The sequence below is a fragment of the Pseudopodoces humilis genome, chromosome 3, assembly GCF_049639895.1.
Source record: "Pseudopodoces humilis isolate 2021_Gansu_Grassland_sample_001 chromosome 3, ASM4963989v1, whole genome shotgun sequence".
NCBI lineage: Eukaryota > Metazoa > Chordata > Aves > Passeriformes > Paridae > Pseudopodoces > Pseudopodoces humilis.
In genome coordinates, this window is record NC_142202.1 from 81,064,964 (window position 1) to 81,137,052 (window position 72,089).

Here is a 72,089-nt window from a genome sequence, read left to right on the forward strand (position 1 = left end):
AATATTTCTTCATTCTCTCTTGAAATGTTTTGTTACTCTGGCACAGGTCCAGTACTTGTCTTTAGCTATCTGTTTGAACTTCATGGATAAGAAAATAATAGAATAGTAGAAATCGAGCTTCAGACTACTGCTGTTGATGGCTTTGTGTCTACATGAAACACTGAGCAAGTTCATTTCCAAGGTATGTTGAAGTTTTTGTATTGATATGCTATGCTAGAAACCAAGGCTAATCTAGTTAACATCTTAAAAGAGGGAAAAATCTGCCACACTGTATAAGCTAAACCTTTCTGAAGCTAGTGATTTATTATAATAATATTATTTTTTTATGCTAACAAATTTTTTTGAGGGTCCATGGTGTTTCAGACATGTTCACACACAGGCAACACAGATTCTATGAAAAAGGGTTTAGGGGCTTGTGTTAGCAGAAGCTCCTAGAGCTTTTACTATGCTGGGATTATTGCATACTTCTCAATATGAACTTGGTGGGTGCAGGGCCTTAAGGCTAGAAAGAGATCAGAGCTTGGGACTTTGCCTCTGCCTGACAGTTTTGGCCAACTAGAGAAACTAGAAGGTCTGCAGACAAAAGGAAAAGAATGAGATCTGGAATATCTCTCCAGTTTTGTAGGTGGCAGTGGAGGAGCACATGCCTTTTTTAGCGAGGTGCCATTCTGTTTACCTTCAATAATAGTTTTCATTTCTGGTTTCACAGTGAAAAGTGTTGTGCTTTCTGCAACATACAGTTGCAATATTTAGCTGGAAAACCTGAGTCCTGAGACCTTCAGCTTGATGATCACTGAAGCTGGAACTATGCTGTTAAAAAAATTAAAATTAGGTAATATATTTTAAACTCAGAAATGTGTTCAAAATTAAAAATCCTCTACCTCACTCCCTTTGAAAGACTAGGCCCTTACTTTTTGCCAAATGCTAAACTCTACTGGCTCCACAGTAATCTACCCTGTCTTCTCCACTATAGACACCCTCTCAATGGCAACTGCTAGTAATGATATATGCAGCCCTATTTGTCGGAGTACGTAATGCCTTTAATCACAGCCAGTCTTCCCTGCTGCCCAGGTTTGTTCCAGAAGTAACAACACAAGTTGCCAGTTCAAGCACTTCATCTACTCAGACCTCAAAGTTTTTTTCTGACTGATTGTTTCATAGCCAAGAAAAGTGTCTTTAGGTTTTGTTTACCTAATTCTAAAACCAGGTGTTCAGGGCATGGCATATATCTTAGGGATATGAGACATTGAATCAAAATAAGAAAGTTCCTCAATGACAGTATCTGTATCACAGTTTTGTCCTGTATGGACTGTGGTATGGTGAAGGCGTTCATTGTTTTGTGTTTCTTGAAGGAAACAAAAATAGATACCTGGTCCAAACTGTACTATGAAACTACCAGGTAAATACTTCAGAAAGCCTCAGCATGAAAGTAAGCCACTAGTGTTTAAAAAGGGTTACTTGAAAGTTCTCAAAAGTTTCACTCAGTTATTTCAGATTATATTTCTGAGTGCTTTTAACCTCAGCCTTGCAGACCAAATAAATAAAGATTGTGTCCATGTAAATATGTGCTCTCCTCTTAGAAAAAAAAAAAACCATAACAGATTCAAATCAAGTCTCCACTATTCAAAGAGCAAGTATTTTTCTTTTCTATTTCTTCAGTAATACCTTTGGTTTGGAAAGACCTTTTTATCTGACATTTATGGCAAAATCCAATATTCAATATTTGAAGCTAAAAGGTGTTCATCCTACTAGCATACATGCTCTACAGCAGTGATACAAATATATCTCAGACAAGCTGCATGACACAGCAGGCAGAGGACAAGACATCTATTCAGGGGACAGAGCATCTGTTCCTGACCCTCACATAGCTCTGCCATGTGACTGGAGGGGAAACGATTCTCCTCAGCTCTGGTTTCTTTGTCTGTGAAAATGGAGACAGATATTCATATCTGCTTTCTGATATGCTGTAGAACATTAATGAAAAATAACTTTTTGAGCTGTGCTTTAAAGTGTGGTGCTTACAATCACATCTACACTTTTACCTGGAGAAATTAGTAAAGCAAGAAATTATTCATAATACTCTTTTAGAAAATATACTTTCAAGTCATAACCTTTACATGATACTGCTTTTCACTGAAGAAGGTAATTGTTTGTTTTTTCAGACTTGAGCTTCTGACCATTCAGATTGACAGTTAACTTGGGATTCTGTTTACAGGTTGGGTTTTATACGTTAGTGTGAATTACTAAAAGGCCATTTATGTGCCAAGAACAGAATCAGAAGGAACAGACATGACAAGCAGCCTTTAAAATGCCCTTATTTTTGTTTCTGAGAACCTTGTGTAAAAGAAGATATGGGGGATAAATATTTTGAAAAATGTTGGCACATCTATTCAAATGTGTATTGATGCATCCTCCAATACCAAACAAAGAATTTTTTACTTAAAAATTCAGTAAATGAGTGATGTGGGTTAGGTCTGTAGGCCAGTTGAGCTCAGAGCTTAATGAAGAAGAAGAGTAACACCAATACACCATGAAGAGCTTGCAAAGAGTGTTTTATTTGGATGCAGAAAAACAAATCAAAACTAAATGAAACAAAACAAAAAAAGGGTAGGGGAAGTGTAGAAAACAGCATTCTGAATACCATCCTGAATAGATATGAGTTCCTGAATTCCTGAAAGTCAGAGAAAAGGAGATGCTTTGAGTAAGAGAACTATGATTGTCCTTTGTGATGCCAGAGGATGAAGCACAAAAAAACGGGAGGATTCAGACCTTCCAAGGTCACCTGGGTGTTCTGCCCTTCAGTAGCCTATATCCAGACCAATTTTAGTTTCATATTAGAAAAATAAACATGTCTAGCTTTTTTTTTTATTCCACTACATTGGTTATCACCAGAGAAAATTAAAACTTTAATTGAAATATTGAAATGTATATAATTATTCATAAGCATATTGCATTATTATGTATTTGTACAGTTCATTGACCTATTTGGTCAGCTTCTGCTTTTCTTTAAGCATTTGACTTACGAATATTCTGTCTGTCTGCTTTGGTAAAAGTCGATGTTTAATGCCTTTTTTGTGTTTAGGTGAGACAAAACATTTGAGTTGCAGCAGCCCCATGCTGTTGTGTTTTCACACTGCTTATATACTTAACTGAAATAGAAATTAATCTCAGATCCTACTAGTGAGACTTTGAGATTAATTTGAAATATATAGACTTCAGGGCAGGGCAATGATGGTGAGCTAAGAGATGGGCACGAAGAGGCTGCTTAACTGACATATTTTAATTCATATCCACCAAGCACTGATGTGGGGCTTTTCCTTTTGAATGGTAAAAGGCCTGGGAACCTGAAAGCACAAGGTTGTTCCTGTTTGTGCAAGGTCTTTTGTAAAACAGAGAGAATCAGGAAGCTAGAAGATGTGATCAATCTTTTTGAAGTCTCTTCAGCCACTGTGTAAGGGAAGACCACGTTAGTGGGCACACAGAGCAAAGTCACACAGGTCAAGGCAGTCCTTCTCAGAGGGCTGGGGACAGGCATGTGAGAACAACTGATACCATGCTTCAGCATGATGGAGGGGAAATGCTTCTTTATTTGGAGAACCATGGGGACATCCAGGGACCAGGGATAACCAGTCCATAAACAGATACTAAAGGGAATGTACTGTACAGCAACGACACTAACTCAATGACCATGAATGTAGTGAGAGCAGGAGGGAAATGGATCACAGATGGCAGTGAAGCTTGAGTGCCTTTTCTGTAAGGCATCTCCTATGCCTACTTTTGGGGGATGCAGTGTTCCATGGGTGCACAACAGGTAGAGCTGCAGGTAGGTTGTGTTTAAGGCAGCTGGGACTGTGTGTGGCTCTTGTTTGCCTGAGAATCTGAAAAGTAATCAGAATAACCTGCTCTACCTTTTTTGTTTATCATTCCAAAACGGGTAGGAGAAAGAGAGCAGTAAAGGACATAAAAGTCACCCAGGAAAGAGTTTTCTAGACTAGAGAGGCTATCTGATAATTTGTATCACTATTTGTTTGAATAAAACCTTTACTGATGCTTTTTTTGATGGCACATAAGCTGTGGCATGAACTTTTTTAGTGTCTGTTTCCAGTGTGCAGCCGTAACAATAAAATAAGGATATGGAAAGTGTTGCTTTACAGAACATAAAAAGCAAAATGCCTTAAAAAAGATTTTTCTCTCATGATTCAATTAAACAACACAAGACTGGATAGAATTAATTTTAAGCTCTGGATGTGAAATACCACTTTTCATATCATATAATCCCATCTATCTGTCCTATAACGGTGACAGAGAGCCTGAACTGTTTTGTCTACTTTCAAAACAAAAAGTATACAGCTTCTATAAATGGTATCAGTCATACAGCAACCAAGGGAAGAAACAGTCTAACTCGCATGATTATAGTTATATAAGTTTTGGATTTCTTTCTAAGTTTTCAGTTTTCTAAGTTTTCAGTTACTGTGGAACTGTCATCACCTGCCAAAAAGGTGCTGAGGATGTCACAATCATTTTATCTCACAAATGCCAAATGCTTCAGAGTACAGAGAACTGGACAGCCCTAATGCTATTCCTTCAAGTTTGAGAAAATTTATCCTTTGTAGATTTGACCTGACATTAAATAATCCAGACATCCAAAAGAACAGGAAGACTTCATTTTATTTTGGCTTTCTCTCCTGTCAAAATAAGCATATTAGTTAACAATATGGTGCAATGTGCTTGCAATGTCTGCAATTTTGTGAGAGATTATTAAATCAGTTACCTGCATCAAAAGTTGAATGAAATTCCAATCAAAGCATAAACCCATCCTTTTTGGGGGGAGAGGGGTAAGAAAATGTGCTGTAGATATTAGGTCAGGTACATCATGTCATAAAGAGCTTACACAGACAGTCTACTCAGGTTGCATTTCCATCTGTGATTATTTTGTGCTCACAGCAGTCCAAGCAATGAGAGCGTTACCTTCGGATTTAAAAAATAATAATAATTAAAAAAAAGGTAATTTAAAAAGAATTGTGTGTGAAATCCAACATATGTTGTTTGGGCACATTTGAGCTACAGTCAAAAAGCAGATCTATGAGTCAGTTTGGTTTCTGGTTTAAAAATGTGCCATTTTGGTGGATTCTGAAACAGATTAACAGCAAAGCCTAAGCTTGGGAGTTGAACAGCAGAAGTGCAAGCATGATTCAAATTTCAACTTTTGCTTCTGGTCCTACAGATACAGTGCAAGTCAAAAGCAGACAGAGAAGTGGAGGGAGATATTGGTCCCTGTCACCTTATTTCAATGCTCTGACATAAGGACAAATAGGTAAACTCGGAGCTGGGTGTTGAAAGTGCATGCATTTGAAATTAAGTTTCTGTGCTGAATAAAATAATGTCTGTTATTTTCGCTCACACATAGATCAAAGAATGATGATGAGTGCAGTCCTTCAAGGACCATTTCTTCTTGACATGCAATGTTGAGATTTCATGTAAATTTATTTGTGTTAATATGACTTTTTCTAAAGAAGAAATTATATTTATTGTCATGTTCTTGATGATGTTTTTGAATTTGAAATTTCCTGTGTAAATCATGTATTGATAAGATCAGGATAAAAATTACATGTGGTCTGTGTCTTTCCAGAGAGGTGTACTTGGGTCTGGCAGGGATGGAGCTGTAGTGGTCAGTGGTACCTAGGGGTTACAGAAATCATGGGATGAAAAAGAATCTGGAAAAGGCAAAGATTTAAGTTTCCACTGAGGGATTCCAAGGTACAAAGGCACTATTTACTTCATTTCACATTGTTGTACAGCTCTATGCAAAGTGGGTGCTGCCATGTGGTCCAAGGATCTGGTTTTTTCTGCTCTCTCCCATCACAGTTGGTGAAGAAACAGTTGGCGGTGCGATTCATGCCCTTGAGATGTGTTATGGTATCATGCTATCCTGGTTTTCACAGCAGAAATACTTCATAGTAGGAAAAAGCCAAACACACTGGTGGTGACAAGGCATTGCACCTTTGAAACTATGTGTATTCTTCTATTTGTAAAAATACTGCATCTTCCTAAAGAGTGTCTTTCCTCCTAGGTAGGTTTAGCAAGGATTGTGTGTATATACACATGCCAGCTTGTTTCTATGTATTTCTTCATGTAGTAGCAAATCAATGAAATGATTTATAGCAGCCAAAGCACAAATACACTAGAACTTGGTTTTGCAAGATGCTCTGATTTCACTGGGTTTATTCCAAATACCACGTACAGTTTATCTCTCAACATGCCTGAAATGTTTGCTAATTGGTGGCATTCATATTTCATGAGGGCTTGTTATAAAGAGGAAAATGTTGCATTCCCATGAATTGTGGAAACAGATTACTGGGAAATGTTAGGAAATGCTTAACCAGGCAAGATATGGAATGGAGGGGTAGACTTCTGAAGGGAAAAGAAACAGAAAATGGAAAGAGGAATAAAGTCAGTGGTTTGAAAATTCTCTTGTGAAAGTATTGTGGGTTTGATTAGCAGGGCTGATTCATGTTACTGAAATTACTGCAGCCATCAAATGTTAATACTTTTAAAAACTATTTTCCATCCTGGAAGAAGTCAAGAATATCTTTTATTTCAGCAAAATTGAAAAGGATGACAAGCATGGAGCTGTTAAAATAGTATCTATGTAGTATCATAGTAGTATCTATGTCTTAACCATGGTGTAGGTGAGTTCTGGAAACATTCTCAGTATTCTCTCTTGGTCCTGGAGCCCAGGGACCTACTGGAGTGTACTGTAGATTCTGATCCTGTAACAATATTTCTTTCCAAAGGGAAATAAAAGGATGGTGCATGTGCAGGTCATGGTCACCCATGGAGGCAGAATAAAACCAGGTTTATAAAGGAGACCGGGACCAAGTCTGCATCTGCTGTGTGGACTAGGCTCAATTAGATTGACTTTATGGGTTGTCTTTCTATGTTCTATGTTTCAGTTTGTCCACCTATTAATAAAGAGGGAGAATGGAAAATATTTGGAGATTAGTGCATTTAAAGAAAATGCACTAATCATGAGCTAGGTAATAGTAATAAGTCCTTTAAGGTGAACTTATTAATATTGTGCCAGTTTAGTTTAGTTGTCGTTTAGTTTGCTTTCTACAAAGCATCCTGATGCCTTTAGCACTGCCTGTTCAGCTGAATGGCACATGCCAACTGTCTCTTCCTCTAGGAAAATTAGTACATATATTTGTATGATTATGGAACAACTTTGCAATGTGCATTTATTTGGCGTAGGAAGAAACCTCTTCATCTGAATTGTTTTCATAAAGATTTTTTTTTGGTACGTGAGTCAATCTCAATGGGGAAAATGCTGTAAATCTTTTGGCAGTCTGGGAAAGTCTCAGAAGAAATATTTGTAATAAGCAATATTTGGTTTATATCTATTGTTGGCAACAGAGTTGCCAAAGAAAATTTCATTCCTACGACACAACCTGCACTACTATTTGCTCTGTAATATCCTGAGGACATTTAGGGTGACACAGCTGAAAAAAAACTTCTGTCAATATTGACATCTTCCAGAATTTATTGCTACGGAATGTAAAATGCACAATGTTTGAAGCTAAGGAGATTGCTTCCTCAAGAATGCTTAGAGATTTTAAAAATTGTAATAATTTCACTTGACATTTAGGTAGGTCTGTACTTCCCTGATGGGTTCAGTTGCAGTGCAGGTTGCCTGTTTGAGCCTTTTAGCTGTCGTTCGCAAACATTGTCAATAAACTGATTCAAGTAGATTTTCTTAGTGATGTACTTTCATTCATTACTACAAAAAGTAAAAGTAGGCATTAAACTTTGATTTTTGTGAGTTTATATCTAGAACCCTACTGCTGGTGTTGGCTTCACTGATAAAGCAACCATTTACAAATTTGCCTTTTTTTTTTTTCTTATTTTCATAGAAACCAAGCTGACTCAGCAAGAGATTGCTATGATAACTTTTAGACAGATAACAAAAAAATAAGACTATTTGTCTTAGCCTTCCATTTTCTTTAGATATTTTTCTTCAGAAAAACACCAGTAAAACACTTTTTTTCATGCCCAACTGAATTAATGGGTGCTTGGCTAGTAGAAAACAGCAGTATTTTAGCCTTGTGCCTGCAGAGGACTAGATGTAAATACAGATGTGTAGAAATAATAACAAATAAATTCAAGAATTACTTCATGTTCTTTTAAAGCGCAATCTCTAAGCTTTGGTTAAGTACCATTGCACTTTATCTTAAGGTATTCCCTGTTCATTACACTTTTCCTCACAAAGATTCCTTAGGTGTGCAGTTTTTATGCTGTGAAGGCTTTCCAATTCACATCTTGTGAAAGCTTTCTCTGGAATGTGAATCTTTTGAAGCATCTTGTCACAAGCTGAATGACTGGACCTGCCATTCACCTTGGGCTTTTACAGAGCTCTGTACGTACTGCCTGAGTAATGGCCATGAGACAGTGGCATCTGGTGTTCTTAGACTCTGCTTTTCTCTCTGAAAATCATGCAAATAGGAAGAAATGGCTCTAGGTGCCTGTGACATTTTCTCCTCACACATCAAAAAGGCCATGAGATTACCTGGCTCCTACTGGAGTGAGAAGGGAAAGCTTGCCTGGGAATAGTGAAGTGATCAAGTCATTACCTAGCAAGCAAAATGACACTCATTGTTGTCTGACATGCAAATTGATTGTGACTAGCAAATCCCTGACCCTGACATCCCACTAAGTTTTATAGACTAAACAGAAAACAAAGCAAGAAAATATGCCAAGACAAAAAAAAAAAAAAAAAAAAAAATGGAAACAGAGTTTCCATGGTGAAAATCTTGGGATTTTAAATCCTCTTCCCAATGTAAGCCAGTTTTGGTTTTCCAGATGAAGTGCCAGATAGGTTTTTAAGTGGTCCATTACCCACATAGTTGGTACAAACATACATGTTGGTGATCCAATAAACTTTACCTTTCTATTAGAAGTGTGGGCGGAGATGTGTCTCTTAGGCAGGATTTTTACCTGATAGAAAATATATTTGGGGCCAGTTTAGGCTGCACAGTCTTTGGGCACCTTTACCATTGTAGAGATCTAAGTACCCTTCTAGCTCTGGAGAAATAAACTATATTATGTGACTGGTTAGCTCAAAAAGTGAAAACCTGTGACATGTTTGCTCATTGCTAAATCAATCCATCTACTGGATTTTGAACTTCTGTAGGGCATACAGAGCTGGTCAGGAACTAGAAAATTGTGCAGAAGTGGGCTGGTCATACTAAAATGTCTATTTTACTTGAATTTAATTCTATTTAGAACCACCTTGATGCATATAAGAAGACAGGTATTGTAAGAGATCTCTGCATTTGGGAAGCAAACTCAGTAATATTACATATAGATAAGCCTGCTTGATGTTTCCCATCATCAGACTCTTTCTAACATTACTTTTAAAGTTGCTTTTAACTTTTCTAAGCTAGGACTGAAACTTTCCATGCCATAGCTTTGCCTCAGATTGTGTTTTACGTTTTATATTTGGAAAAAATCAGGCTTGTCTGAGGGTAAGATAGTAATTCTGGCGTTACTTTCCATTTGGGAAGTTTTACTGTCCTATGCTTTAATGAGGCTTGAAATTTGTCTTTTACGTACACCTCATGATTATCTGCCCCAATTCTCCTGTGCCATGTTGCAATTTACACACAGCTGGGGGACTTTTCAGAGCTCAGCAGTCTCTTCTTCCAGATCAGCAGTCAGTTCCTCCCTTGTTCCTTGGAAGAGCTGGAACTAGCACATGTGTTTTCCATAGCATGTTTGGGCAGATTCCCTTCATTTGGTTCACTAAATTCGTGATTCTGTAGAAAATGGCACCTCATGTGTAGTCTGCACATGAGTACTTTGTTCAAGTTTGGATACTGGGACAGAAAATAAAACTAGTGTCTGCTTACAACCACCTTGCCCTCATGGTGGAGGAAGAATCCAGTGGGATAAAAAACAGGGAGGAAATCTGAACTGAGGAGGAAAAAGATGAGAAATACCAATAAAACAATCCTACAAGTAAATTAAACCCAGGTTAGCCTGGGTTGTGCATAATGCACAGCAGTGAGCGCAACACAGTACCCAAGTGACAATGGGAGGTGAACAGAAAATGATTGTGTGCATTCATGTAATGAAAGCCTGTATTGCCTGATTAAGTTTGTCCAGGCAGTTTTCATTCTGGCTTTCCTCAGTATCTGAATGCTTGGCTTTGAACCAAAGAGCTCTTCAAGTTCTTCTAACATATAAAGTGTCATATATAAATGGTGTCTTTGTTTTGAAGTTTGTCACTTCCCTGCTTCCTCCTCTTCACTGAAGAAAAACAGAACTCATTAAAAATGGTCATGAATAAAGGAAAATATGTTGGTAAAAATTAATTTGTGCAAAAGTTGAAGTTTGATACTGGAATCCTGAGGCTGTTTTGTTGAAGCTGAAAAGAAAATTACGCTTTTGACATGAGGAACACAACACTGGACTCTTCATCAAATCCTTTTGCTTTGATATGTAGAAGTACTTACATGTTAACTTCACAACAGATTTGACAAAGAAGCTGCTGGCTTACTCCAAGCTTTCTCCAAAACACTTGAAATGGTCATTCAGAAATGTTTATTTAGGAAGAGATCAAAAAGCCCAAATCCAGACAATTCTCTTTTACAAGCAAACCATTAAGGACAATGAAAAAGAAATAACATCTGGCTGAATGGGGGTTGTGACAGCTGAAAAATGAACGGAGTTTTTTGGACAGTAATTGTGACCTCACTTCAATGCAGTCTTCATTTGCATTTGTGCTGCTCCTTATTTTGACCAGTGAAAATGTGATCCAATCCACCTGCCCTTTCTTCATAGAAGGAATCTGCAATGTTCATATGTTCATTCATTTACTTAAAATTCAAAGTAAGTTTCAAGTTCAGTAACAAATTGTTCTGATCAGGGAAGTCTTGAATAGCTTTTAGAAGAAATTAAACTTGTACTTGGGGTTTTTTTGCTTCTTTTCTGTTTCAGTACACTTTGTTCAGAGAGACAAACAAAACCCTAGGCATACAAAAACCAAAGCAAACCCCCACCAGTATCTGCTTCTTGCATTGGAGGGATTCCTGATCCAATGGAGAATGGACTTGCTTCTTGGCACACCTGTGTATTGAGGGAACCCTCAACAAGAAAGAGGCAACTGTACTCAAGACAAGAAAAGAATCCTCTGTTCCCTGCAGTGGGAGGTTGCTCTTTAAAGATGGACACACAAACAAAGTAGGGGGACAACAGAATAGAATAGAGAGAAACATGTTATTTTCTGTTTAGTGTCTGAATCTTGTTTTCCTTAATTTCATTTTCCCTGGGCAGAACCTTTGGGAAGAAGAAAAGAGACCAGGTTTTGTGTCAGAAGACAGCTGAATAGACCTGGATATCACTCCCTTTCCATTTCCTCTTCCCCTCACCCTCTTCTTCCTTCCATTTTTACAAACTAAGATTGTCCTTGAGTGAAGTGTCCAGTTGTTGGTTCCACATCTGTATATATGTTGACCTGCCTGTGCACACTTTTTATCTTCCAGTCCCTGTATTGACTCACCTTGCCTATGACTCCTACTGTTTCATGCTGTAGAGCTGCACAGCAACTGCTGTGATTCAGATTACCTCCTTACTCTGTGAGCTTCCTCTTCAAGAAAAACCTTTGATCTACCCTCAGAGTTCTTTGTTTATACTTTCTTAATCCCAATATTAGCTTGTTTTTGGTAGCTCTTTGTTTGTTGTCTGTAGCAATCTGTGAAACTGCTTCTTAAGTGCCATGTCTTCAGGAAGGCTTGTATTTGAAGGATTCCTCACTTGAAAAGAGGCCACCCCACAGACAGATGGATACTTAATATGTCCCCACAGGCTAGAAAAACCCTATAGCCTTCATCTCATCAGCTCCCAAACCAAAAAAAAAAAGGGCAAGTAATCATTTTTGCTAACTCATAAGTGTATGGGGACAGTATCTAAAGTGGGATCTTGGACTCTTATTGAACACATCCATTGGAGACAGCTGCAAAATGCCTTTTCAGCCTTCAGGACTTCTACACCTGTACAGACCAAGGAGAGAAAGAAGTTCTCATTGAAGAAGGTAGATATCCAAGGAGAACCTGTGTCAAAGGGGAATGATCCACCTATGTCTGCCAAAGGTGAACATTTAGTGTTATATTATGCTAGCAAGAGCAGACAACTGTGGTCAAGGGAGCTGTCATAGAGATCTTGTTTATAAGTTCTGACCTTCTTAGTCACAGTGCATGGTATATCTTTTTAAGGGACATAAACCCACAGTTCTGGCTTTTGTTTCAGTCTTTGGACAAATACACATCCAACAGCGTTTTAGAAAGTGTCACTCCCTTCTAGAAGATAGAACAGGAAATGCTGTATGTTATTGTTGTTATTGGCAGTCTTGCTTCCATTTTTTCTGACAAAGCAGACAGTGGAAAAACAAACATAACAAGTGAATTCTTTTTCTGTAATACCAACACAGATATCTGTTGAAGGTGGAGAGTGTGGTCTCTACTGCTTTAGGCAAATGTGGAACTGTGAATGTGATAGAAACAGGGGTGAATCTCCTCCAGAAAATTTCTTGTGCAGGTAAATCCTCTGGGAACACATTCAGTGGGAGCAGAGATGTAGAAAGAGATCTACATAGATACAGATTTTGTATGGTTAGAGGAAATCTGCACTAGCAAAAAATACAGTGTTCCTATTGAATATGAAGGTGTTGGAAAGTTTGGTAAAATTAATGATTTATGTATTTTTTTATTCCATGGAAATATGCAAAGTAAGCTGATCATCTAGTCAAACTACTCAGGATTAGAACAATTTATGGTGTTTCCATGAGATATTTGCTTGACTTGATATCTTGGAGGATTTAACATTTTTTTCTGGGAAATTTAATACAGTTTTTTTCTTAAGTTTCTTAGCAAAAGATTGGGGAAGATTTTAAATTTGTTACTTACCTATTTCAAAAATACAGAGAAAGGGCATTCTTACTGAAGTATCTTGTGCTTGACTTGTCCTAAATAAAATCCTGCAACTAGAAGGGTAGTTACAACAAAGGGTTAAAATCTGTCACAGGAGAAGTGTCCCTTACTTGCCTTCAGATATTTACATGTTAAGTATAGGCTTGTTACCCTTGGCTCCCTTTATAGAAGCAGGCACCTTTGAAGGATAATTAATCTTCCCTTTTCAGCCACTCAACCTTTGGGAGGTGGAAACTCGTGATTTCCTACAGCTATTTCTTTGAATAAAGCCACTCCACTTTTATCTGTTTCATGCTTGTTTTGCAGAGGTATGCAGGTAACAAAGTTCGGGATTTTTCTTTCTTTTTTGTTTTTTTAGAAACAGTGAGTTTTAAGCACTCAAAAGATTATTTATTAGAAATTTAAGGAAAGCAAGTTTCAGAGTCAAGAGGATTTGTTATTCAGAACAGGTGCCGTAAGCTGTCAGAGAGCCAAAATGTTATAATGTAATCTTAATGTTCTATCATAATTTAGTTTAATGTCAGATATAAAACATGTTCTATGAATTCTGTCTGAATATTAAAACCAATACTCTTTTTCTGGCAAATTATCTCAGACAAGGGATTTGTTTGAGAACACTGCAAGCTCTCATGAAGGGAGACTGCATTTTCATTTTGGAGCTGCTTCCTTTGTCTGCAGCAAATTTTCCAAGACTCCCAAGTGGACATTAATGCCTAATTGAAAGAGAAAGGAAACAAATTGAAACATTTATCTTTGAATTCTCTCTATGTATAGGCCAAAATATGATGTGATTTAGATCCTGATTATCATTGCAATTTTTTGGTTTTTTTGTAGCTGAGTATACGTACTTTTCCTCCTTTTTAAACAAGACTGGAGTCTATAATTCTACACGGTTGTGCGGATTCACCAACATCATGAATTGCTTCTCAGACGGGAGGTTTTTTGCTCTCATGCTTACATTCCTCCTATTTCAGTGTGAAATGTCGAAGAGGAGAAAGTGCCAAGGTCTACAGTGATTTGATCAGTCTTAAAATCCTGTCTAGGGAGAGAACTTTTTTAAACAGCTGTGGGTTATTAATTGGAGTTTCTTCAGTGCAGATTTTAGTTCATTAGGAGATTTTTATTGCACATGAGTAAACTTACTCTCAAATGCTACATGCTCTCTAATGTACAAATCCAGAAGTCAAACCCATAAGATATTTCACTCTCCAGATACTTGTTTAGCTTCATTTACTGATGCTAGTATTTAATAATTCGATCATAACTCCTGTAGTTTTATTTCTAATGTTGCTCAAAACTTTATGTGCAGTCAAAAATATAAGATCATATGAATTTCAAATTTTATGTTTTGGTAATTATTTTGCCACCAACTTTTCTTATAACTTTCTATATTTCTTCATTCTCAAATTTACTACTACGATTTCTTTACTCAGCATTAAATGATGAAAATAACTTTTAAAGAAGTTAAAATAACTTTTAAATTGAAATTCATTCAAGATTTTGATAATGTTTTCATACATATCTCAAGCTTATCTTGCATTCACCAAATTTTCCTTACCCAAGAAGATGTTTCATTTGTGGTATATTTTTTCTAACTGAATTAAATGCTGCTAAGAAGCATGTTGCACAAATAAAGAAGAAAAGTAAAGCAATTCACTAGTTTTTTTCTCTGTATTTTCCATTGCTTTTGCCTTATTTTGTAATTTCTGATATCATGATAATATGTCAAGGCTGCTCTTTGCAAGCTCTTGCAGCACCATATGCTTTGAAAAGGTGAAGGTTGTTAATATTATTAATGGAAAATTTCAGGATGTAGCAGCTTACACCACTCCTGTCAGAATGGGTTGAACACCTCCCAGGAGAGAGGGGAGAGAACAGTGCTTCAGACCAGTTTTACTGTATTAGTCAATAACATTTAGATAATAAAAATTAAATGTTTGTAATGGCTCCATAGGTCTACAAATATTTAAAAACAAAAAATATAGCTGAAAATATTTGTCAAATAATGCCCAGGAAATTACATTTGCTGGTAGTTCTTCCAGCTAGGAGAAGAAAACAGCTGAATTCTTAGAAAATGATCCATTGTGAATATGCTGAGTTTCGGAAGAAAAAAGTGCAAGGTTCAAACAGTGTCTGTTAGCAAGACTGAATTTGGCCTGAATTTAGGTGCCACATTTACCTTATCTTATTTTGACTATGTGCAATGTTTGTTAATTGGTCTTTGTACTTACAAGTCATGTTTTATCTCTTGTAATTTGGAATTAATATATTCCTTGAGAATTCCTAAACTATAACATACTTTCTCTAGCAAAAGCACTGGTATGAAAAGTATGTAGTCTTAGCTGCTACCACACACCAACAAAGTACCAGTAATAGACTGGAATTAAGCTGCTTTGCAGTCCCTGTGTGTTAACACTGTTTTCTTGCTAAGCTGCAGCCACACCAGAGTGGGTTGCCTTTTTCTTAAAGAAGCAGCCCCAACACTCCCTCTGGCTGCAGTATTCCTCAAGCTAATGAGCACAGTGGTGCAGGAGAGGATTTCAGTGTGACATCTGCAGTGAGAGGAGGATGCTTGTGGGTTCCCATGCCTCTTACACACACTTAGTAGTATCATTATAAGGAATAATGATACTACAGTGAATAACGTACTGGAATTACGTACTCTAATGTATTGATATAATTTACATGTATAAATTTTCCCATTTGTTAAACTTCCAACTCCTTTACACTTTTGGTGTTTTAAGCAAATGTGATTGATGGCGCTAATTATTTTGGAAGATAGAGCAGGTGATATCTGTGACAGAGTAGCTGAAGAACTGCAGAATATTACCTGTCATGCAGGTAATTGATGACAAGTATTTGGACAAAGTGTGGCTGTTTGGAACCTGAGTCTCTTATTCACATCTCTTGCTACAGTGCTGCTTTACAGGTGGCTGCCAGTACACCCCACATAGCTTTGCTATAATTTGAGTGTAATCATGTTAACTTCCTGTTAAATAAGGATTGTAACTGGAATCGTGGCTAACACCTTATTCTCTGCTATACTTGTAGTCTCTCTGTTAACATAAAGAATTATTGAGTGTAAATAGAAAAGTAGAAAGTTCTAGCCAAAACTCTGGAGTTGCAATCTGGGTAGTTTTGATGTGCTCAGCAAGGACAGTTTATGCACAGTTGACTGCTATGCAGATCATTGTTTTATCTCATCTTGGCACCAAAATTCAGAGGGCAGTGCTAAGTTAATCTGCCATCCCAGGAGACCCAGTTTGGTGGAGTTTTGAAGCCTATTTTTGAAGGCTATTCATTTATTCCTTACTGGCAGAGATGATTATTTTTTTTTATTTTTTTTTAACCTGACAACTATAAAGCAAATCATTATGAGCTGATGGTCATGTTTTGAAGTCAGAGCTTTCTCCCATCTGTCTTTCTGGCCCTTGTGGTGACACCCCAGGATGCATTTCCTCTTTCAGAGGAGGCTGCTGCCTGTTGTCTCAACTCAGGACAGCAGGCAGGGCTGCAGCAGCCTCACTGCTCTCCACAGGAAAATTTTACATTGTGGCAGACCTGCCTTTACACAGGGAGAATACTTGCATTGCAGGAGTATGTCCCAACATTTTAAGACACTGATGCTTGTGATGTGAAATACTAACTAGACATATTATTTTAAACCCAAGAGTGTAATGACATATTTTTCACTCACTCTCACATGGTTCTGATTTCTAGGGCCAGTTATGCATTTGTCCGTGGATGAAAAAGCTGTACGACATTTTGGTAAACAATATTTTTACTCTCTTAATATGTGGAGGCTTGCAGTAAATAACAGCTAGAGCAGGGACAGGGAGACTCTAATGGATAGTGTGTGATGATTAGGAGTAAGATGTGCCTGTTAGTTTGAACAAGATATGTGTGGTGCAGCCCACAGAGCCCTGACCCTAACTTCATGGCATCCAGCCCAGAGAGTGAAATGCATTCCAACGATAAATCACCAGATTCTGTTCTATTTGTCTGTGTTAAAGCAACAGTCTGCAAAAGCTAGGACCACCAACTATGTTGTTTCTGTTGCATATCTGCTCTAACCAAGTCACTGCTGCTTTTTATAAGTGAAATGTTACTGAGATGACTGAGAACATTATTTAGTAAGCAGAGGTCTGTGCTGTTCATCACCCAACAATCTGTGCTTGATTTGCAGTGCACCCTTATCTAGTTTCCTTGGGGAATGTCTTGACATATTGAAACTATATTTTCCTGTTTTCACGTCTTCACAGTCCTTCAGCTCTTGCTATGAAAATTCTAACCATCCACTTTTAACCTTAACCAACCTTTCCAGTTACTTAAAAAAAAACCTAAACCTTGAGACAAAGCATCATTTCAGCTTGCCCTAAACAAAAAGATTGCAATTTAAAGAACACTTTATTATATTGCAAAAGTTTTCCATTGTTGGACCTTATGTTTTGCTGGATCAGACTCTACTCTGCTTTTAGGCATCTTAAGAAATATCTTTATTTTACAGATTGTAATACTTCAAACTCTTTTTGGTTTGTTTTCTTAGCATAAAAAAGAGGGCAAGATGTCAAAAAATTCAATTGAATTTATTAGGAGTGGTAAGCATACAGCCAGATTTTTCAGGTGGGGTGAGAAGAGCAATACTTCACATAGAAAATGTGCAATATTGAAGAATTTCTGTCTTAAAAAAAAAAAGCAACAAAACATAAAGTAATTGATTCCTATTTTAAAAGACACTTCAAGCACTCATACAAGCACAGACAGCACTAATGTTCTTGTCCTGTTGCACTCTTTGGCAGGCCAGGATGAAGATCCACTAGTGAAATATATGTACACATATATTTGTATGTATATATATGTATATAGATATATGTATATATATAGATAAATGTGTGTGGGTGTATATATATATATATATATATATGCATATACATACACACATATTTGTATACATGTGTGTGTGTATTAGTGGTATGATAAAGTCAAGAAATGATGGAATTTCAATAGAAAAGTATAACAGTGTAATGCAGAAGTAATGGCTCCGAAACATTCACCAGGAGACCAGTGTCTCCCTGGGGTGATGGTGATTCGAGAGTGGAGATGTTGGCCACGTTCTTGAGGCATATCATCAGACATGGTAATAAAAGGTGACTTTTAGGTCAAACTGTTTGTCACTGAGTCGCTCAGGTTCAGAAAACTGCTCCAGCTTTGGACCTGAGTCAGAGCAATTTGGGCTGTCCTGCACTCTGCTTTCTCTGCAGCCACAGAATGGGGTACTGCTACCTTTCCAGTCTTTCAGATATCCCCTTTTACTGCTTCACTGGTTCCTATTCAGTCTGGCACTCTCCCAGATGGGCAGAGGTATCCAGGAGTTGGTGTGTTTTCTCTAAAAGTGGTCCAGATTTTTGAGTTGTTGAGAATGTACAGGGTCAGTGCTTGAAGCTTTGAGTTTTTACAAGTCTTGCACAGCTTTAGCTGACAATAGCAGAGAATTTGGGAAAAGGGTTATACGGGGTTGAATTCTGCAGAGATTTGCAACTTCCCTGGTAGTAATACTGGAACACTGAAGAGCTGGAGTTAGCTAGGAAAGACTGTGGGATGAAGATGGCAACTAAAGATGTGAAGGTTCAACAATTTTGGGGAGCCTGAGTTCTAATAAGCTCATCCTGCTTGGTTTTAATATCACTGAAAAGTGAAGGACTCTTGCCTCTGTTTCTATGTTTCTATACCTCTGAAATGTCTCTTCCTTACAAAATAAATTAGAATATATTAAATATTTTTGACATTGTGGACCATGGGTTTCAATGTCTTCCATGTTACTGGAGGGCACCAGTGTCATTTTTGCTTCTGGAACAACTATGCTTTCATTCCCTTAACAGGGAGCTTTTATGGAATTTTTTTCACATGCTTCCCACTTATTTTTCTCAATGATCTTCCAGATAAATTATTCAAAGGGGTTTTGCCCGTAGGCTGCTGCTGCCTTTTCTTGGAATGGTGTTGCTAAAACACACAATGAATCCCTCAGGACATTTTCATGTGCCCACTATATGCAAAGACCTTTATTTAGCCTTTAAAAAGGCTACTTGCACAATTCTGCAACCAAGGTCTGAATACATATGTCTCAATAGCTTTTATTTGAACAAAGCATGCATGCATGCGCAGGTTTTGTACAAAAATAAGTCAATAGATAATATTTGCAGATGTCTGTCAACCTAACAAAAGTTATCACTGGAAATCAGTACCCACTTTCTAATGTCATCCATTTATGTATCAGAGCTGCTAGTAAATTGTCACAAAAATATCTGTGAGATTGTTCAGCTGACTTGGAAACTCATTTGAGCTGGTTAGCAGGAAAACTTTTAGCTAATACCAAGTGTGATGCAACATGAGCACTTTTAGGGTTCTAATGTTCTAATCCTTGTGCTTGTTTTTTTACTGAAAATGTTTCTACCCACTGGAATGATTGCTCTTTCAGTGCCTTAAATCAAACATACCTGTAGGCCTCAAGATGAGAAAAATAAATATTTGAAAAAAAACCTGTCTGTTTGCAAGGTTCTCCGTAGTCCCGCTCCTCTCTGACACTTTCATTTTCCCCTTCAGAAACTTAAAAGGAATTTGCAGAGATCCTGGACACCTAAAACCAATACCAAAGAAGCTAAGAGGCAGGGCTTGTGAGTTGTGGGAGGAGATTATAAGCAAGAACAGGGTAGTCTTTCAAGGCTGTTTTAACCTTTATGTATGCTTGACTTCTTTGAGCTCATCCTGTTTGGTAGAAAGCACAAAAGTTAAACTAAACCAGGAGGTTTAGTTACATTGAATAAAATTATTTAACAAACATTGTCTGTTTATTCCTTACTTGGGGAAAAAGGCTGCTATTTAATAAAATAACTTCAATTCTATTTTCACTGAAACCAAGAATCATAAAACTCAACAATATTTGTTTCAGAATGTTTAGTTATTTGTAAGGAGGAGTTTTATATGCAGTAAAAAAGGGCAGAGATACCTTCAACCTTGCTTTTTTTGCTGCTATTATTAATTTTACAGCATTTTTATTGGAACATAGATGCAGAAGGGACCTATTTGGATCATTGGGTCCAGACCCATGCTTTGCAGCAAATGTCACGATATGTGCATAACACTCTCCATAAAACCTGATGAAAGTCTATGAGTAGATAGGAGTAGTCAGACTAAAAACCTATGTGAAGTTTTTTTCAGTATTTCAGTACTGTTATTGTTACAGACCTTTATCTAATTTCCAAGCTAAGATTTTTTTTATCTTTTCTTACCAGATAGTCATACTGTAATATATACTGTGAAAGAACTAAATTAACAGAGGGATATTGTAACAATTTGTGAATCCAGTTAAATTCTCTAGAGCAGAGAATACTGTGCCAATAGCAATATTTATATGGTACTAAAAATTAATGTATGTGGAAGAATATAAATCAGGTAATTCAATGTGAGCTTTTAAAGCTTCCACATGATTTTCACATCTTGCTTGAAGAATGTAAAAGGTACTCTGGAAGCAATCTGAAAGTGCAATCAGGCATATTGTTCATGTGCTATAGGTTATATTTTAAAACACATAGTGATAGAAATGATTATTTGTTTATTATTGTCATTCATGCAAAGCCAGTGTAAAACTATTACTTTTATAGAGGCTTGGAAATGTAAATAGTTTTGAAGGATTGGAATTACATAAATATGCATGTATGGGAGTCTGTTCACCCTTTGATGTGGCAATGGCCAAGTCCTGCACAGACCGTGCTGCTTTCAGAAGCCATGCAGCCACAGTAGGGCAGGGAGTTTCTCATCTGTGGGGGTAGGCACTTCTGCAGGCTTGTGGGGAAGATATACATCTTGATTTCTGAATATGGTAGTCCTGAAATACGGGGCTAGGCTGTTTCTAAAGGGTTCCTTACCCTTTTCTTCCCTGCTTCAGGGAAGTGAGTCATGGGATTTGCTGGTGCTTATCCATTACTCTCCAGCTCTCATGTTGTCAGGGGCAATTGGTACATCACTCTGTGCACTGATGTATCTACCAAGGTGACAAAAATATGCCCTTTGAGGGGTATTGCAGCAGACTGGTCCTTCTCCTGGAATCTTCTTGCAGCTGACTGGCTGGCAGAAAGGAAGATGTGGGGCAGATTTGAACTGATTTCTTTCACACTTGGCAAACAGGCTATGGGGTGATGGTACACTTTGAGTTTGGGTACAGCAATAAATGTGATGCATATGCTGAAATTGGGGAGACAGCTGAAATAATTGTACAGTCTGGACTTTGGAACTATCATCCACTTTAAACACTTTCCTACTTTGTGAAAGCTCTTTTTATTTTTATGTTTGCTTACATATCCAGAGAGTGCCTTCTTTTCTGCAAATAACCATATTTATAGAACAAAAAAATGCAGAGGAATCCAGCCAGAGACTGCACTTGTGCTGCCATGCAGGATGCCTTCCTGAGGAAGGAGAATTCTAGGGGGTGATCATGAGTATTGCTCACACTAAGGTAATCTGCTTTGTTCTACTCTTCAAAGCACTATGGAAGTACCCCTTGGGATTCCTTCTTTGTGCATTCTAGTTACTTCAAGGCTGGAATTAATGATGTTCAGCAGTTTAAAGCTATGGCCATTCTTCACCTTCACTGCAGGTCTTGATCCCGCAAAATATGTTATAAAAACCAGGCAGGTTCCTCACCAACCCTTTCTTTTATTATTATATCTGAAGTTTATGGCACAATTTCCAATCCATGATTGTTTGATGTCCCCAGCCTTTACCAAGTAGCAGAGATTTAACTTTTTATCTCCAAAGGCACTATGGTGTGTACTTCTGAAAGGGTATTTTGGAATCTTGACTAAGAAATGGAATCTTCCTGTACTTGTAAAAGAGACAGCTTCAAAGGAGGGCTGGGTAGATGAAGCTGAGGGGCTTTCTGAAGCATTCAGGCCTATTGCAATGATTACACCACATCCATGCCTCCTTCTGCTCCTCTCTAAAATATTCACACAAGCAGAGATTTGTTCATGAAGATATCTACAGAGAAATAGTTTCTTAACAAGAAGCTGCATCTAGAGAAATTGGAGTATCTTGCAGGCTCTTGTATCTATTTTTCTGTAGTGCAAAAGTCTGCATTGTCTGAATGGGAATGAAGAAAGGGTCACACAATAGAGACAACTAGTTAGAAAGAACCATGGTAATCAAAGAAGTGAATTTTGCCTCATATCCTATAGATTTCATATGCTTAGAGAGTTATTATTTGCTTATAGCTATTCAGTCAGCATCTTGACAAAATTCCATAGGTATATAAATTATTCCAGAATATAGGAATTTTATTATAAAATGCATTGCCAATGATGATCCTTTTGAAAGACAGTCTGACCACAAAAGTGCTTATTAAAATGGCCACAATATATTATTTTCCATAGCAGGATTAAACAGATAAAAGTGTGGTATTCATAGCAGTGTTTGGGAGGTTTGGCAGTCAGTGATCTTGTATTAGTGATGTGATAATAGGAAGTTCTACAGAGGAAAATTGAGCAAAGAGGAGGCTTTTGATGCTGACATAGAAACCAGGCTAGACTGAGTAATGATCTAAGGAGATGGTTGGAATGCCTAAATGCGAAGGGGGAGGGAGCAGGTTGCTATCTGTCAGCCTAGAGAGTCTTGCACACAGTTGTACTTCAGCTCCCCGAAATGTTTTCAAAATAGTTCAAAGTATTTTTAAAAACAGTTCAAAAATACCACCTATGGACCCATACGTATCCTTTGCCTAATGACTTCCTGCCACCTCCTGTTCTTGACTAGGACAGCTCAGACGGAACAATGAGTACTGTTTTCTTGAAAAAATAAATCCTTAAATGAAGCATTTGCAGTCCCTGAAGAGCCCAGTAGGTCCTATTTCTCCTCTGGTGTGCCTGCTTTTTTATTAAGAAGCATTAAGAGGACAAAAAAAAAAAACAGGTCACAGATATTGTAGCACAGGTTATTTCCGTTACATTATATGTGAGGATTTATAGAAAATGACTCAGATTTATATAGACTAACCATGTCTAGGGAAAAAAAAATGGTCAAGTTTCCAACTGTAGGTCATTAATTCTTCATTTTCTTGGACACGATTGAACTAATTATTGAGGTAATTTCCTAGTATTGACAGTTCAATCCTGTCAGAATAGAAGTGAGGTGGGTTTGAATTGATGGAGTTTGGTCTGGTTTTCAGCACTTTCTTCAGTAGCTCTTCCTTCTTCACTTGTGTACAACTGTAGAGGACAAAAATCAAAGCCAGGGCTATTGACCTTTTAGGAAGGAGTCCCTGGGGTTTGTTTACCTCTGAGCAAAAGGATTCTCAACTGATTGAGTTGTGGGGCTTTGAAAAGTGATATAGTTTCCATAAAGTAGGTGAGGGAATGCTGCAATGTTTTGTGTGTTTTTGCAATGCTTTGTGTGTGGAACATGTGAAATTCTTTGTCAGCACTAAGGAAGACATAGGAAGTGAATAATCTGATTTAAACAATTGGGTGTTTATGGATGACCTCAAATGATTTAATACAAAGAAGTTCAATTTGAGGCAAAAATAATTCAAAGTGCTTGAAACCCCATATCCAACTTTGCTGCAATATCTAGATGCTCCCATGAGCTACTATGGTACTGAAAAGCTCAGGAATGAAAAATTTGAATAGTCATATTTATACTGACACTAGCCTTCAGAGAAGAGTAGTTTTCAGGGGAAATTATCTGAGAGCTTCATAGCAGTAAAGGCAAAATAGATAAAAAACTAAATAAGAAAAACCAGGAGGAGAGGAAATACATGCCTTCTTCATTTGTAAAGGTGTTAAAATGCTGTGTAAGATCCTTTTTGTATTTCACAGTTACACTTGCAGACCACTGGAAATATTTATAACCAATGAAAGCCACAGCATGTGCAGGGAATTTCTTTCCTATTTTTAAGTGTAAAAGTCTAAAACATTTGAACATGATTTTGTGTCTCTCCTGTTGTTCTCTGGTGAATAAAATGAGAGTGCTCAGCTGTAAGTCCTGGCCTTACACTGCTGAGTCTGCAATAAAAACCTCTTTGAATCAGGGGATAAGAAGAGCTACATTCTGCTGGAATTATCACAAGTTTTGAATGGCCTTGATAAACAGCACAGAGACAGAAGTGCTTCCCTTTTGACATAGAAGAATGTCCTTGTTACAATCTTGTAACAGTATTACTAAGTCCTGATTTTATTTGTAGGTTTCCATATGATAATTTAGTAGAGATATTATTGAAAGATAATATTTGAAGGACTTCTGTGTACATGAATTTTGCTGCTCTCTCAGGCAGTCTGTCTATAAATATTTAAAATATTTAGAACCCATATTTAATGCTCTCAAAACTAGAAAGAGATAATATTTAGTTTAAGAAAAAGCAAGTTATATGTCTTCTGGAATATTTACTTTTCTGGAAAAGTTTCTTGACCTTTAACTTATGTCATCTTAGCTCTGCTTCAGTGTGATCTTTTAGGTTTCAGCAGCTATTTCATATTTATGGTACGGTAGTGCCTGAAAGCCTCAGTCACTCTCCTGTATATGAGGACACCACATACCTGCAAAGGGAAAACTTCTGAAGAGCATCCTGAAGACCTTACGCTCTGAAAGACCAAGTTATCGGGTTAAAAAAAAAATAATTAAATTCTTTCAGTTTGTTGTGGAACCAGAGGAACCAGAGGACAGACTGATGAAGTGAATTGCTTAAGAACAAATGAGAAGGCTGTGGGAGAATTTGGAATTTGTGAGTCCCTGACTACCAGCTTAATCACAGATCTGTGTTTTCTCTGATTACAGGCACTTTAAAGACATGCCCAACCTGCAAGTCTTGGATTTTTGGGGCTGGATCCAGGTGCAAGTTCTCTGCTGGGGCTGTACCACATCGCTGACAGTGGGACTCTGTTGATGCTGGTCTTCTGAATACTCTGAAACCACAGCTGTGGGATGGTGTCCAAAGGAACAATTAGGCTGCTAGGCTGGCATTACTTGGACTCCTCCAAGAAAGCCATTTCCTTAGCAGCCCAGTGCTGTCCTGCTCTAGAGAAGTGAGACTCTGCAGAGACATTCTCATTCCCTGCTCCTGGACTATCCTAGTTCTCATTTCTGCAGTCCAGAGGCCCTCAGTCCTGTGGGGAGTGTGGTCATAAGGGTAGAAGTATATAAATGCCTGCACTAGGTTGGATTAAATATCTGATGTTACCTATAAAAGGAAAAACAACTTCTGCATAATTTCGTATCTTCTCTGGGAGTGGTTCTTTGAACATTCCAGAGAAATGCTGTATGTCCATCTCAGTTTCTTACAGCTTTGTAGGTCCACATACTGGACATTTCCCGATAATTTTCATCATGTGAGACTCTTGGTGAAGGCTCTCTCCCTCTCCCTCCTTAGTACAACATTTACCAGTAGCTTTTTATGGATGCCACAATCATTTAACTCCTGTACTATGCTACTGGACAAGAAGGCAATATTCAGGCACGAGGTCCTACAGTCTGCAGCTATCAGTGCCCTCTTCATCAACCACAGCTTCCCTTGCTATTGCCCACCTGGGAGGGAGCCACAAAACAGCCAGGGAGGAGAGTCCTACCTGCAGTGATGGGGGTTTGCAGGGCTGCAGGACATCTTGCCCTGAGCACCCACTAGAGAAAGTGAATCTACTGCACATGGGTATAAGTTGATAAAACATGATGGGAAATAGATGGAAAAGATTCTTGTTTTTCACATTTGTTTCCTTTCCAACCAGTTTCTGCTCTTCTAGTTGCACTGCTGAAATGACTCAACAGCTTTTTGTGTCAAGAGAGGAAGAGATTGCATGAAACAGCTGTTCTGCTCTGAGTTCCCTGCCCCTGAATGGACTATTATGGGGAAACCTATATCACAAAAGAGGAGTATTATAAGATGCCATCTGTATAATTCACTTGAGTCCTGATTTAAAATTGGCTCTTAGCACAACTCAAGTCCAAAAATAGATGACGTATATTTATTCATACTTTAACTGAAATTAGCATGCCAAAACCAACTTTGCTGTAAAAGCATAACAAAAAATGTATTTAATTGGCTGTATGCCTTTGTCCTATGTGCAATTGATTTCTGGTTTACAAAAACAAAACTAAATTAAAAACAATAAGAGCCAGTATCAACACAATTGCCCTGATACAACATGTTCACATCAAGGAATCAATTTAGAAGTGGTGTCAAAGACAGAATATCCTGGAAACCTTTCTTTCTTGTGGGTTAGGTAGTAATTTAGAATTCAGTAACAATATATTTAGCTTGATTCCTTTACATTAAAACATCTTCTGGTGAAAAATTTGGGGTTTTTTTTCACCCCCACATTTTTCTCAGTTTGGGTTATTAAGGTTTCTGGACTTTCAAAGTCTTCAGTCAGAAAAATATTCTAGTCCTATCAAAGTAGGTGGTAAATCCCACCAATTCACCACTGTAGATTCTATAGATTCCAGCTGCAACTTCCACTCTCACTTGAGGGAACGCATGAGAAGTAGGGCAGCAGGATAGATGAAGAGAAAGGCAGCTTTCGTGCTCTGTGGTTTATTGGCTTCAGAGTTAACCAGATGATATTTTAATAAAAAAGACCATCTTTGGTTTCAAGGTGCTTTGATTGTTTGTTTCTTAAATAGGGAAAGTTAAAATATTTCTGAAATCTGTTTGAAAATGTTGAAAAGAGGAAGAAGACAATGGTTTATCTTAGACACACTTCAGGTCCGGGTTTTAGCATATAGCCCAATCTATAAGGCAAAACTAAGCCTTTAGCATTAGTGTTTGAGCACCTTGCTGCTTCTGAACCATGGTATTCTGAATATTGTAATCAATCCAGTGAAGCTCAATTTCATACTCCTTTTTGAGCTCATAAAATCAGTTCTCATGAAATACTAGAAAGCACAGCACTGTTGAACACTGAGATCAAGAACTACTGTTGAAGGATTTGAAAACATCTGAAATTCATGTCAGGCTTTATAAAACATGTAAAACATACAAAAAAATTCAGTTCTACTATCAAGCCTGTTCTGTTTCTTCTAAGCAAAGCATATATTTTTGATATAAATTAGAATATTGAATATCCTCATAGGTACGGCTTCCATCTGGGTTAATTTCTTCTGTTACAATATGAAGATATGGATGATAAATTACGCATTTGTTTCCAGACATGAGAATTTCTCCCCTTTGGAATTACATGGAAGCAAAGGTGGATTCTGCCCCTCCCCAGGGCCACTGTGTGCTCTGCAGTCTGTGCACTGCAGTGACAGAAATCTGTGACACCCCACACTCACATGTTTGTCACTGTGACCTCGTCTGACCCTGTTTTTAGGACGGTTAAAAACTATGCTTCTTTCTGTAAATGCAGCCCAGTCCATGTAGAGAGGAATTTGGCCAGCATGGCAGTACCACAGATGTAAATAATTCTCATGTTTTCCCGTGACAAATTTGTTCACTGCATTTTTGAACTGGATTCCACTCAGGGAGAGCCATGTTGGCTTTTTAAAAGCTGTTGGACACAAACACACAATTTATTTTTTTTATTATTATTTTTTCTGATTGTCTGTGCCACTTTCCTCTAATGGTATTTCTGTTAGCAGTTCTGACTGTAGAGGTTTTGAGGCAGCTATCTCGTAATCTAATTCATGTCAATTAGCTGTCAGTCCAGACAAAAGCCCCCTTATTCAGTTTGTATAACTAGTTCCCAATAAATCTTTCTTGTGCTCTATCAGCACATATGGTAGCTTTTTTTTTTTTTCAGTCCTCATTTTGTAGCTTTTATCAGCATCTCTTCTCAAGAGACCAAAACCTCTTTCCCACTCTGGCTTTATTTTGTATATTCTCACCCATGAGAGTAGTGTAGTAAAGAGGAAATGAGTAAGGTTGAGTAATCACACACATCTCTCTTTTAACTAACATTTAAGGGAGATTTTATATGTATGAACATATAGCACTTTATATTCGGGAAAATGGATCAAAGTGAGGATGACATGTTCCTCCATGGGATTAAGATACTGAAGAAGTTTGTAGGGATCCAAAAAACAAACAATGAATAGAAATTTAATTTCTTAGAGTTGAGTTTGCCTCATTAAGTAATGGTGTTTGACTTGCCTGGGGACTGCATCATGAGTGAGTCTAAAGGTTTACTGTTTGGGAAGGCACAGGGTGCCCAAATTTCCTACTTTAGTTGGTGACCTTGGTCATTGCTGTGATTAACATGGGGGCAGGATGACCCAAGTGAAAAGAGGTTTAAAATGAAGCTTCAATACAGAGAAGTGTGAACAAGTAAAGTTCAGCAAACAAGCCAGTGTTATGGGAGAGTTCAGGCAAGAAAACTTTGAAGAGTTTTTTGTGAGTTAGGGAAGGTAGAACCACAAAACACCAAAAGATAGTATTGCAAACTCACTGTCAGTTTTGCATATTTTTTTGCATATGTGGGGTCTGGTCCCAGATGGGAACTTTGAGCCTGGATATTTTTGGTCAAGTTCCAGCCCCTACTTGAAAGAAATGTGTCTCCAATAGCGAAAACCAGAAAGCAGCTAACATGAGGGATGATCCTTCCTGAACTCAAGAAGCAAGTGGGAAATACGCAGGGAAAACCCCCTGGAAACAAATGACTTTTATTACATTTAGGCCTCTAGAAAAAAGGAAGAAAAATGGTACCAGATGGCAGAGACAGAAGCTACAATGTCAGTATGGAGGCAGACAGAGGTCTTTCCCAGCTGGTAGCCCATACTGCCACAAATCCTCCCTGCATGGAGAGTCAAATCTTGATGTAGAGACCTCAGGATTGCATTCTTGAAAGGCTGGGAGTTTAATGGCCAATTCATGTCAGAGAAGAGCCAGGGGAATTGGAAATTCCCTCCTGAATTCCTGCTCCTTCTGAGAGGAAAGAATAATCTGTTCAGCCAGCCTCAGCATTTCGCACAAAGCGTGGTCATGCCAGAGCCTCACGTTTGGTTTCACTTCGCACTGGTGATTCCTGTAACAAATCTGAGAGAGGATCTGGGGAAGATCTGAAAGAGATGATTCCTGACTTCCCATCTGCAAATAAAAATCAGATAGGAATCAATACATCCTGAAGTGGAAGAGTTACTTAAATAATGATAAGACGTTATTGCTGTGCTGTTATTGAGATGGCCTCAGTGTGGAATGAGGTTTAACATGGATGTTGAATGCAGATAAAATCAATTTAACAAATACTTTGTGAGTGGCTAACTCATGAGAAAGCTTTAGATTCAGATTGACACATGTTGCTGTAGCAGGAAAGGCAGAAGTTAACACAATTTAAAAGGTGCTGCAGCAAAGAAAATATACTGTCCTGTATGCCCTCTGAGGGCATACAACTACTAATAGTTACTTATTTAGCTAAAATTTCAACAGCTGAATCAACTGTGTAACCTGATAGTCTGAAGACAGCAAACATTTCTTCTTATGTTTAAAACTTCCCATTGGTTTACAGGGGAGCTTTCTAATAGAAATAATCACACTTAATCTAGACATCATGGTATAGCAGCTAAGTCCACAGAAATTTTAAGTAATGCTTTAATCTAGTCTATTTCCACTCTGAGTAGCCTTGAAGATTCAATTTATTTTCTGAGTTCTGCCATGTGCAAAATAATTAAAATATTTCTCTACTTCATAATTAAAATTATGAGTAATTAGCATCTATTCAGCCTCCTCAATAAAACATAACCTGTTCACAGGTTAGCTTGCATAATCACAGTTTTCCTGCAGTTGGAATAAATGGACAACTTGTGCCTATTTTTATTGATGACAAATTTGTATAAGTGCTGATAGAAGTTTTGGTAACAAATTGCAAACAGAGGGGTGCTTCCAGGTAGGTTGTATAAACAATGTTATCTGCCTCATGTTATCTGCCTGCTGTGGAATCACGTAGAATTGTGGATTTACAGAAATCACCTCTGTTGTACCCAGCTTGCCTCCTCCCACTGTTCAGACACACCTGTTTTAGTTATGCTGCGTGGACATCAAGGATTCAATGCAATATGGGGAGAATCTCCAGCAAAATTTATAATTCCTATCTAGAAAATGACATCTCTGGAGACTTTAGGAAAGTTTAGGGGGCACAGAGATTGCAATCTGGCAACAGCTGCTGTTTGAGCACTCTTCAGAGAGATGCCAGCTGGAGGAAAATGAGAGAAAAGGGTGGGCTGAATACTGATAGGAGAGGACTTTGGCTGAGAATTGATAAAAATGTGGCCTCTACCTAAGAGAATATATTTATGTACAGAACCTTCAGTTTGTCTTGACCTTGACTCCTTGCTGTGTGTGACATTGGAGAAGAGAATCTGCTGTGCTGGTTTTAGATCTTGAACAAAGATTCTCGACTTCCGAATGCTGAATTTCTTACACAGTTTTAGGCTTATATAACATGGAAGTTTTGTTCTCCAAACCTTTTCACATTTCACTGGTGTCCTTATAAACCAAGCAGGCATCTATTACACAACACATACTGTTATGGCATCAGAGAGGCAGTATATCAGTCTTTTATATAATGGACCATGTATTGAAGAAAGGATTTAAGGCAGCTTGCAGAAGTGAATCACTATTTGTGGAACTTAAATTGAAACCAAAACCAAACATCTGCAAGTATCCTAGCACCCAGAGCATAAGCTGGTTCCAGCAACACAACTGTAATTTTTTGTCTTCTGTGTGCAGAACACAGTTTTCACAGAATATTCTCTGTTCAAAGAGACCCACAAGGATCATCAAGCCAAACATTTACATGAATGGCTCGTACAGAGATTGCACCCGTGACCTTGGTTTTGTTAAAACCATGCTCTAACCAGCTCAGCTAAACTCAGGGGAAGTTCATAAGGAAACAGCTGCTGTTTGAAATAATAACCTTGGTAGTGTTAATTATGTTTCTTCACTTTGGCCCAAGAGTCAGTAAATTTAGGTATGCTAGTTTTCAGAAATTTTTCTCTTCAGTTCTCTTCAACTCATTCTATTTTGAATGAATTCCCTGGTTATTTCATTAAAATGGGTAATCAGAAGTTGGTTGTGCCATTTAAACACACCATTTCTGACTTGGATCATGTAATCTACACTGAGCACCATGAAGTGAACTGGAACAGATAAAGTATGCTAGTAGCAGTGCAAATAAGATCAAAGCTGCATTTTATGAAATTTGTTTTATAAGAATACAGAAGACTGAGAACTTTGAAAGACATATTATTGCTCTCTGCAGCTTACTCCACTAGAGATCTTCAAAGATCTCTCAGGTAAAAAGAAAAATAATGTTTTTTTAATGAAAAAACATTGAACTTCCATAAAATTTCTGTCAGCAGAACTACTGAGGAATCACAGATGTATTAATGCATGTATAAATTCAACTCATGAAAATCAGTGTGATTTTACTGAGTTTGTATTTGTAAGAGTAAAAGGAAAAGATTGCTTAACACCCTCTGTGAAGAAGATGAGCTTTTATTCTGACCCATGTACATCTTATCTAATCCTATACTGCTTTAATACCAAGCTCATTGAGGTGCACCAATCACAAAGTACCTTCCAAATTTGTACCTGAATGACGCAGTGCTCCCACTCTATTTCACTCTGTGCTCTTTATATGCCACTCTAACTGATAAGGATAACTGAAATGGATAAGACTGGATTTGAGATATGTCCCTTAATGCTGATAGTCTCAGAAGCAAATGAAGATGATCTTTGTATACAAGTGCCTCTTCTCTTTACCTTTAGCTATAAAACCACTCTTCTGTAGCAGAACAAGTGGGAAGAGTGGAAACCAGGGAAAAGAATTTTTAAAAATATTTTAAAGTTTTCTGTATATCCCTGAAAAAAATTATACCTATCCTTCAAATTTTTTTCACCACTTTCAACTAGTATTTTCATTAAAAAAAGGAAAAAAAAAAAAGAAAAAAAAAGAAAGTCAAAATCATTTGAATTTTCCCCTAGTAAGTTAGAATACTTACCTCAAAGACAAAATGCTGATCTCAAATGTCTGAATGGTACTAACTGCAGCTTTTATAACACATTCATAGAAAATCTAAATTTTGAATTAAATAGATTAACACTTGAACTGTTTAATGTGAAAGGAGTAAGCTGTTGAGCTCCAAACCACATGTTTTTATTCTGGTACTTCTCATTGGCCACCTGTTCTTTGTTGTCTGTCCCAGTTCCACCATCTGTCCCAAAAATTACACTCAGCATGATGACTTCACCTACAAAACTGCAAGAAGGCAATAGCTCTGTCATTCAAAGCTAGTAAACAACCATCACTTCCTTTGCACTTCTCTTTGTCTTCAGTGCTGGAAATAAGGAATGCAGAATAATGCCCCAGATTTTGTTTCCATTTGTGTCTCAAACTCACCTAACATTTTCCTATGGTGGTAGGAAGGGAAAAAAAAGGAAGATAGTGACAAATTCCATCAGCTGATGGAATTGATACGATGGGCAGCATTGCTTTACAGAGAACTCTTGCACCTTGCAGAGAAAAAAATATTTTTGATCAGTCAAGGGAAAAACTTCTAACTTCCTTTGTGTGTTTGTTGCTTTTTTGTGTTGAGTTCAGAACAAAAATGAAGAGGCTTTGCTACATAAATTTTAGACAGCTCATATTATATGAGATGAATCCTGCTCCTACAATCTGTAATAGAAGTCTGAGTCTTCCTCTTTTAGGCTGTGGATTTGCACATGGCAAAACACTATACAGATGCTTCATACCTGAACTTCTCTATTCTTCCCACTCGAAGAACTAGTTCATCTTCTTTCTTGTTCGGCTGGATCAATTCAGCATTCACCTGGCACCTGCATGCAGGCCAAGGGACATCTCGATTATGTCAAAGATGTGGACAAGTGAAGGGGTCCTGACCCCACGTGAAGATAAATGCAAGGGATGTGAGAGTTTATTGGACAAGACATGGCTGGAATTTCTGGATGTGACTGGTAACAATGCATGAATCTGACAAAGGTTAGAGATAGCACTGTGGAGGGAGGCTGGATTTCACAGATGTTTAAGGGAGAGTTGCTTAAGAAATGTCTGCATAATTGGAGAGACATGGGTGACCTTTTGGGCACAATTTGTGCAGAGCTAGCACTGCCTGGGTAACCATATCAGAAACATCATAGAAAACCAGGAATGTCGAGACAGTGGTATAGTGATATCAAACCTGCCAAATTTGGGTACAGATGCAGCAAAACTGGGACTAAGGCAGAAGAAATAATTGTGGTTATTTAGTTGTGAAAGATCAGAGATGACAGAAGGAGGGAAAGAGCAGAGAGGTCAAGACACAGGAAAAGATATGCAAAGGTATGTAAGTGGTGTAATTTGGGCTGCCCAGGGCTACCTCTTGCTCACCACATCTTTGAGCAGGACAATAAACCAAACCTGTTTCTGACCACATCTCGTGTTGAACCTGCTTCTTTTGTCAGAAGGACTGACTACACAAGTGGTAGCACCAGTACATGCTCCAGGAGTGGCAACATCAGTGTCCTTCTAATGTCTTAGAAGGCTGCACAAATCCTTCCACCCTTGCTATTTAGAATGTTTGTGGGTGAAGAACATGAATATCAGTGAGAAATACCTAGAGGTTAACTTTAGTGTCCTGGTGAGGCCTTAAGATTGCAGACATTTCCTGTTTGACTTCTGAAAACTAAGGTATTTCGTGCTTTGCCTGTCAGAGAGAAGTTTAAATAGCAAGGTGGTACTTCCTGGTTTCTGACTTCAGTGAGAGGAGGAGCCTGGTGCCCCAGAGGGTTGGTTACCCACAGGGGGCTGTTCATGTCGGAATGCACCTAGGGCTGGCCACGAGAAGCAACTCATGAAACATCACACCTCACAGGGCGTAGGTGTTTGAGGTCAGCAGCTCATTAGACATTTCTGTGCACTTGGAAACCAGATGCCTCAGTCCCTTGTTTGGGGGCAAATGCCTTACTGAGCAGGGCTCTCCTATTATGTGAAGGAAATAGCACCACCCATAGTCAGGCAGTCATTCTGAAAAGGAGGAATTTGGGTCCCCTTACCTCTTCAGGCTGAAACATTCATATCCCACCTCCTGGAGTGAATGGGAAAAATCCTGACTTTGCAGATGAAACATGGGGGTTCTCAGGAAGATGATGGAGTTCTCAGTTCAGCTGAAGCATTTCACATAAAATAACTCTCGGAGAGAAAACTGCAAGGTCCATATGTGAGCTCCCAGCAGCTGCTTGGCTGGAAGAATAGCACTTTCTGTGTGATTTGGGGCTGTTTGGGTGAATGACGCACTCTCCCAGGAGGGCTCAAGGATTATGGTACTTTGGGGATCTGGCTGATCAGCCTGATCACCCTCTGGCTGAGGCTGAACCCATCTGCTCTTGCACAGATGTTGATGGGTGACTCATGCCCAGCAGCAGAAGTCAGGAAGTCAGCTGGGTTTTGTTTAGTTGCCTTTCTACTTTAGTCCAGGTGCTTTGTAAACATCCTTGTTTGGTAAGATTAGGGTGATTCCCTTTGGTGGATGCATCACAATTGATTTTGTGTTGGTGCTGCCTCATTCACAAGCTTAGTTGTATGGCATGCTTAGCATGTTCTTTTAATAAGACTGTCACTTTGTCTTATTACAACTATAGAAAATTCATTATCTCACAGGTATCATACTGTGTGGAGGAGAAAAAGAAAAAAAATTGAGCTATACAGGCTGTATTACAGAAGCTAAATATACTGCTTATAACTTCATGTTTCAGAGACCTTCACTCAAAACTTACTAAAAGAGACACAAAAGCTCCCAAAAGGAAACATCAGAGATTTATTCTTAAGGTATGTTTTCTGAACATAACACAAAAGGCACCATTTGCACCCAGCAAAATGAAGATACAGTTTTGCATTTTGCTTCCCAGTGGGAGTGTGGCAGGTACCTTCTTCTTCCTTGTTTACGTGCAATTTTCACTCTTACTGATTTTGTACCCCATCCCTATCTTGTGTGGTAGAATAAACAAATTGCACAGTAAATCTTCTCTTTCAGGGATTGTTATGATGACTTATGATACTTCTGATCATAGATACTTATTGTCATTGTTCACTTTTTATTGTCTAGGCCTTGCTATGAAATTACAAACTTATGGGTTAGCACTTTTCGAAATATGCATAAATATTTACATTTGTTCTCATTTTTGAATTTGCTTTCTCCATACTCCTGTAAAACTTATAAATTTAAGAACTCAAATTTACCACCTTTAACCTAGCTTAAGTAGCACTGAAATCTTGAGATGTGAAATCGAGTTGTGGCAGGTGATCAGAAGGTCTATGAATGGTGTGTGCCCGTTTTGGGCAAGTTTTCTCCCCTTATATGATGCTCCTTCTACCATTGTGAACCATGTCAGCCAGTAGAAAATTAGAAGCTGTTACATTTATATTCATATTGAGACTTTTTAAAATGCTTCTTCTCTGAAAATGTACTTATCTTTAAAATCTTGCACTACAGCAGGACTTGGAACAAAAAAACTTGCCTGTTTTTAGTCTTAATTTCTCCTCCCTTCCCACAGAAATACTAAATAACCTCTGTGTTTTCTACTAGCAATTAATGTGTGTTTGCTCCCTTTTTATCTGCATGAAGAAGACATTTCTTTTATGGTTTTACTTACTCATCTTTGTGGTAATTAGAGATGTAGAATAATTAAGCGCTTAAAATAACTGAATAACATTTGAACAATTTGAAAAATAAAAAGTATTTTTCACATAAGTGATGTTAAAACTCCACAAAAATGTCACACATTTTCCCCATCAGAAAGTTCAGCACCATTTTTTATTTGTCTGTATGTTTGTGTGTGTGCAGGGTGTTTAATATATTTTTTTTCATTTTTAAATTTTATTTAAAAGAAATTATTTTGCTCATACTTTTATTCTCTGCTAAGGAGAATTTGGTTTTCTTAAACAAACCAAGCTTATAGTCCAGCCAGAATTTTACATGCAAATATGACATTAAAATTTCATTTTGTGTGTGTGTGTTTATAGATGTTAAATTAGCTGAGAAATATGTCAAGCAGCTGAAAGACAATGAACTTAGCATCAGGGACTTCATTAGACATTCCATAACATTTGGAATGAAATGAATAAAACTCAGTCAATACATTTCCACTTGCTGGATTTCCATTCTTTCCATTTGCTTACACAGCACAGAAGAGAGGGGAAACAAGTGAGCCTGCCAAGGTCATGATAGGAAATGTCACTGCACAACTCAGAACTGCAGTTTTTCTCTTTGTGTGAACTGGTTATTGTTGGAGTACTTACAAATCTGCTGGTCAAAAGTGCTAAATACAGGGTAAGATATGATTTTTAAGTATTCAGAACCCTTCTGGTTTAGAGGTATGAGGCAATCAATTATAAAGGTCTTTTCTAGGACCTTGTACAGACCTACCAAAATTGCTTTTATATGGACAAAGTGCATTTGACCATCACACATGTGAAGTTGAAGGGCCCTAAGTGTAGTATATTGTTTTAAGCAACTGTTTTGTAATTAGGAGTATCTGTGTCAGATGTGTAAAAGAATGCTGGATACCTAAACAGGGCTTACTGGGAGCCCTGTCTCACTAGGTACAGGTATTGTCTCTTTAAACCTACATTGCCATATATGTGTGTGCCAGGTGAACAGTTTTATATATACATATAGATCGCGTTTCTGTTCAGACTGGTTTTGGTAGGATGACACTGTAATCTCCTGGGTTGCTTGCAAGCCTCAGGAAGTAGGGAGAAGCTGCAAGGGATCTGACAGACTGGATGGATGCAGGACACTGAGAGGGGCCAGGTGTGTAAAAAGGAAGGCTGCTGAAGGGAAAGTTTTCCAGAGCTTATTATCTCCTTCTCAGTCTGAGTCCAGGCAGCTCATTGAAAGGAGAGATATCTTCGCCTTCACCTCTGCCCAGAAGCTGGAAATGCTCTGGACATGCTAGTCCTCTTTTTCTCCTTGAGCTGGGATACTATATTTTGCATTAGTGAGAAGGAAAAAGAGTGCCTAAATTTTACATCTGAGCTGAGAAATTAAAAAAAGCTAAATTCAAAGAGGAAAGAAATTCCTTATTGGGAAAGTGAAATGTCTGTTTTGGTGGTACATAGAAATGGGATGGATTTTGCTGCTGTTAGTGGTCTCAGATGTAGGTGTCTGTGATCATTCCATGGTCAATCAACTGTGATGTCTCTCCAGAAACCAATTATTTTATTTTAGACTTGTATTTTCAAAGGGGATCAGTTGTAGTGTGATGTATGTATCCCTTTGTGATGATTATGGAAGGAATCCAGAGCAGTAACTTATCCAAATGCTTTCCTTTTGATAGCAAATATTCATAGAGGTGAATCTGGCCCTAGCTGAGAAAATGAGGCAAGCAGATGTACATGACAAGTCTTTTGGAGGCTGTATCAATTTGAAGGAAGCATTACTTCTTGTGGCTGCAAAGTTGTTTTATAAAGGAAGTCTGCTTTCTTTGCTACTCAAATATAGAAACTGGGTCATCTTTTAGGTACATAGAGGAGGGAGAATCTGTCTTTCAATGCTAAAAAAGAAAAAAGAGAAACGAAACCAAACCCACAAAAAAAACCCCAAAGATGATAAAAATACTTCTATTTTCCATATTCGCTAATCAAAAGTATAAGTAGGGAGCAGAATGAAAACAATGGCAAACTGCAATTTTATGGCTGATACATGCAGTTTGCTTGAGATGTAGTTTTGTCTGTTATTTTTGTTTGATATTTAGGTGAAAACAAACCACCTTGTGATATGTATTCGTAAATGGCATATTTATTTAATACATCTAACAATTTGAGTTTCCTACCAGAGGACTATAAAATTTACATTAGCTAAAGTTCTCAAAAAATTCCATAAGATTTGAAGAAGAGTGAACACTAGAATTATCCAGCAAATAATTATCTTTTAATTCAGTTTTAACAGCTATGAAGTTTACAAAAAAAAAACCAAAACAAACCACCAAAAGTTCAAGCCTACTTAGCAAATTGGTACTTGATTGATAAATGGCATGACTTGAAGGAAGAATAAATTTTTGGTAAAACCAGGTTAGGATACAGTAAATGAAGAGCTTCTTAATACTTGCAGAGCTTGTGAGCTGAGCAGAGCAACCTATTGATCTTGTGGAAAGAGATTGTTTCTCCTTTTTTAATCAATTTTCAAAAACAAGCAGCATCTTAAGTTTATTAGTAATATTGTCTGAACTGAGGCTGGGATAGAAAATGGTTTTGAATTACATATTCTTTTCTGTTATTTTTAGAGACATTGTTCATTTTTTCCCCACTTTGCAGCTCAAGAGAAGAGAAATCCAGCAGGTAATTAGTGTACTTCAAAGAGTGTAATGAATTTGATTGATAGCAGACATGACATGAAGAATGAATATAGTGACAGTTTGTTGGCATGTGTGGGGACAGAGTAAATGGTTGTTAACCATTTGAATGCAAAGAGCTAGGACAGGAGGAATGACTGGTGTGTAATTTTTGCTGCAGCTCTGCTAGAGCAGTCCTTAATGGTTAATGCAAGACAGCAAATTCTAGGGAAGCCCTTAGGTCTGCTGGAGTTGGTACTGGTATGCTCTGTTAAAATCCTTTTACATTCAATGTCATATCACCTTTCTGGAGACAGTGCAACACAGGCTTCTCCTGCTGTCCTCACATTGCTGTGCATCACCAATTTGATTTTTGGATCTTAGAATCATAGAAACATAAATACTTTGAGTTGGAAGTGACCTTAAAGCCCATCTAGTTCCAACCTCACTGCCCCATCCAAGCTGGCCCTGAACATTGCTAGGGATGGGGCATCCACAGCTTCTCTGGACACCCTTTCCCAGTGTACCACTGCTCTCACAATAAAGAATTGTTTCTGTATATGTAAATTTCCCATTTTTCAATTTGTACCCATTACTCCTTGTCCTATCACTACCCTTCCTGACAAAGGGTTTCTCTCTGGCTTCCTTGGAGGCCACCTTCAGATGCTGGAAAGCTGTGAGGTCTCCACACAACCTTCTCTTTTCTGTGATGAAGAGCCCCAACTTTCTCAGCCTGCCTTAATGGGAGAGTTGCTTTAATCCCCTTATCAACTTCATAGCCCTTCTCTGGCCTTGCTTTAGTCCCCTTATCAACTTCATAGCCCTTCTCTGGCCTTGCTCCGAATCCTCTGGAGTTATTCATATAAAGACTTGGAGGATGCTGAACAACCATCTACAAAACAACCTGGGGAAAGAGAAAGCTGCAATGTAAAGATGTACAGTATCGTGGCATGAATACTGTAAGCCTTTCACCAGAATTTTTGATCCATGTAACAATACTGTTGGTCACTTTTCTCGTTTTTAAAACACTGTGAAGCCTTTCCCCCAGCCTTTTCATTGTGCAGCCCTGACTTTCACAGTGAGAGGGGATCTATGTTAACCAACAAGGAAGATGGGAATAAATCTTACTGGCTGGGTTATGTCAGTGATGGAAGGGGGTGTCATGGCTGGAACAAACATCTCCAGTCACAGACACAAACTATTCAGTAATTTCTGCTTGTAAGTATAATGCTCAGTCGTCACTGGACAGAGAAAATTAAAGAGCAGTAAATTCAGTGAATAAATCCAGGCATTGGTCTGTAATCTTGTTAATTGTAGGAAAAATATGAGTGACAGAAAACAATGGCATGAGACTAGAAGGATTTAATTCAAATTTAATCTTCTTTTGTCCATTCTTAGTTAATTTGATACACCACTTTCTTGTCTGAGTAATCAGAATTATTTTGGAAATTGTATTGTTCTTTTCTTGTCAGAATATGAAATGGTTTTGTGAAAAGCCACAGTTTGCCAAGTGACTTGATTCTAATTGTTTCTTTCTTTGATTTTAGGCAAGAAAAATGAACAAAAATCTCTCAAGATACTTACATTTCAGGGAGATTAAATACTCCCATCTAATAAATTATCAGAGGTAATTTGGCTGTGGTTGTTTAAGTGATAAATCACTTCTTTCTGGCTACAACTTACATGCTGAAAATAAATTTTCTTCCTGATTAACATAAAAATATAATAAATCACATCAAAGATCCTTCAGAAATCCTTTTAAATTTCATTAAGTTTTATTTAGAGAGTCTTCCGTATCATTAATAATAATCACTATCAGAGTCTTGTGTCTTAAAATGCTGATGACATACCAGTGCTGAGCTCAGTAAGATCCCACAGGGTAATTTCTCAGCATTGTTTGGCTTTCCTTTGTATCATCTGAGCTGTACAAGGTGAGTATTCTGCCCCAAAAATTTCTCTCATGATCCATTTGGAACATTGCAGGGCTGTGGCAGGAACGAAATTGAAGCAGGGAGCCAGAAGTGGATTTTTGAAGATGTCTCTCTGTTTTTCTGCCTCAAGCATATCTTGTGAAAGAAGAAGAATATATCCCAGTACTTAATCTGTTGTTAGACAGATATTTTGCATCTCTTTTCATATTAGGCAGAATGCATGGCCCTAGAGATGTAAAACCAGGCTGGACTTCAGTAATTTTGTTCCTTTTAGAAAATGCAAGGAATTTTGATTATGTTTGGAGAAAATTCGATGTTTAAATAGTATCTCCTGTTTCAAGATTACTTTAAAAGGTAGTACAAGTTACATATAAAGCTCTTGAAAGTGTTTTATTAATTGCAGAAACAGCCTGTAAAGGATGAGCCCTTTATTTGGGAAATTCCATCTTCTAATCTCCCAAGAGATTTTCAAGAATTCTTATCTTTACTTAATCATTTTTCTAGGCTTTTTCTCTGCTACTTATGTGCATATATACTGTTATGTACATATCTAACACCAGGTACTGCTGATGTTTCGTGTCTGTTTTAAAAACACAGCTGATAGGCATTCCCAATGCAAAAGCAAAGGTTTTGCCCCAAGTTTTCTACAGGATGGGAAAGGTTTTTCATGTCTGTGGTAGTGCTGCATGTGGTAGTGGGGAATAAAGTGGTCCTTCAGTTTTTCCCCATAACTCATCCACAGCAGTTGAGAAAGCACAGCAAGGCATCCATCGCAATGACACCTCAGTTAGCTGAAACATTTTATTCCACTCCCACGTTTTGTGTTTTCTGAGTAGCATAGCAGAAAACGAAAGCCTGTAAAAGGCTGGGAAATTTCTTTAGTGGTTTCTTAATTGCCCTCTCCCCCTCCACCCCTGCAATATTTATTTAATTAATGAAGAGTTTCAAAGCAATTAGCAGAAATCCTGAGAAGTAAACCCAGGCTCTCAGTGCCTTGAAAAGCAGCAGATTTTGTTAAGTTGGATGAAACCCATGACAGTTACACTGCAGCACAGACACGCAGAACAGATCGAGCTTCCTATTGACATTTTGATTGCACTCTGTAGAATTTATGTTTAGGAAAAGCCTCAGCCAGTGTTTTGGCATATCTTATCCGTAGGGCACTGCAGCAATAAATCCCATGAAATGCAATCAAATGTTAATAGAAAATCCTTTGTGGGAGACATCTCCAACAGTGAGTTTTTCTCTCCACCCCCTTCCCACTCCAAAAGGCTCTTTATCTACCCAGACAAATCTATACCTGCCACTTGTAGCTGTGCTGCACTCTGTTTTGTGGAGACAAAGAGTGACTTTCAGAGAACAGAACTGTGTAGACTTCTCCTAGGGACATGCCGGTCTAGGCTATGAATCTGTTTAAACCTTTGAGTCAAGGCCAAGGCTGGGTCTCAAAGCATCCCCCCAGATGCACCCCAGGAGAAAACCCCTCCACTAGGGCAGAAGAAATACAGAAAATATAATATGATGGAAAGGCTTTGGGCAGGATGAGTAACTGACCAGGCTGCTTTCTTCACCTTTCCCAAAGCACGTAGGTATTGACGAACACAGAGCACGTTTTGGCCACAGTTATATCCTTGGTATATCCTTGATCCTGTTTGCTTTTCTCATAGCCTGTAGTTAAAGTAATTCAATTTCTTATGTGTTGTTGTGTGTTAAGAGGCACTGAAAGCTGAGCCTGCTCCAGGTGCATTGGGAACAGGGCCCAAATGGAAGTTAAAGAGAGCCTGACAGCATCTAAGCCTTGTGCTTGTCACCTACTTCAGCTCTAAAAGCCTTCAGGAGCCTTCAGTCCATGTTTGTCTGCCTACAGCTACAGCAAGGTGTCCCAGGCACAGGAAATGGGAGCAGGAAGGTCCTCATGCCATGTGCTACCTGTGGATGTAAGTAAGCAAGAAGTAGTCGCCTGCATGTGCCAGGGGCCTTGCTTGATGGAGACAGGACCCACCAATCTGGTGGTGTTCTGGTGCCGAAAGAGCCACTGCCTACAGGACAGTGTGGCAAAGCCAGAGAGCCACAGAGCAGTCTGTGCCACAGCTCAGGTTCCAAGTGCTTTCCCCCCAGCTCCAGAGACAGCTTCCAGCTCTAGTTTGACTGCATACACAGGGAAGAGCAGAAGTCCTTCAGCCCCAAGCCTTTCCTCACACAAAAGTGCTCACTGCAGCTCAGACTTGCAGATCATGGTTCCTTGCAGGCAAAGGAAGAGATGTTGATGGAAAGGCTGCAATAATCTCACAGAGAAGGGTCAGGACAAAATGTCAGAAGGCTAGTTTGGAAAGGAGCTTCCAGTTAGATCCTGGCATTAATGGATGAGATGTCCATATTGGATAGTGGAAATAATCCCTTCTAGTTAACAATGGTTATTTTTTCCCCCCGCTTTATTCCCGGTAGTAAAACAAGCAAAGGACATTGAGTGAGTTGCTATTTTAGGTCTATTCTGCTATTTCCTGAGTGTAGAACTAGGAGGATGACATGTAAGTGTCCTGTTTGAAACTATAGTAACTCAGATCTGCATTCCAACAGCACAACTACCACCCATTACACTCTTGTTTCAATGTTATTTTCTCTCCTTGGTAATCTCTCCATGCAAAAATATTTTCTTAGAATGAAATATGCAGAAAAAAGGCCATGGTAATAGACAGACTGAAATAAAACTGATAGGGCACAGTCTGGAAATTCTTGGCAACCTCAAATCCTTATTACAAAGTAAAAAATCTGGTTTATGAATGCAAACCAGAAAGTTTAAACTTGTAATATTTTTTTCAATATTTTTCTTAAGTTTATAGCAATTCACTTCATCCAGGAAACACTGCAAAGTGCTGGTAACAAGCAAAGAGACAGTCAATAAACATTACAGCTATTGCTGGATTTAAAAATGAAAAATTATGTGGTTTATTTGCTATTGTTCAGGGTTTATTCACTATTTATTCTTCTGGTGGGACAATTTAGGCTATTTTTTGCCCCATAGCTCTTATTTAATCTCATTTAGACTAACCCTCTTCTCAGATCACTCAGGGTGTGAACACTGCCTAGTTTTCCCGTGGCAGCATGACACTGAAATATTATTACCTAATTAAACTGCTTTTCCTTGGTAGCAAGCAGTTCCCATTTGTTTTAAAGACATATGCTTTTGTTATGCTGTTGGAGAGGTTAGCAGTGTTTGTGCAGATATCTGAGAAAAACACAAAGGGAAATGAACTTAAAATTTACATCTCAGTACACATTTTTATTCTTTACGTAATTTGGACTGAGCTGGGATTGTCTGCTCACAAAAGGCCTGGTACTGAGAATAGCAGGACTGTTATTATAGGCAGAACTTGAACACATTGGCAGAATCTGTGGGAAAGTTTGTCCATTTTAGTCCTGGTTTCACTGGATGGTGAAACATTCCTTGAATAGTCAGTATGCTGGCCCAAGGCCTGAAAAAGTTTCTAAACCTTTCCTTTTTCTTTATCTTTTATAGTGAAAGCTGACAAGGAGATTAACAAGATGGGTTACTTACAGCAGGCATTTGCCCCACCAGTTACAAACTGGTCGAGGTTATCAGCCTGGTTCCAAACAAGGTACACAGCAAAGTGTATGATGAATCTAAAGGGGACATATCACCCTACATAACATCTTTCTTGCAGGGTGTAATCCTCTGCAACATTTTTCTCCTCTTTAGAAAAAAAAAAAACAACTGTTGCATTTTCAGTAACTGGAATTTACCTCCCATTTTTTAAGACATCATCTCCAGGACTATGACATGTAAACATAAGGGTTGCTATTGTCTTTCAGGAATGTGCAACTTTTTCTTTTTTTTACCTTGCTTGATGAACACTGCATCATCAACTCTGCCTTAAGGATTATTTTCTCTTAAAATGTTTGTCCTCATTTCTGAAAATTAAAAGAATAATAAATCAAAGGGAAATTAAATTTACATCTTCAAACCACCCTTACACTTTTTTCTTTATTTGTTCAAAAATTTCAAGGATGCTAGTGTAGCTCTACATTGGTACCTATTTCAGTGACCAAGAGTCTGAAAAATATCTGATTCTTTTTCTCCAAATTCTCAATGTTCATCAAATTTTGAATAGGGGAAAAAACTGAAACTTAGTTTTTTAGAGAGGTCCTTGGGCTAGGAATGGCTTTACACTTTTTAAAAATATTTGCATTTATATGTACACAAATGCACATTATTTTAAAATAAAAAGCAGAAAAATAGACAAGATTTTTGTTAACAAGAACCTAAAATTCTGCAACTTGTCATCAGAAATGTCTTTTTGTATTAATTTACGATATTTTTGTCTTCCTTTGTAAACTTTTACTCTTCACTTCATAAGCTTTCACAACTTAGTCCACCTTAGAAACAGATGGGATAGTGACACAAGGGATTCAGAGTTCAGAGCTCTTGTAACAGCTATTTCTAAGTTAAATTAATCTTCAGTCAATGTTCATCTGTCTCTCTAAAATGCAGAATTCTTCTAGTCCACTGCTATGTTTTCCTCAAACTTGAGGTCTTTTCATGTGTGTGAGAAAAACAACATTGATAAACAGTTATCTTTTCATTCAACTTTCTTTTATTTCTGTCAATATAAGGGATCATCCCCAGTAATTTTTGCATAGAGGAGGATTTTATTGTGAGACACACTATTTGAAATGCAGCATTATAAAAAAAAGTTGCAGAATGTGGAGCAGTTTAGAAAAAAGAATGATTTTTCACTAAGAAATTATGTTATTTTCTCATTTATTTAATCATGTGTTAAAGCAAACCAAATGTCTTAAAGTCTTGGAGGAATGAAGACTTGGAAAACATTAAAATGTTTTGACAGCAGTTTATGATTATGTTGACATATCATAATATAAAATTATCTGCTATAGTAAATACTAATTTTGCTATGCTATGTCAAAATAAATGTCATAAAACCAGCTGAGGAAATAAAAAAAAAATAAAAATTGCTGTATCTTAATAAAATGTTTTGATGCTGTCAAAATGTAAAGAAAAAAAATTGCAAATATTTTGACACCTGCAGATAAATTACTTAAAAATCAACACATTCTCTTGAGATTTTTTTATTTTGATGGAAATTTAGAATTCTGGTCTACAACTCATCTGTCAAAATGTTTTCACCTTGTCTGAGTGATACCATATTTGTAGCCAAACTTCAGTCTCAGGCTGAGCTTCCACACCGAATATCTCTGTACCTCACTGTCTCACCTACCAGGGCAGGTTTGATCCAGAGCCAGTCTGAGCCAAGAGTCACATTTTTGTCAAATTAGCTCGTGCACATGAGACAGTTTTTTGTGCTGGAGTTAGGTTGTTGGAGGGAAGAAAATACTTAATCTTGTTTACAGCCTGTCAGGACAACATTATTGCTACAGCATGTTACAGGATGTTTTCTTACACAGTTCCACCCTGTGAGTTAGCACTTCACATCTTGAAGTGATTGTGTTTCTGATCTGGTAGCCACAAGGAGGGATCTTTTGGAGAAGTGGCTAATGGCCAATGCATGTTGATATTCATGGGAAGAAGATATGGAGCCATGGCTAATACTGAAATGCCTCTTGAAAAGAATGATGCTTAAACACATTTTAAATGAAAGAGAAATTTCAGCTTTGGTTTGACTCTTTTTTCCCAATAATCATTTATGTTTGTTGCCTGAGATTTGAAAGACCAGAAAGAAAGAGGTTAACCTTATTCCCTATAAAAATGTCTAGTTCTCTACACAAGTGGTCAGAAGAGAGTGGGGCTGTGCATGGCTTTCCCCAAACCCTCCCACAACTCTCAGTGTCCCTATCTTTGGAGTATTCTAAGATCTCCTAAAGCTGTTTTCTAGACTTACAGCCCATTCCATTTGCTTTAATTGCTCTGGCTAATGAGGAATGGCACTATAATTCATACTACACAACCATCTGACACGAGTCCTGACTTGCAAAACAGGATATTTGGGATGGTGGGTGAACAAGTGGCAACAAATAGGAAGAAATAACCACTGTTTTTTATTTTATGTTAAATGTGCAAAAGTGCATTTGAGTTAGCTCATCTCGACTAGGTTTTAGTTAAACTCTACTCCCAAGTCTTCATGACAAATCATAAATGCAATTTTCTTTTTCTATCATTGCGTACTTCAAGTAAATTTCTGCCATTCATAAAGAAAATGGGTGTTGCAAATGAGGGCGATTCGGCATTAAGTACTTTTAACTCTTTTAGTTATAATCCAGTTATAATTTCTCTATAAAGCAAAGAGGGAGAGAAAAAAGGGTATTAAGCCAAACATCTGTTGCAAGCATCTATGCTGTTTTAGTTCTGTAGACCTTTTCTTAGAAGTACTGGTAGAAAAGCAACCTGCTGAACACACGGGCCCTGTTTAGTCAGCATGGGACACAGCCAGGTGGTTAAAAGAGACAAGAAGATGCCAAGCTCATGAGGTGTGGCCTCTTCAATTTTGCTACATTTTTTTTTTTCTTTGTTGAGTATGCAGGCTCTCAGCAACTGTCTTTCACCCTAAGAACAGAAATTATACGATCAGGAAAGAGCCAATACACACACACACACACATACCTGTGTCACAACCAGCTTGGAGCACTCTGGCTTTGATCTTCTTTTGTACGGAATTTTTTTCAGCTTTTCTGAAGTAACTCCTGATTTATGTTCCTATAGGTATTATGCCCAGAAGGCATGGCACATGTTCTTGTGCTCTCATATTTTATGGTTAACGAAACCTTTTGGCAAAATTTCATTTAAAAACTTGCCAATTTTACTCTAGATTAACAGATACGGTTTTCTCACATAAAATACCTGAAGAATACAGCAACTGCTGGAGTAATGTTTTCTTTAGTATTTTTCAGTTACTTGATATTTTTTATGGGCAACCATTATGATGAATTTTTCCCACTTGAAAATACATATATAAATCTTTTTTCTGATTTGGTTAAATCTTCTTAAGTGAATTCTGGATTTCATTCTAATTTTATGGATATATGTATGTCTCAACATTTCATGTTTTGGCAGAAGTAGCTCTTGTCATCATAGATGGCAGGTCCTACATCACTCGAAAGGGTCATAAAGGGTCACAGTCATTACCAAGGTAGCAAGAAGATATAAAAGATCTGGCCATCACTTTTTTAAATGTGGTATTCTGAACATAGAACAAACACCACTTGACCATTGATATCATAAACTTTCATGCATTTCTCTTCTTCGCTTCAACATAATCTGGACTTAATGTATTAAGTAAAATAGGTAATAGTAATTAGTAAATAGTAAATAATTAGTAAATAGTAATATAGTATATAGTAAGTAAAATAGTAATATATTAATAAATTATAATTATAAAATAGTAATATATTAAGTAAATAGTAATATATTTAGTAAAAAAGGTAACTTTCCTCCCTTACGAAAATCAGTCTTACCTAGGATTTTGAAAGTGAGGCTTTGGCCTTTCTGTTTCACATCTCAGCAATAGTAATTGGAAATAGCACAACTTTTCAGAAGTGTATGTGTCCTGTTTACACTCTGTCAGTAAGTCTTGAAAAGACAGGTATCTGCTAAGGAAGGCAGAAACCTCCCTTGAAATGGAAAAATATAACAGCTTATGTTAATAAGGATTTCCAGCACATTATTTTCTACATCCTGCTTTAAGCAATAGCTGCAGTTTTTGTTGGTGAGCACTGAAATTGCCTATAATTAAAATCATAAGGAGAGTCTCTTTAAGCAAGAGACATTTAACATTTCTCGAATCACATCTGCATTTGTTAAAGCTGTGTGGGACAAACTGGACAGCATGGATCTTATTTTAATTTAGTGAAAAGAGTAGCAAACGTCAGATTTGATGTTAGTGGAATTTAGTGATGTTAGGAAGAATGTCATCTCTACTGCCAGGGACACATGAACAAACCACATTATCACAATAGAAGTATCATTGGAACCAGTGGAAACAAAGATGATAAACAGCCATAATGAAAAGCAATTGCTTACAGGTGTGTTTATATTTTTTGTGTGCTTATACAAATGAAAGCAAGTTTTGTCATACATTTTCTGCCTTTGTCAGCTGGTTTTACCTTAGTTGACTCAAAGTTGGTCTTTGCTTTTTAAACTGCACAAGAGACTCCTAAAAAATTATGTATTAACAATCATTATCACATAGTGCTAGCAACTCCTGCAGCTATAAAATGTAATAAATGTGCAGTGAGTCTCATACATGTGTGATGGGACACTGTGGTGCAATCTATGGTGCTGAGCTGGAAGTCAAGGCAGCAGTCCCCAGTCAAACCAAATTGTGTCTAAACATACCTTGCTGTAATAGAAAATTTCTTTTCTAAAACACTTTGGTGACAAATGCTTTGCAATTCTTCAGTGGTTATTGAATAAATTTATCTTGTTTTTATGTAGAAAGTGGAAAGTGATAGCAGGAATTTGAAGGAAAGTGTCTGTTCAGATTTATTTTCATTGTAATATTTTTTCAACTGAATTGGTCTTTTAAAAGGCATACAGCTTCTCAGCAGGAAAACAGGCACTGCAGAACTGATGCCAACATTTTTCAGCTCTCCAGTTAATTCAAAGAAAGGTTGGGAAGCCTGTGATGGGTACATTCCAGTCAGAATTGTATTTATCAGCCTCTGAAAAACGAACAGACTCATCTGTTGCTGGCTTGTAAACGAAAGCCTTTCCCAAATCCCAGTGAAGAAAAATAAAATAGGTTCACATAGGACTTCAGAGGAAGATTAGGATAGTGACCAAAGAGATTTAGAAAGCTTTCTGCTGCTCAGGGCAATAAGACAAACCCTTGGGCAACCTTAAAATGGGACTCAGGAGGACATCCCCTTAATAATTGTGGTACAAAGAAAAAGAAAAACAAGTAATTCTCTCTTCCCAAATACAAACAAACCTCAGAAATTTCATGAGAGCAAGACTATAAAATTTTCAATAAAATGTAGGATGCGGAGTGAATGATTGTTTAAACACACTGCCTAACTTTATAAATTTATGTATCTGATGATAACACAGATGAAAATACAGGTAATTTATTTTTTTTTTAAATCATGAAACATCATGTCAAGGAGTATAGATGTGGAAAACAGATCAGCTCAAAGGACAGAGATGGTCTTCTCATAAATTCTTTTTCTGCCAAATGAGAAAGAAGAAAGAGAAGATGGTGACTATGCTGAGAGACGATACTTTTTGTTTGAAGAAGAAAGCTCTGATTACTTATGATGTTGCAGTGCCAGTTGGTTAGATTAAATGATTACCAGACTATGTGACACAACATTTGGCAGGATTTTCCAAGTTTTTTGTGAGCTACTTGGGAGATAGGCAGGAGAATCTTCACTGAACTAAATCTTGATAGGTAATTGCAGTCTATAGAACATGACAAATAGAAGAGATTAATCATAGACTTAGAGAATAGTTTGGTTTGGGAGAGACCTTAAAAATCCTCTAGTTCCATCTAGAGAACTGAAGAATTGCACTTCAATAGATACAAGATAGCAAGCAGGACAAACTAAAATCTTGTATTATCCACCTCATGGGTACTTTCTATGTATGATTTTCACACTTTTATACCTGAAACCAGCAGTTTTTCTTGGGATTTGGAAGAATGAGTAACAATTTCAGGAGATACGTGTTGTTATTGGGACACTTTGTCCTCACAATGGGAATGTTCTTTTATAACAACCGAGCAGCCTTTGTCCCTGTCTGTGACAGGGATATTAGACTAGATGGTTCTAAATGTCAATTCAAACCCAAATCTTTCCATGATTATTAAGTTAAAGTAAAATATGAAAGACTTGTGAAGTTCAGGAGCTACTGATTCTAGATAAAGAAACAAAGTTACTTTTCTAAAAGACTTACATGTATTTGAAGGTGCAATGGAAAAGTTGGACATCATTTGTACCAAGCTACCATAGACTTATTTGCATGATAGTTAACTTGGCAACATGCTACCATCTGCAGATTAAAATTTAAATCTGCAATTTAAAATAGATTTAAAATATAGAAGAATTAAGAAAATGCTGTAGGCGATAAGTAGCTCTTATTTTCATATTTTAAAATTGATTTTATAAAATATTCACCCAAGAAAAATGGTGCATATTTTAGAAATCTTATAGGAGTCTGTACTCATCATCCTTGGCTTTTTTTTTCGCCAGGTAATTTTGAACATTAATAAGTTTGGAAAAAATCCAGCAAAGTGTTTAAAGTTTTTAATATTTTTATGAAAGACCCCTGTATCTGGATTTTATTAATCCATGCTAATCTATGTTGCACAATAAGGTTACGACAATCTTTCGTCTGTCCATTGAGCAGTTTTGATGAAAAGAAATAAAGTTTTGTGTTGGTTTACCTTGCCTAATAAATAACTGTAGGTATCTTTCACATTTTCAGAAAGAAAAAATATATGGAATGTAATTTCATTAAACAATGAGCCAAACTTTCAGAAGAATGCTTCAGTTCTTAAAAATATTATCAGTCTGGTTTTTAAAACTAAGAATTTTTAGAAGAACAAATTTGTCACTTTCAGACAAGAAGGAGGAAATAAAAGTGTACTTATCTAAAAACCTGGATAAAATGAACTGGTTATTTGTCCTTTGCATACGTATGAGTAGTATGTATGAATGTATGCACATTCATAAATGCATTTCTGTGGTCATAGAATTAACTATCACACTATCATGTACATAACTAGGAGAGTACTTGGCAAACTTCTTCATTTCCTGTGCTCTGCTTTGCAGAAAATTTCTTTGACCAAAGTTCTTTGGTATGTAATGATGACGTGTTTATCTTCATATGCTGCCATGTGTTTGGAAACTGAAGTGGGATTGCTTATCACTTATTGCTTGATTTCAGTCTTGGTTGTTGGCTGGTTTGGTTTAACAAAGGTGAACACATATATTATGCTTTGTAGAAAAGGTGGCAATGCGCTGATATTTGACTAACTAATGGGTCATAAAAATGTTTTTATAAATAAGTTTCCTTTGATGCTGGATGTCCTTTTATTCCTGTTTCAGCTCACACAAAAAAAATCCATTCTATTGGTCTTGATTACATTTCCTATATTTAGGGTCAGAATTGGTCCATCTGCATTTCAGAGTTAATTGTCCAGTTACAACTTCAGGTTATTAAGTCCCATCCTTCTTGTTTTCTCTCTTCAGTCCACTGTTTATGCTTTTGGGCCTGAAACTTGTAATGATTGTCCTTGGTATCAAGCTAAAAAAGGAATTGTTTTGTCTACCTACTCTGCGAAGAGTGCTCACTAACACTTAATATGAAACTCAAAACTAAACACCTAAGCAGCAAAGAGTATGAAAAACATGAAAGCTAAAACCTAAGGCATCACTGGCATCTCAGCAAACAGTCCCATTGCATCTGCCTCTGTGGGGCCTGATGCAGGTCTCTGATGGTGTTCAGATGGCAGCATAATATATACTTAATCTACTGTTCTAATTGTTTGAACTAGGTTAAAAGGCAAAACCAGAAAAGGTGGTGAAAGAATGGTTCATATGCTAGCCACACAGCAGGCATCACAGACACCACTGTTTAAAACACCATGAGTTTATTGATCATGTAAGATGCCAGGTTGATTGGGACTGACACAGTATTTACTGACTATGAAATGTAAATGCCTAAAGCTGGAGGCTAGCTCCACACAGAAGTTTATTTCATGCAGGTTATGGAAATTTTATTGCTGATTATTACTAGGAAAAAGAAAATAAAAAAAAAAATCTGGACATTTCTACTGGTTTATGTTCTGTTTGGGAAATTATAGCACACATCCATGAGATTTTCTTTGCTCCAAACAGTCCTGGGCAAATGGTTTTCTCACTTGGGAAATGAGGTTTTAGAAGGAAAACATTGCAACTGAAATAGCTCCCAAGCATCTGTGTGAAATGAGAATATTTTATAACTGATGCATTTAGTATTTCATCAGAAACTTGTAAAGTCAGATTTGGCAGGCAAAAGCATGGTGTGACAACCTCAATCTCATCCTGCTTTGGGTGTGCTGGTAGTAAGCAAATGTCCCGAAGGTATGAGAACTAATACAGTGTGTGGCACAGCATCCTGGGCAGTGTTCTCATCAATAAAATAGGTTTGCTTTCCCTTTCTCTAGTATGAATTTCACAGCCATTTAAATTAATTTTCTAGAATGAAGTTAATGCTCATCTATACACCCTCATGCAAATCTTAATAAGAATTTATTAATTTATTTATTTATATGAGAATAAGGCTGTAACTGGAAATAGGGAACAGAGTTAGGTAGCGCTGATTTGTGCCCCCATATTCTGCCTTTGAAACAACAGAGACTTTTGGGGTAACTGCAAGACTATTACTGCTTATCCTTAGTTTCCTTGTATTTTTACATTTTTAATGTTGGAAATACTGAAGTTCTAAACTGAGAAATTGTGTGCATGGTTGGCACCAGTTTAATATTCAGCATTTCCATGATACCTGAAAGTGCAGGAGTTCTGGGATAAACAAGAAATGTCTCCTCAAGGATGTAGCAGAGTTTGCATCCAAGTGATCAGAAATAATTGGGAAGAAGAGAGAGAAAGGCACTGAAATTTGCAGATAAGCGAAGGCTGGAATCCTTGTCTCAAGTTACCTTGCTGGTTTCATGTTCAATTCTGATAATTACTAGCTCACTAGCTCACAACTTGGAGTTACCAGGTATATCTCTTTTAACTTACTGTGATGAGCAAACCATTTTAATTTTTTTTTTCTTGAGTCTGAGAAGCCTGAGACACCAATATCAAGCACACAGATCTACATAAAGGCTAAAAAGGAAAGTTTGTTTCCTACTGTTTAGGATAGGAAAAATATTTTTGGAGAAGTCAGGAGAATGCAGGAATACAAAAGTATGTGTACACATGGAAAACGCATATCTTTCTGGATTATGACAATTTACTTTTATGTCTCCTTCAGCAAAGCTAAATTTGGAAATTTTATCCCACAGGAAACTTGCGTACTTTAACATTTGCTTTTTTCCTTAAATCAGGACAAAAAATATTATAATGAAAATTCCAGAAAAATATGAATCTGGAGATATTCTGACATTCCTTAAGTTGAAGCTTTGTCTCTCAGCTAATTTAATCTCATCAGCAAGGATGCTTTAATTTTTTTATTTTCAAAATTAAGCTACATTTTCCCAGTGACAACTCACCCCAAAGGGACCGGAGTTCAAAGTCATGAGCAGTGCTCCTGTGCTGGAGCTGGAATCAAGTGTCATATCCGTGCAGGAATCACAAGTCCCACTTTGTATTAAGCTATTGGAGACTTTAGTCCTGCATGAAGCTTGGCCTGTAGGAACAGAGACTAGGCTTTCTTCTTGCAAAGTGATGTGCAGATGGTGGATTTGAAACAGCACTCCTGAAGCAATTTAAATAAAAAGGCATATCAGATAAAGACCTGAAAAAAATGTTTCGTTTGTTTTTCAGTAGAAAATCTTGGTCCAATGGCTGGCGTTTTTGAAGCGAGCATTTTCCTGTACAGAAACAAAGACTGCAGATATGAAAACTCTGAGAAACCTCCTTCTCTCTCAGTTGTACTGTTTGCAAGGCTTCCTGCACCCTGGAAAACTATATTCTGTGAGTACCATAACCTAAAACCTTCACAGCAGCAGCACCTCTGCACAGGGGTAGCTCCTCTAGAGGAAGAGCTCCTTGGCTCGTGAGTATTTATTGAATTTTTAGCTCCTGCCTTGATGATACCATGGGCTTTGTGGCTATGGACAAGCACACTAATGGTGTAGCCTTGGGGCAAGATGTACTTGAGATTTCATGGACAGCTTACACTGTCATAGATGGATGAAGAGGACATAGCAAGCATTTATATCTTATCTCCATGGGTTTGTAAACATGGCCAATATTGTATTTCCTGAAGTGGAATCGTAGTCACCATAGTTGCTTATACATATTTTTTTTTATCCATAGTTGCTCACAATTTTTTATCTCCATGTGAGATCAAGACCTTTGCTAGCATAAATTGATATTGCCATATTTAAATTAATTGAGCTATGTCAGTTTATACTGTGTAGGAGCTAGCTTTCATACAGTTTTAGTTGTTAATTGTCAGAGCAATTGCACATGTCCCTATTTATGAAAAGTTCTGACAATAAGATCAATTCCTTTGTACTTGGAATTCATGTTGCATCTGATTAGATTTAAATTAATTAGATGGAAGTTGATTGTATAGACATGTTTGTGGTTAGTATTCTCATTAACAAAAACAACCCTCCTCTGACAATGTAGTTGTTATTTATCCTGTCCAAAGCATGAAAACAGTTGGGATAGGCAGATAAGCAAATCATTTGGCTATAAATGCACTTTTGTTGTTTGAGCAAAACTAAACATGGCTGCATACTTCTATTGTAAACCTGTATTATATTTAGCTATGGATGTTTGTTAGAAAACACTTGTCCTGAAAAAGTGTCGGTGTCTGGCACTGCTTTCCAGGATGGTCTATATATTGACTTTAAGATTTGAAATGAAGATGCATTTATTCTGGCTGCTGATGAAACGGACTGGCAGCTGTTGATGGTCACAGCTGGGGAGTGAATTAACTGTAGAACAATCTCAGTTCATACTTTTGAGAAATGGTCCAGGCAATTGTTCCTTAAAATAAAATCATTCTGAAAGGAGTAACTTCTGGCTCCCAGGTAGGACAAGTTTATTTAAATATTGTCAAAGCTAAATCACTTATATAACCAAAGTATTTATGCAGTTAGTAGATGTTAAAAATATAATGTGCAGCATACACCTTTATTAAAATATCAGAAGAAATATGACTTTAAAATGGAGGGGCTGAAACTTCAGGAAATTTATTTCTAGCAGTACAAGATTATTTCTAGCTTTTTTCCAGCTTTACAAGATGTATGGATGACATGCAATTATCATATCACATGCATCCCGTTTTTGATATTCTGAAACATTGGAATAAACATGAACACTTGTCATTGCTTAAATGGTTCTAAAGCAAATGTTTTTAGGTTTGTTCATCTTACTTCATTAGAAAGCAGTTGGACATTCCCAGCTGAAAATGTTTTTATGATTTACATTGTTCCTCTGGCAAAATTTCGAAGGGAGTGGATTGTCGCACCATCATTTTAAAAAATTTAGACAGCTAAGGTTTTCAAGTATCCTGGAAAAATTATCTTGGAGGCAAATCTTTTAATCAGTAACTTTAACATGTTTCTGCCAATGTAAATTATTCTGGTCTCCTGAAGAACCGTCAATAAATTTAATCAGTTTAATATTTAGTATCCACCCTCTGTAACTGGGAAAAGGCAATGCCATAAGCTAAAAAGAAACACTCAGGGTAGTTACAAGTACTTGAGAAATATCTTCAGATCTTTCAACAATTGGACAAGTTATCCACATTCTTTCAAAATGCTTAAAGTTTATTGGCATGTGAACTGCTTAGCTGAATGGATAGATGAAAAAAAAAAAAAAAAAGAAATATTTTGCAATCACTTTGGGCAATTTCTTTCTCCTTATTCCGGGAATGGTCTGGTTAATTAGCATGCTTTAAACACAACATTTGGCTGTCTGATCTGCACAGATGTACAATTTGTGCTCTGCTGGTGATCCAGCTACAAACATGCCACACTCCAGCTGCTTTCTGTGTATTGGCAGAAGCAGTGTCTTTACTGCTACATTTTAATTTTTTTTTTTATTTTATTTTATTTTTACTTCTACCCTTTTTTCTTTTTTTTCTTAACTTTATTGGTCACAAGTCAGGAACTTGAATCATTATATTTTAATACAAAGCTATTTTACCTCAGGTGACTTTTCCAGAGATGATGCCATCAGTATGATACAAGAAACCATAATGAAAAAATAGCTTTGACAGCAAATCCTAGCAATAAGTAGAAGAAAGTTCATCAGTACAATTTAATGGAGTCTAAAAAAATTGTTTTAACAATTGTCTGATTTCTGTTCTTCCTATTTTGAAGAGCTGAAAGGCTTTCAAAGTGTTTCATAAGATCTTTTTTACCCAGCACTGAGAGAGTGTAATAGATGCACAGTTTAAATCGCAGAGTCTCAAGGATCAGATGGAGAAACTTCCTTTAAGAGGAGACACTAGATTTAACTACAGCAAAATTACATAACCTTTCACCTTCACATATATTTGGTGTTCCTCAGAGGCAGCTGACTGCATACATTGGTGGGTATGCTCTCCATGGCAGTAGATGGTTGTTATCTGTGACGTTATTCACTCAACTAGTTGCTTGGGTTTTTTCTGTCATAAAGATACAAATTTCAAGATATGAAAAAAAGGGTCAGAAAAAGGGAAACACTACAGCAACAAAGTTCAAGGCTAAGTGCAGCAGTCACAGAATCACAGAACTTCAGACAATACTTCTCTCTCTAGCCTACCACGGTCCCTGGAGTATTTGTCACTCCTCCCAGCTTTGTGCCATCAGCTCACTTACTGAGGAGTCATCTGCCCCTTCATCCAAGTCATGGATGGGTAAGTTAAATACTGCTGGGCCCAGTATTGAATCTTTGGGTATAACACTAGTGACAAGCCTCCAGCTGACCCTGTGTCTCTTATGATTTTCGAGGATATGCTGCTCAGCTAGTTCTCAATCCACCTCACTACCTACTCAGCCGGTGCACACTTCCTCAGTTCACTCATGAGGACGCTGTAAGGCTCCAAACAACTTGCTCAATGAGGTTCTTAACAGGGCTTATGGTTTTTCACATACTCTGAGTGGGATGCACAGGAGAAATAATGACAAGATATTCTGAAGAGGTCAAAACAGCAAAAAAGACTTTACTGGCAACTTTAGAAAATCAGGGAACTTTGTTAAAGGGTTTAGAACAAAATTCAGTCAACATAAAACACTTCTCAGAGTATTAACTTGGCCCATTCAACTTAGCAAACTTTAAGCCTATTTGATTTCAAATTACTCAAGAATTCCAATTGGTAGTTAGAAGAAGAAAGAGAAAAAACCAGAAAATATTTAGAAAAACACACATATGGCTACCAAGTTCTGGGTTCCGATGATGATAGAAACTCCAAGAAGAGGTAGGGTCCAGACAACATGATGACCTTGTGTTGGGCCTTAAACAGCCCTTTGCCTTCTTGGGCCCTTCCCCCAGGTAGGATTTCCAGTCATTTGGCCACTCAGGAGCTGGGTCATGGGCTCCAGGGGCAGGTGTGGACCATTACCTCTGCTGTGTCATGATTGGTCCCACTGCAGGACTGGGATACAGGCTCCAGGGGTGTGGCGTAAGGCACTGCCTCACATGGACTAGGCCAGCCTGTCCCTTTCCCCACACATATGCATCCCAAAATATCTCAAGGTGTTAGTGCTTCCAACCTCTCACAAGTGCTGTGAGTGTCAAAAGCCTTGCTAAAGTCGAGACAATATCCACTGCTCTCCCCTCATTCTTTCAGGTAGTTTTTTCATCACAGAAGACAATCAGGCTGTCCAAGCATGATTTACCTTTAGTGAATCCATGCTGGATATTCTTGATCATCTTGTCATCCATGTGGATTGAGATGACGTCTAGAATGAGGTGCATCATTTTTCCAGGTGTTGAGATGAGGCTGATTCGTTGGTACTTCCCTGGGTCCTCTTTCTTGCCCTTTTTGAAGATGAGGGTGACATTTGCTTTCTACCAATCCTCAGGCACCTTTCCTGATCTCTATAACCCTTCAAAGATGATTGTGAGCAGCCTCATGGTTGTGTCCACCAGCTGTCTCAGCATTGTGGATGCTTTCTGTCGGGGCTCACGAACCTGTGCATTTCAAATTTGTCTAGTTCTCTATCCCAATTGTCCTTGACCAAGGGACAGTCTTTTAGTCTTGAGGCTGATGATGACTTTCCTGTGTAGAAGTCATACCTTGACTAGTAATATATCATCTCTGACACAGAATTGTTATAACACTTCTATGAACACACCAAGACTGTTATTAATCAAACTGTTTATATACAGAAAGCCTTTATCCATGATACATCTGTTTTCTTCTAAAAATTGTTGGTTTTCTTCTGACTCCAGTTTCTGGTATCCCAAAGGAGCACCTGTTCGTTCTTTCATTTTTCTTCTTCCAAAGAAAGGACAATTATTAAAAAATCTATCCCTGTAAGATTAAGGTCATATTTTATTCAAACAGTTTAAGGGAGTAAAGTCACATTCTGTACAGAAAAAATAACCTGCAATACTATCAGAACTAGCAGAAGTAATGAAATTTTCTGTCATCTAAAGTAGGCTAAAATTTCATATGAAATATTTATGCAATTACAGAGTTGATAGTGGAGTCCCAAGAAATGATAACTGCAAGGTCTATTTTCTGAAAAATGATGTCTCTGAATCTCGTGCATGTAGGAGTAATGCTTTTAGTGTAATTTTTGTAATGTTACCATAAAATAGCATTGACAGGTTGGACCTGTCAATGTAATGGCAGCTTATATTTCTTTCTTTTTTAAAAAACTTTCTTCTATAGAAAATTTTCTCTTTTGTAAAACTTTCTTTTATAGAAAGCTTTTACTAGACAATATATTTAGGGGTCAAGATGGTCCCCAATTTCCATCATTGCCTTTGTGTGCCTGGGTGCCACTTAGATATAAGGAGAAGTTACAGAGGGGCAGGAGGAGTCCTCTGCTGTGATTAAACCCAGTAATGGTTTTAAACTAAAAGAGGGTATATTTAGATTAAGTGTAAGGAAGAAGTTCTTTTACAATGGAGGTTGTAAAACATTAGAATAAGTTGCCCAAAGAGGTGGTGGTGTCCCATTGCAGAAAATATTCAAGATGGGGATGTGAGCAACCTGATCTGGTTGGATGTCCCTGCTTGTTGCAGGGGGTTTGGACTAGTTGACTTTTAAGGGTCCTTTCTAGCCCAAACTATTGTATAATTCTATGATTCTGATTCCCAGGATAGCCATGGTGCCATGGCCCTGGGGCAGGGTGAGACTGCAGAGAGGTGGGGAAGCCAGCAGGAGAGCCAGAGTCAGTGTGGTCATGGCCTTAGGCATGGGATGAGCCCATGATGCTACAGCACCTACCTGCCTGGAGCAGACACTGCTGATAAACAAAAGCAGGGCTGTGGATAAACCAAGTATGTCTTCTCTGCCTCAGTCCAAGAAAATAAGGGTTTACAATTTACAAACAATTTAGAGGGATAGAACTGTGGAGAGTGGTCACACTGGCTTTACCTTTGCTCCCAAGTAGAAACATTATAGTATAGTCATAAATGTCAGTACTCTGGGCCAAGCAATAACTTTTAATGTCATCGTCACCAAGGGGCATTTAGAAAATTTGTGAGGGAAGTTTGGGACTCAGCCATATATATGCACATCAGCTCATATATAAATTCAGTAATTTCTTAGACTTCCTCAATAAGAATTTATTTGTACTTCAGCCTGAAAGTATGAGATTTATGACTTTCAAGCACTGTTTAGCTAGAGCATGTAGCAGCATGCCTGCTTTTGTATGCCATTGGAGCACGGCATTTCCATCCTCTGACCTTGCCTGTTCACATTTTAGCTTCTACTGAGACAGCACCATAATTGCCTCCTGCTTTAAGGATGGATACTGGCATGTACTCACTGGCATGTGAGTACTGGCTTGCTAGGCACTGAAATGAGAGCCACAGCTTCTTTCTCTGTGGCAACCAAACATCTGTCTGATGTAATAATAAACCTTCATGCATGATTTGGGAATAATTTTAATTAGAGATTAGGAATTAAAAGCCTTTATGTTCCTTTTTTGAATTCCTTGTTCCTGTCCATTCAGACCTAAGCACACTTGTGTGCTGTGTCAGAGCCTTGCAATACGGTAATTAGGCATGCTGGTGATTACCCTGAAAACTATAGTTGTGGATAAGAGTTATTTGTGTTTTGAGTGACTTCTGCACGTGTTACTTGTGGAAGGTACAAGTCAGTTTGACATTCAATGACCATGAGTCACTGATGGGGAGAATTTAGTGTCCTGGCAAAGCAAGAGGAAATAAAGGTTTTATCCTGCTATTTACTAAATGTTCAGCACTTTTACAGCAGAAGAATTTCTAAGCAGGAATTAGACCCCTTGAAAAATCTGGGTCCCTTTAAAATCAGCAGTTGAGGTCTGCCAACATCTTACAGAGCAGACAAACAATGGCTTTGTTTTGGACCAGCTGGGACAAAACACCCTTCTGTGCTAGAGGAGAGAGAAAAGGCAAAGGTGAACAGCTGAGGAGACGCAAGAAAGAGCTTCTGACCACCTTGAACTGAGCTCTTCATTGTTGTATTGTTGTAACCAGAGATGCTGATTCTTGTCTGAATGCCATAACCTGGCCTTTTGAATTGCCTCTGTGCCATGTTGTTCACAGCTGCACAGGGAGCTAACTCAGTCGCCTATTCAAAGTCCTTTTACAGCAGGATTACGGGGCTGACTTTGTGAAAGTCTACCCATATCCCATTTCCAAAAAAGCCCCAACCAAAAGAGAGAAAGGGGAAGGTAGGTATCTTCTTCCAAGTTAATTGTGTATGCGCTCATAAGGGAAGAATCATATTGCATTTCAATAATTATTTTTCTTTATATTTTTACTCTAAAACCAGAAAGGTGGTGGTTTTAAAACCACTAACTTTCTTCTCCCAAATGTTCTCCAGAATCAGTTTGTTGTCATCTATAACTCATTTCTTTGGCTGTTAAGTGTAATGGCAGAGGATAATGTGTTGGTTATAGATCTGTCCTGGGCTGATTTTATGATGCTTTTATTCCAAATTTTCTTCCCAAATTAGCCCTAAACCAGGACAAGATCACATGAGAAGTATGAGCCCTTCAGTCATGTCTGGTAAAGCATTGTTTGCTTGAACAATAAATGAGCTCTTATAGCCAATGGCACTTTCATGTAGGTATGGTGATGCAAGAGGCAGAAAGAGAACCCCTGGCAATCAACAGATACATCTAGGCTCATTCCTGAAGAAAACAGTTGTTTTGAGTTCTCTACTTGAGTCAACTTCAGGTTCAGTAAATTGACTATTAAAGTGCAATGGAGCATTTGAAAAAAATTATACAGTTCCTGTAAAATTACTTACTAAAGTTGCAGACCCTGGAAACTCTCCTGACTGGCTGCTGCAGACAGCTTCACAAACTCAGAGCTCCTGGGTAGGGAGCTCTCAGGCCTTCCCTGAAGAGGTCAGGCTTTACGTGTCCATAGACATCTGCTTAAGTCCTCTGACTCCATTCTCTCTATACCTTGATACCTTGATTTAGAGAGATGCAATTTTAACTTCTAATTTTGTTTTGGTGAGGTGTTTCACTCCCTTGAGTGACTGCTTGTGAAGCAGGAAGAGGAAAATTTTATAGGTTAATGAATTCTTGAAAGAACACATGCACTTACTTCCTGAGGATTGAAATAAATAAAGGCACCCAAGAAATCTATAATTTCTATAATGCTGCCTTACTTTTTGTCTACTGGGATTTCTTTGGTGAGAGGTTAGGAAATCTATTCCTTTGTTGTTCTTTCTAGACAACAGCAGAATTAGAAAAGAAGAATTGTCCCATTTTCCTTTCTCTCAGGAAATTGTCCCTCAGGAACAATTTATAAAATCATAGAACCATCTGGACTGTAAAAAGACCTCCAAGACTGTGGAGTCCAATCTTTGATCAGTCCCCACCTTGTCAACTTAACCACAGCACTAAGTTCCACATCCTGTTGTTTCTTGACCAACTCCCCAGGCAGGCCATTCCAATCCAACCTAACTCTTAATTATGCCAATACAACCCCATAACCAGGCCAAACATGGGATTTTTCAGGTATATGCACCTCTCTGCATTCAAATATTTTAAAGTTTCTCTTGGTGTTTAAGAAAACTCCATTTGAAAATATAAGCCTACATATAACCTTTAAATTTCTCTCATGCAATTCAAAGTGCTGAATAAAATGTGGGTGTTGTTTGAACCACTTAATTCTCACAGATAGTAAGTATAGAAATTTTAGGAGGTTCATTTAAATTGAAATAGATCTCTAGACTGGTCTAAGCACTAACCATTATAAACTGTATCTGATGATACTTCTTTCAGACGCTTGATTAGTTATCTAGGTCTTTGAAACCTGAGGAAACCTGAGGTTGGAATGATAAATTGATTTGGAAATAAATGCCTGTTCAAAAATACATACAACAAGAAAAGCTCTCCAAAGTCCCAGTTTTAATTCCAAAACCATCTTTTATCCTTATTTCAGTATACTGTGTGTGAACTGCGCCAGAGTTTCTCTCTTTCTCTTGCTTTGTACATAAATGGTGGAAAATAAAAGTAAGATTTTTTTCCTATAAACTACAGGTTTCAACTGTTTGATGTATCAGAAGATGATACTTGGAGGATCATTTAAAATTTCCTGTCAGGGCTTCAATTCTCTTGTTGCTTTTCCATGACAAAATCTAAATTTTCTGGCTTGTATTGGGAATATTAAGGCAAAAAGATGGCTTCACTGACTTTGCTGGGCACAGTTCTCCATCCCTGTGCTCACCTACAGTGAGTTGATTGGCCATTTAAAGAAAGAGGTTCAGAACTCAGGACAAAAATTGTATATCAGTCTAGGCTGAAACGGCCCCCATTCTTCTGCCCCCATTTCTACAATTTTTTATGGAAAACCGAATCCTCTTCTCCTTGAATTTGATGGAAAATTGTTGCAGTAGTCCAATATGGAGATAGACATGTGACTTGGCCAAAGACAGACATTTCCTAGCACTGTAAACATTGATTACAACTTTCAACAGAGTCTTCTGGCTGTGTGTTGTCTTGGCAATTTAAACCATTTGCCTTTAAGCCCAAACTTCATTTGTTTTCCAAGCAATATCACTTTTTCTATATTTGGCTAAAAATTGAAATTTCTTCTTTTTGTGCTAGTATTTATTTCTGTCAGGCGTTGGCATCCCTGACCAAAATTATATCTGCTGATGAGCTATGCAACTGCTTTTTAAAAGCACTTTGTATAAGGAGGTTGGCATAACTTTGCCAGTTTAGGCTTGTGGTTATTCATGGTGCTGTTTTAAATAAGAGATGTAGATTAGATAAGATGTAGATAAGAGATGTTCATTCTGGCTGTCCAAAGCCCGTCCAAAATTAAAAAATTAAATGTTTCTGGTGTTTTGCAATTTGTTACCTCTTTATAGCAGGCAAGCATAGCAGAAAAGGACCCCAAGTGGTGTAGAGGCAGCTATTTGCACATGAGCTAGTTACTGGAGTGATTGTACTGATGTTTTGCCATTTGTGGCACTCTGTTCTCAGAATTTTCCCTTGTTCAGCAGTTTAGCATGCATTTTCCAGGTTTAGGAGTACATATTCTAAGTAGAAAACCCCACTATATGTTTGCATTCATGCAAAAAGCAGCCATATTTTTGGAATTCTTTACTTGTATGCTGTATTTCAAATTGACCTTTCTGAGACATAACTGATCCAAAATTTTATTTAAAATTTTCTTGGAGGCCAAAATTACTTCTTCTCCACCCATTTTGGGTTTTGTTGTTGTTGTTGTTGTTTGGTTGGTTTTGTTTTGTTTTGTTTTGTTTTGTTTTGTTTTGTTTTTTAGGGTTTTGGGGTTTTTTTGTTTTTTGGGTTTTTTGTTTTGTTTTGTTTTGTTTTGTTTTTTTTACTGGTTGGTTGGTTGGTTTGTTTTGTTTTAGGGGGGTTTTCTGACAATGAAAGTTACTTAAACAAGAACAGTCCCTGAAAGCAGTTTTGTATTTACATTGTCAATTTTGTTAAATCTCAAGAAATAGTAACACTTTAATCTTGTTCTTTAAATAGAAAGAAAATGCCCTATACCTTACTCTGCACTTGTGTGCAGTTACACAGCTGGAGTGAGGTAGGCTTTAGGATATACAGTGTGATATATATTTGGATGTAGTTTGCTTAGGGACCCTGGCAGAGGAAGAAATTTTAGATCTCCAGTGAATTTAAGATACTTTTTTTTTTATTTAGTTATTAAATAAACTCTTGGGCTACGTTTTGACCTTGACTTACTTAGCACATGTATTGGTGAGAGCTCCTTTTTCTCTCATTGCACTTTGTAGTTACACAATACATAAAACATTGCCATGTCTGGCATGTTACAATGATGCAACCAGCTTTTCAGCAGTGTTGGGATGCAGGAGAAGTATTATCATCTCTTACCAGGTCTTTTCTGAGCTGCTTTGTGTTCTGTGTTCTGTGGTCTCAAACAAAGAAGTACAGTGGAGGCAAAATGTTGGTCTCCATGTGTCTGTGCCTTATCTGTGACTTCCCTAGCTGTCACCTTTCCCTTTTTCTGAACTTCAGAAAGCTTCAGACCACGTGCACCCTTCTCTCTCTCTAAGTTATATTTTCACTTTTTTTTGTCCAGATTGACAAATCTGAATCTTTTCCTTTCAAAAGATACATCTAAATGTGCAAAAGACACATCTATATATATTTCCAGCTCTGCCACCTGTTGTAAATGCTGTACCAAGGAGATATACTCTACAATTTTACTTTTCTTCCTAAATATTGTTATGAAATGCATTTCACCTTGTTTTCTCTCTCTCTCTCTTAATCTTAACAGCAGATTGCTAGCAATAATTAATTTTCTTTTGTACCAAACAAGACCTATTATGTCAAAATAACACAGATATACCTGCTATCATCATGCATAAAATCATGCATTTTACCAGTCTAACCATGGATAAACTACATAGGACAGTCAAGCTTTAAAACCAATTAGTATTGATTTACAAATCTTAAATTTGGTATAATTTAGAATTTATTTATAAAAATATGGCTTCCCTTAACATAAAGAGTACAAACTTTGTTAAGTGTGAAAAGAGCCTTAGAAAGAAATTTTAAGGTTTGTAACCTTTGTGAGTGAACACTGAGTTCATAAGGAGCATAAGACTGGGAAGGCAAATGTATAGACAAGGTTCCTCTCCTTCCTAGTCAGACAAAAGGAATGGCCATTATTCAGTTAATAAGAGAATTCTGAAACATATTAACATAATTAGGGGTACAGCACTGGGCCAAGTTTTGTTAGCTATTCTGGTGCCACCACAGCAAATTCAGTATGATTTTTACCAGAAGAGAATCTTAGCAAGGCAATGCCAAGTACAAATGGAAAATACATTTTTCCCCATTTAAAAAAAAATAAATCATTCCAAATATTTTGATGGTGTCATGACAAAAGCAGCTGCAGCCTAAAACTTTGCATGTAAATAGTCTTAATGAGGGGAAGTGTCTTTAACAGATGGAGTGTTGCAAAATTTTAAAGAAAAAAATCTTCACAAGCATTTTTTAAAGAATTTAATGATAAAATGGATAGATCCACACTTTTTATGAGATGAAGGGACAAGGGCTACTGCCCTTTCCCTCAGGCTTTCTTGTTTCTGGTTTCTACTAAGGAAAAAGGTAATTGTAAGCAGCAGACTCTTAGCAACAAGTTGAAAGCTGTACTGACTAGTTATAGCCCTCAGTAGTTGCTATGTACCTAGCTTTTCTTCCTGAGAAATGACTGGCCTCATTTACATCAGAAAATGCTGTTAAAATATCAGAAAATGCAAGTTCATTTAAAAAAATTAAATTATTTGGTAAAAATATTAGACAAAATGGAGAAACACAGGTTTGTAGATAAGTGATGCTGGAAGAAAATTTCTGCCACATCTCCCATGAATGCATTCCTCAGGGTTCAGTGGCCTTTTGTGTTTCCAGAAGCCTTTAAGTAGAAGCATCTACTGTGGTGGGTGAACCCATCACCAGCAGTCAAGAAAAAAATCTTCCAGGGAGTCTGCAGATGGTAGTATTTGACTTTGGGGGGAGAAGTTTTTCCCCACAATTTACTGAATGCTGGTTCCTAGGCAGATGCTGTTTTGTGTGATGCCAGGAAACCTGAGCTGTGTGCCACCCACACCTTCCAGAAGTACCTGTATGGCATCAGCAATCACACCAGTATCCAGGCTCCAGCACTGATAAGGTAAGGCAGTGCAGGCAGATACGGGGATTTGCTCAGTCCTGACTCCAGGGTCACCTAATGTGGTATACTCAAGGCTAGGCTTTCACTGATCCTGATTCTGTCACTATAATTATGTTCATTATTTGCCTGCTGTTGAATTAAGCTTTTACTTATTTCAAGTGCTTGAGCTTAGCTGAAAAGGAGTTTTGAATCTCCTGATGGGATCAAAGGTTGTGAAACTCTTTTCTGAAAACTCAGACCTCCCTACATTAATTAAATCTTCCTTCCCGTCAGCCATTCTTTAATAGACATTGAGTCATTAACCTTCCTCTTTCTTTTTCTTTCATTATATGAAGAAAACTCTTCAGCCTCAAAAGCAAAAGCACATTTCTTCTTAAGACAATGATGAAAGGATCTTAATGTTTGTTTCAGTTGTGGCATAAAGAATGGTAATTTTATATCTCTCTGGCATGCTTAGATCTGCTATTTATTAAATACTTCCATATCACCAATGACTTTTCCTTTTTTGACTTATTTTAACGTAACTTTAATGTCTGGTGCTGTCTCCATCTGGCCCCCTGTAAAGACTGTGTTCTTATACTTAGTGCTTTATAAAGGCCCTTGGGAGACAAGCAGCCTGTCTCTTTCTCTGCCCAACTCTATGTCCTGAAATGCCTTTAGTAACTCAAGGCACCTCTCACTTTGCATTCATTGGCACTTTGCTGCTCCAAAACAGCCAAGCAACTGGCTTAGGGGAAGGAGGACAGTCTCACTAAGGCAGAAGTTTTCTACGGGAATACAGTGGTTTTGCAAGGTACTGCCCTGAACTGACCTGTGATAGCTCTTCACATGTGTGTTCATATAACTGATGAACACTCACGTTATTTAGTTTTGCATACTAACTGATAACTTAAAAGAAACTCCCATTATTCATGAAGCAAGAATGCAAATGTGAGGGTTACGTATGTGCTTTCTTCTATTTGGGCTACATGCTTTCTTCCATTTGGGTTATTATTTTGCTTGAACTGAGAGCTACAAGATGAGAGAGATTTTTTTCTCCCATAGACATAATCTGAGTTCTGGTTGTTTTCATATTGAATAGTTGTCTAAGCATGAAAGGGGATGATTCCCAGTGCAGAAAGACAGTCTAAAGTCCTCTGTATCACTTTGATCCTGTGAGGATCCCATACCAGAACCAGGTGGCGCAGCAGCAGAAAAAAGGGATGAAGTGGCTTAGTCTGGAGAAGGCCACTGGAGTCTGTCCATGGTTCTACCACTTGGATCAAGATTTCCAAACCCTGACCTACTGCCCCTGATGTTATAGTGTCTGTTCCACCCTGTGAAAATCAAGTCTTCATCAGTCTTTTGCCTTATAGAAAAATATTCTACAATTCATTATAAACTTTGCAGAAGTAGTTGTAAGAGTGAAACAACAGACGTTGTCTCCTGTGTTTGCTGAGGCAAAAATTGATGGACTCGCGTTGTCATTTTCAGCTTCTGGGTTTCTGTTTGTGCATGTGACATAACATGACAGAACAGTACATCCTAACACTGAGAGGTTTCTGCCTTGTACCACACAGCTCAGAATTTCTGCTCACTCCTGATCTGCAGAACAATTAATAGTGATCAAAGTATAATTTAAAGCTATCAATAGCTGGAATATTGTAGTGACTCTTGGGCTTGTTTCTGTGCTTTGCTTATATTGCAGAATTTGTGCCAAGACTGTAATTTTTCTATTGTGCTGTTGTTTTTTGAAATCTCTCATAAAAGAAGTATTTTGAAATTGTTGCCATTATTATGTTACAGGTGCATAATGTTAAGTGTTCAGGAGGAAAACTTGAGCTTGATAATATAATCAAAGACTGTGATTTTATTTCAAGTTGAAATCATTCTTTTAAAGTCATAAATGTCTTTCTAGTTTCTCCTTCATATCATAGTACAGTCTATCATCTAAGGACATGGAAGAAAAAGATGGTATTTTGTATCTATTCTCACTCCTGCGTCATTAATATACATAGTGAATTACATATATTATTTATATTGTATATATTTATATTTATATCTATACCCCATATATTCCATTATATATATATCTATATATATATATATCTATCTATCTTACATATATTCAGTGAATTATGACACTGAGACATTCATTTCAATATATTGAAAATTATTTTGGTCTTCATAGGATTATTTTAAGCCAGAAATATTTTGAGAAAATATTTAATTTGCTGGCACAGTTGATGCATTCAGCAAGGCAATTCGATTGCATTAAGATGTCTCCAAGAGAACAGCATGCTTGCCTAACATATAATATGTAGTGAAAGCTGCTGCTGGCAATTTTTGTCAAGCGCTGAAAAATGCTATGTCAAAATAAAATGAAAAGTTAAATTAGAAAATCCTGTTCATATATGATTTTTCTTACATTTTTTTCTTTTATAGTACATTGTAACCCTCAAGAATCTTCCTCTCTCCTTTGCTCCATGTAAGTTGGGCTTTTATGTATTAAACCTCAGTAAATTAGAGGTAACTTGTATAGATTGCTTGTGTTAGGGGAGAGGGCAGAGCAAATTCCAAAGCTCTGTATTATGCAGCTTGCAGCAAGCTGTGACTATAAGGTTGTCTGCTGGCAACTGGACACCCCCATGAAATCCCACTCCCTTACCACTGATATAGTATTTGGGGGGGCTTGAGGAGGAGATCAGTTTGATATCCCTTAGGAATGGAACTCAGGGTCCACAATCCATTTTGCTGATTCACTCAGATTTCAGGAAAATTCTTTGTGTGGTATTAAATCTTTCTGGAAGATTAGAGATGTGGAAGGGAAAGGTAGGGAGGAGGAGGAGGAAGTCTTGGATATTGGGAATAGTGTGAATATTTAAGACTTCCCACAAGGCCCACTGACCTGCAGAGTTTTTTCAGACAAATTCCCCAAATCCTGCTACTCCTGGAAGACCACTAGTTTAGCTCTGAATCTCAGTGATCTTCCTTGTGGCCAGGTTGGGTCTCCAGTGGCATCAACAGCTCCCACACGTGCATTACTGAGCCATGAACAGCTAATAGGATGTGTCTTAGCACATTTATTTCTGCTCTACAATACAAAATTTTGCACAAGAAAAGTCAAATCCTTGTTCAGCTACAACTATTTGAGGTTCAAAACAAACCTTGATCTTTCATGCGGATGAATGGATAGAATTTGATCCACATTGTTTAAATTGGCCCAAAAGTGAAGGTACTTACTTGATTCCATGTTTGGGTCCAATTATTTTTTCCTCCACAAGGCTTATGGGGAATATAGAAGAATGAAAATAGAAGCAAATGTATATTAGACAGATCCTTGGTGTTTTATTTGCTTTAGTTCAGGATTTACAGAGGCCAACTTGTGTTGTTGGTAATCCCTTAATATGGTTGCCTCTGCTGGTCTTAAATTGATGACTCAGAAGTGATAGCAGTCTGAGGCTGTGAAAGATCAATACATGTGGGTTTTTTTCAGTGCCCTTCATTACTTTTTGTGATTTATTTTTCTCTTGACTAGCATATGACTAAGCCCCTTGGATTGAGTTCCTTGCATGTCCACCTTGGCAGCTAAATAATTGAAACCTTTGCTAAAGGAAGAGAAATAAAACTTGAAAATATGTTATCTACAAGAGTTATGCTGGTTTGTAGCTCTTCTGAGCTGCAGCAAAATTCTCCGCAACAAATAGTTTTACATTGTTTAAAATATTATGGAAAATAAAATTTTCAACCTGCCTGAAGAAAACTTTGCTCTGAGACATACCTAGGTCTCTTTCTGACATACTAGTAAGACATGACAAAAGCTGGTAGCTGACTGGTTATGGAGACCAATGAATCACAGCTACGTAGAGCAAGGTGTTCCAGGGTAGAATAATTTGCTTGTGGTCTACTAACAGTGTCAGAAATGAAATATACCTGTGAAGAGTTGGGAACCTGTCCCTTCTGGGAAAATAAATCATAGCACTACACTTGGTAGAACTGAATATTCCAGAATGGAACTGATCAGGGTGGTATAAATGTTAGTGAAAACTATAACGTCTATATTTGTTATGACTGCATGCTGTAGTGATAATAATATTCACAGTCAGAGACAGCTCTCATCTTATTGGGCTCATTGCAGAACAATGCCAGCCCACTCTTCAAAAAAGATTTTTTGTTTAGTTAAAGGAGCTATTTACATCAGTGTTTGCTGCTTTAAATAGTTTAAAGTAACAGCACATTTCTTTTGACAAAGGTGATGACAACAGGTATGTACCTGTAGAGAAAAGATACATCTTTTTCTTTTTTTTCTGAAATGTTGAGAGAGAAAGGTGGAATCCATACAACTCCCTCTAAAAAATGTATGGATCTTGTACAGACCTGGGCACAGAATGAGGGTAATGATGAGCTGCCTGTAGATGAGGAGGGGTTTAGGCACTACCTGTTTCCCAAGGTGAAAAGCACTGGAGCCCCAGTTGCAGAGGCAAACTCATCTCCTCATCCAAACTGGCAGCTGCTGAGTTTCTTTTCCTTTGTCCCAGTAAATGGTCATGCTGTGATGTCAGTTAAATTTCTCTCCAGTTTTAACAACTTGTTTAAATAAAAAAAAAATAGTTATATAGAGCTGTTGACACTTTAAGGATATCTTTGGAAAACTTTGTGTTTTGAAATAATTTTGCAGATGCCGTATTAGAAAGACCTTGGCCTTCTCCACATGATTTTTGCATTTTATTTACAGAGATGCTTGCATGGGAACATGATCGTGTTTCAGAATGACTTTTTTTTTTTGCTCCTGCTATTTTCTTACTTGAAATTCTCACTTTCCAGCTGATTCCACAGCCATTATGTGATTGACTGCTGTTTTACCAACTGCAGCCCTCTCTGATCTGTTTATAACACTTTACTAAATACATTTTTGAATAGGCATCCCTGCTAGATGGAGGACTATAATTTTTACTCATCATGGCAAGTCTATCTGTATAATACTAGTATAGCTACATTTGTATGAGTATGAAGGATGCCTCTGTCTATAGAGCAATGAAATATACTGATATAATAACAGCTATTGCACCACCAAACTGCAGCCTTTGAACAATATTGGTTTGGCTGATGAGAAAGCACTGCAAAGAGGCTCAGACTGACAAGATGATGGAGATTGCACACAGTTTTTCTTCCCATGGTTGAAAGAAATCTGTTCAGATAATTTTGTTTTACTTTTCCATGCCTATAAGGAAACAGCAATTTTTCAATAAGGAGACCATTTTCCATGCAGTACAAGCATGACCACAGGAGTCAGACTCACAGGAGAGGAGGCAGTAGGGCAGTGCTCTCCCAAACCAGTGCTGTACCAGGGCGAATGATTCATCTCCTCCCCAGCACCCAGTCCTGCTCTACCCTGGGCCCTGTCTCATGCCTGTTTAAGCCATTGTGGCTGAGTAGCAAAGAGGATCAGAGCACTCACTGCGCTGGGCAACAACTGCCTTCTGCCTCCAGTATTAATTTTCAGCCACCTTGGTTCTTTAATATGGTGCAGAATGAGCTGGGGAGGTGAGGACTGCTCCAGGAAGCACCCAGGCTCTACCTGCACTTCTAGCCATGGCCCCGGGCATCAGCTGGCTGGGCATCAGTGCAGGAAGAAGCTCATATTCTGTCAATGAAATTTCTGAAATTTCAGACAATGTAGCATATTTTCTTCTGTAGTCCAGTCTGTTTTTACAGAGATGTCTGGTCATAGAGGTACATAACTCCCAATTTTCATTAGTACAGGAAGAGAAGGAAACAAATGATCAGAGGTTTTTTTCAGGAAAATTATAAAATCATAGGCTAACAAGAGGAAATATGGGAGCTTCCCATAAAATAAACTTGCATGACTTTCTACTGGCTTGGGTGGTCAGCACATGTATGAGTTCTTCGTATTGGCTTCCACACAGCAGAATGAACCACGTGAGGCATCAGGTGCTTGGAACT

General features: G+C 37.7%; 1 long non-coding RNA gene across 1 annotated transcript in view; it reads left to right on the forward strand.

Annotated features, from left to right (window-relative positions):
- The window catches only part of LOC148184684 (uncharacterized), a 12,412-nt gene extending 12,237 nt beyond the window's left edge, over positions 1-175 (forward strand). The window contains exon 5 of the long non-coding RNA XR_015772211.1: positions 47-175. This is a non-coding gene — a long non-coding RNA (uncharacterized LOC148184684). The remainder of the gene's footprint in view (positions 1-46) is intronic.
- Positions 176-72,089: the final 71,914 nt, after the last annotated feature.